Source organism: Magnolia sinica, chromosome 8, assembly GCF_029962835.1.
Source record: "Magnolia sinica isolate HGM2019 chromosome 8, MsV1, whole genome shotgun sequence".
Lineage (NCBI taxonomy): Eukaryota > Viridiplantae > Streptophyta > Magnoliopsida > Magnoliales > Magnoliaceae > Magnolia > Magnolia sinica.
Genome location: NC_080580.1, coordinates 61,434,249 through 61,506,337, shown reverse-complemented (window position 1 = coordinate 61,506,337; position 72,089 = coordinate 61,434,249).

Below are 72,089 nucleotides of genomic sequence, written 5' to 3'. Positions count from 1 at the left end.
GGATTTTCTTAGGCTGGTCGAAGCAAGTCTAGGACTAGTCGAAGCAGACCTAAGGGTCGAAAAACAGACCAATCACATGTAAAATAACATTCGACTTATGTATCCGAAATGACCTACTTCTAAGGTCATCCTATGGTCAAACAAACCTCAATCATGAAGTATGGACATTGAAACAAGAGACCATGAAGAATGTGCCTTGAAGTCTTGATGTAGATTAAACCTTGAAGTAGCTCAATCTTGAAAGTGGCTTAAGTTTCAGCTTGAGTCTTGACTTGTACTTTCTTTTCTACTTTCTTTTTCTTTTCAGCTTGTGTGTTGTGAGCAGTTCTTGCATTCAAGAGTCTTGTCTTGTGATCAGTTCTTTCATTCAAGATCTTGAGTCTTGTACTTGAGAGCTTTGCTTGATGTGAGCTTAGCTTGTTCATGTATGTTGATCCTTGAGAGAGCTTCACTTATGCAAGTTATATATAACAGAGTATAATAGTGATTTTGGCACTACAAATTTGACAACACATAGGGATAGAAACTATAGCACTTACAAAGGTTATAGGTATAGGTTAAGGTTTAGCATTGGGGGTGAACTGACCAGGTGTCAGTCCCAAGTGAGCAGTCAGGGCGCGGACGAAAGGGTGCATTGGGAGTTGAAGCCCACATTGCAGTGCGCAGAGAATGATGGCAACTTCCCCCTTAGTAGGTGCGCTGGCGGTGTCGAGGGGCTCTGCGCCCTTATCTGAATAGAGTTTGGGAAGTCAAACACCGAACGGATCCACCCCATCTGGGACTTCTTTAACACAAAACCTCCCGAGATAGCTTCCGAGGCCCCCTGTAATTGGTTCTTAGGGGGCTCAAGTGGCATTCTTCTTACCTACATGACGAGTCTGAGTTCTTACCTCTTTTCGGGGTGGAGGGTATAGAGGAACGACTTCAAAGGGGCCTTCAGATGCCCCTCTCCTGTCATCCGAGCTTCCTGGCTCAGAATCTTCACAATCGTCTCGGACCATCTCAAGATTGGACGACATCTTATCGAAAAAAGGAATGCTGGAAGAAAGATGAACTCACTGGATGGTCACCGGGAATCGCCTTTACTGGGAAATCCTTTATTGGTCAGAATCGCCTGCTGGAAACTTCAAGTTGGCTGGAATCACCCTCACCAGAAATCGTCTCCTCCGATAATCACTCAAATACAAAATGCAAAGATATAGAGCATTTAAAGAGAAGGTTTATATAGACTGCATAGAATCTCTATGTTAATGGCAAGGCATTGATGGCTATAGTTGAATCATCGCGAGCTGACTTCAGGGCATACGTGGCTACTGACTATTGGTTTGAGCTCTACCAGGCTGAATGATTCTGACATTGAGCGATGGGCCCGCAGAAGCGGCGGTTGAGCAGGGGACATGTCGCTTGGACACCTCCCCGGGCCTACATGTCAATCAACCATAGGCCAAGCGATCATTTGAAATCTTAACTGTCACCACACATCAGCCGGAGATTAACCCATGGATGGAAAGACTCGAGGTCACATTTCTTCGATAGAAGAGTCATAATAATAAACGCATGCGTGAAAGGTGCGATAACGGAAATCATTGATCTTTCGTACATGTTTACTCTCCAATCCCATATCCAAACTATTTTGGGAATGCTATTAAAGAGTAGGGGGTTTCTATTTTGGGAAGATCCAAGCCCCTTACAAGGACCAACATCTTTTTAATCCGGTCGGACACATAAGAGTATCTAAAATAATGAATGCTATTAAAGAGAAGGAAGATTCATGGTGCCGCTCCCACTCCGAAGCTAGTGATCAGCTCGGATTGATCTGAAACCGGAAGAAATAGTGCAGCACTCAGACCGAATACTCCAGGCCGATCCTCTACTAACCAACTAGACATGAACAACATAACCACTTGCACCAGTTGCAGGAAAACTCAACTAAATAGGACGGATCCGCAGCTTGATTCGGAGCTCGGAAGGAAGACCTCCAGAATGCTTAACGGATAAATGAAGCCAAGTCACACTCCGTCCAGACCGAAGCTTAGCTCGGACTCATGACGCCATACGCGTCTAACAAATCAATGGTAGGCCCTCAGAAAAAGAACATCACGTTAGGCACAAATGGATTTCTAGACAAAGACCCTAGGCCGGGCAAGGTAAGCTTCCATCGAAGAAAGACTGCCCAGCTGGGGCCTCGTCCTCGTCCTCATCTTCATCTGGAGAAGGACATCCGAGCTGGAGCCTCATCCTCATCCTTATCTTCATCTGAAGGAGGACATCCGAGCCAGGGACTCGTCCTCACCCTCATCTTCTTCTGAAGAAGGACATCCAAGCCGGGTGCTCACCCTCTTCATCATCCTCATCTTCATCCAAAGAAAGATGTCCCAAGCCAAGGCCAGGGCGTAATGTGGACGCCTCAAATGTTAAACTAAGCAACTGCCTTAAGTAGACGTGACTGATAACCTCACCCACGAATACGCTACATGATCCCTGGATTGTGTACAATATCTCCACGATCCGAAAATCCTATTGATTGAGCAAATCGTGCCAAGATTAATGGACCTAGACCGTCTGATTGTCAGGTATAAATACAGTAAGACTCCATTGCTACAAGTATGCAACATCTTGCACTCTCCTTCTACTCTTCAACTTAGACCCAGATTCCCTTGACCTGACTTAGGCATCGAGGGGTCCCCCGGCTTAACCAGGGTCTCCTTTGCTAACCCTTTGTGCAGGGCGAGGTTTCCTCGGAGGTACACCGTGAGGAGTGGAGGTCGATACATATTTTTTCATCAACAATACCCAAAAATGTGCTGGCTACAAGTATAGATGGCGTGGACTCGAGGAACGTACAACAAGTCGGACCCACAGTCAGGGATCCACCCATCTCGATGGGTCCAGGGATCCAGTGAAGCCGTGCACGAATTAGGTAGGACGCAAACCTCGTCCGTGAGGCAAGGGTAATAACTTAGTGGGTGATGCCCTGACCGTGGGGCCTAACTCGATGTGTGTGTGTTGTACATCTATGTCGTACATCCATTTTGGTAGCCCAGTTAAGTGGATGGTCTAAAAAATGATGTAGATCCAAATCACAAGTGTACAACACGATAGGAAAACAGTGGTAACAGGGTATGGATCCCATCAGGGCAAATGCCTTCAAAGTTTGGTGTCCTTTTATGCCAGGTATAAAAGTTGCATGTACACCACTTATTAGGTTACTCATTGGGTCATCAGATAAAAACTATACAATGTTCGGATGATCTAACCTTCTGATTCTTGGACGTGGATGGGAGACTACCCCAGCAGGACCCAGCTAGTGATGGAAGGTCCGGTAAGGGATTTCACACAGCAAACCTATGCATATGTTTTATCCATAGAAGGTCCCGTTAGGGATTCCATACGGGGAAACTTGATGTATATGTTTTATCTAGGCTGTCCATCCATTTTGATAGATCATTTTAGGGCATAAGCCCAAAAAGGAGGCATATGAAGGCTTAAATGGACCACACTAAAGGAAGCATGGGAGATTGAAAGCATATTGTTGAAAACATTTTGGGGCCCATAAAAGTTATCGAGCTGATATTTATATTTTTTACTGTTATGAGATGTCTTAAATTGTCTATAATTGGGTCTGTCAAGGGCGTTGACAGAACACTCGATCCCATCGAACAACTATCGATCACATGATAGCCCATTCGATCCCATTGAAAAAATCCTAATTTATTCCAATTGTTCATTGGACAATTTTTTAATCCAAATCGATATGATATAATGTGACTTTGATTCCATCATAGAGCCTTCGATGGCTATCAATCGCATCGACAGAAGTGCACGATTTTATAGAATTACGAGAATTGATTTCTATTCCAGGTGTGACACTATATATGGGTGTAATTGGAAGATTAGGTTAATCTTAAGCTATTCTAAGGAAGGCTAAAGATATTTGGGGCCTTAGGAAGGTGAAAATGAGGGTTTTCGACTATTGTAAGTTATTCTCTTGTACTTTTGCTTTCATAGTGATTTGTTATCGCTTTGTGCCATGGTTTTTTCCCACATGGTTTTTTCCATGTAAAATCATGTGTGCTTTGTGATTGTTTGATTTACTTTTGTTTAATATCTGGTGATCTAAATTTTGAGTATTCTTCCATGGATTCCCAACAAGTGGAATCAAAGTGTGCATTGGGATTCAAGTTTGGATTGGCATTATAATGATTAAGGGATCAATTGTGAAGTATGAAATAAAGAAATTAATCAGAAAATAACTTCAAAATATGAATGGTAACTATGAGAGAGATTTTAGTTTAGCAAGTGTTGCAACATGCATTCTTTGGTGTTGATAAGCATCCATTGTCCGAACTTCCTTTGACTAGTTCTCAATGGATGAGAGGTGTAAGAACTGGAAGTGATTCTGTCATAAAACCATGCCCAGGAGATAAGGCAAACAATAAGATTTACCAATCCCAAAATCAATCTAAGAGATTTGTGAAAGTTAGGGAGGATTCCATCATCCGACCATGCCCAAGGGACGATGGTGAACAACAGGATTTCCTAAATTCACAATCTCAATATATGACAAGAACATACTCAAAGCTATTACAAATCCATCGTAATTTGAGTCACCTCAAACTATTAAAAACTAAAAGTATTCCTTATAATCAAACTAGAATTAAAGAGAATCAAAACAATAGAAACATCTCATCATGCTACAAGCTTCACCTCTTAGCCCTAGCTAAGAGGTTTAGCCAACCATAGACATGATTGAACTAAAATCTCTTAATAAAAGCATGAAAACAACTAAAGAAAAGGAAGAAAAACACTTGGCAATGGCTTCTCAATGCTTTTGCTCCACTCCTCCAACCTTAGATGATGCCTAGGAGTGCCCTAGGGATCCCTATTTATAGTTTTAGGTCTTACACTTTCACATCGAGTGAAAATTTTCAAAAATTGTCTCAAATTTACACAGTCCGCAGAAAAATTGTGTAACGCTCGACTGGTCGTGGGACATGTTCACAACCCCAAGTGTAGGGCTGCGATGTAGTAATAATCTCGATAAGACCGAGGTCGATTCCACAGGAACTAATCTTGTGTGTTTTCTGAAAGCAATTAGAACTAGAACTAGAAGAAGATGAAAACCTAAGTTTGGAAGTATAGAGAGTAATTGTGAGAGATTTGATGAAAAACTTAAGAAATTTAAAGGTGGGAAACTAGGGTTTCTAAGGATCCACTTGTAATGATCAGGGAGATCTATGCTGGATTCAATGACGCAACTGGAAATAGAGTCCCATCTTATCCAATTAGAAGATATCTCAGTAAAATCAAATCTGAACTTCCTTTAACTTAATTCTCAATGGAAGAGAGGTGTGAGAACTAGAAGTGATTCCATCACAAAGCCATGCTCATGAGACAATGGCTCACAACAGGATTTACCAATCCCACAATCAATCCGAGCGAATTGTGAAAATTAGGGAGGATTCCATCATCCAACCATGCCCAAGGGATGATGGTGAGCAATTGAATTTCCTAGATTCATAATCCCAAAGCATGAAAAGAACATACTCAAAGCTATCGCAGATCCATTGTAATTTGAGTCACAACAAACCATTAAAAACTGAAAGTATTCCTTATAATCAAACTAGAATCAAAGAGAGTTCAATATAAACATGAATCAAAGCAATAGAAACATCCCATCATGCTACAAGCTTGACCTCTTAGACCTAACTAAGAGGTTTAGCCAACCATAGACATGATTGAACTAGAATCTCTTAAGAAAAGCATAAAAACAACTAAGGTAAGGGAAGAAAAACTCTTGGCGAGGGCTTCTTCATGCTTTTGCTCTACTCCACAAACCCTTAATTATGCCTAGGATCATCCTAGGGAGTCCCATTTATAGTCGTGAAACTCTAACTTTCACACCTCGTTGGAAAACTCAAAAAATCACCTCAAATTTACGCAGTTTTCCAAAATAGGCTTCACGCTACACAATTTCACAGAATGCCCATATATGCTTCTTCGGGACACTTTTAGGAATATGTTTATTTTCAGGACAATTTCAGGATTCCTTTTCTTCACTTCAAGTCTTTAATGCTCTTCATTCCTCACTTGGTTTTCTTGGATCTCTAGCATGTGATTTCTTCAATCTTGGCCTTCTAAGATCCATCCCTTGCCTTGGTGATTCTTGAGCATCAAATCCATGCTTTTAGTACCCTTTTCAATCTAAGCTCTTAAATTCACCTTGCAACACAAACATGAGTAAATTAGAACATTAAGCATTATCATGTTGATAAAACCAAGTAATAAATGAGGGATAATATGCAATATTTAACCCTCAACACAATCCCTAACCAGCATTTTGCTAGTCCCAAGCAAAGTATGCGAAAAATATTTCGAGAACCATAAGACAATTTCTATAAGCTCAAGTGGCTTTAAAACAATCCAAATAATAAAGTTTCAAAATACATTAATGTTGAGTATTATTTTCTCCTGAACTGTAGCACTCGGTACATTTCATAGTCAAGTTCAAAGTATTAATCCAAAAATTAGAACAATTCTAAACATTGAGTTCTGCGGGTGCATAGTGAAATCTAGACTAATCACAATCAAAGGTTCAATTCTTAATTTTCATGTTAACATTGATAATCAAAAGAGCATTCAGGACAACCAAAACATAAACCAAAACTTGCTTTACAGTTCATCTTTTCATTCTTCCAGCTTTTGATTTTTTGATCGATAGCTTTCACGCTATGTCAACCTTTTTAAAGATCTTTAATAGGTAGCCGTTTTCAACAATAAATATTTTTTTAGCTGGTATTTTTTTATTTATTATTGTTATTATTTTTATTTAATTTTTTCAATTCTTCTCACTGAACATGATGGACAAATTCCCCAAGTTGGTTCCTTTCATGCTTAATAATCACCAAGTTAACAATTTAATATCAAATTGACACCTTAATGTATAAGCTAAATGTGACATGTGTAATCATGACTCAATCAATGTTTAAAACTTGTAATCATGGATTAATAATTCGAACTACTATGAAATCTAACAGGTAATTGAATCCAAGAGTCATAAATCACCTACATTACGTATCTTATACTTCTTAAATCAAGAATATCCTTCAAAATCACTCAAATTCATAATAATTTCTAGAAAAAAATAAAAAATTTCACAATTTTGGCTTAAGACTAAGAAAACATTGATTAGGTAATCTAATCTCCCATCCCCAACCTAAAATCTACATTGCCCTCAATGTAAAAGATATAGACATGTAATGCACATGAAACAACGAAAATAAAGGAGAAGTGATGGAATGGTAGTACCTGACGAGGAATCAAGAGGCTTTTCCAAAAGGATCTCAGCGTGAAGGTGGCTCAGCATAAGAGTTAAACAAGCAAACGCAAATTATCCTAAAATAACTTAGAAAGAAAACTAACTTAACGGCATAAAGCCGACTATCCTAGACATAACATGAAAGCAATAAGAAAGCAGGGGAATAGCTACTTAGTCATGCCGCAAGGTTCCTCCTCCGGCCAATATCTTGACAAATTTCTCAGTAGGTTTCTCAACAAGATCATCTAAAAGCCTTTTTTGCAATAGGCTTGGATGATCTGGAGCATGACTATCCAGAGAAATTGATGGACCTCAGCAAAAAATTGTCGTTGAATCGCTTGAGATATCCAAAATATATATTATTCACCTATGACAAAAAGTTTCAGAGTTAGTACCCCATGATGAATCAGAGACTACAAGTAGATAAAATTCAAAAAAAAATCTTAGCAGATGATGTAGTCTCTACACATTCTGAAGTTCTAAACTTTGGTTCAATTGTCAACTCCTCCTCCTTTGATGGTAGACATTCATGATTTGAGGAAGGAGGGGTTTCATTATAAGGGTTCTCTCGAGCAGTGACAACTACCGAGGTATTGTCTTGTAAGGCATCCATCATTTCTTATATTATCAGGTCATTTGAATTTGCAAAGTGTGCCAAGCAATTATCCAAAGAGTTAGGAAATTCAATTGAGAATGACTCATTTTCTACATTGAAGCTTGTGATGATCCACCCAAGGATTCCATCGTCTCTGGAAGTGGATGGACGCATGCTCTCTTACTCTTACCCTACACAGATGGATTGAAAATCAATAGGGGAAGCATTGATGTGAACACTTTATTCATTGAATCTACTTAGTAGAGGCATTGAATCATCAAAAGTGTACAACTCAAATGGTGGCCTTAACTGGGTGGTTTTAAATTCCAGAGTCATATCGAGTAACTCGTCCCTCTCCCGAATCATATCATCATTCAATTCAGGGGAGTGATTCAAAAATGTCTCACAAGAGTAAGAAGGGTCAGTCGTAAGGAGCTCATCCTCCACATTTAAATCAGACATGTCAGATGAGTGGAGTAGATTTTTATGACTGATCACTTCGTGTACTTCTTGATCATTGACCTAGACCAAACTTAAGATTGATTCCAGGGGAATTTGGGCTTCACATTAATGATCATCATCCCAATACTCATTATTTTCCAATTCAGTGCAGTACACACTTAGGATGAGATCACTTTCCTCACATTATATTCCTAAATTGGGTTAAGGTTCAATTAAACTAACCTCTGCCTCATCATTGAAACCAAGTGTGTCATGTAAGTGAAGTATGTCATTATCATTATATTTGAAAGGCACCCACGTCTCTTGATCATTCCTTTGGACCGTCATCGAGATCCACTCTTCGAGAAATTGAACCATATGCTCTTTAACACAATCCAACTCTTCATTCTCAATTTCAGTATTTTCCATAATTGCATCACGTAAACCCCATTATTGTATATCTTTTATAAGTTCTTAAAATTTCTGGAGTGTGTTTTACTGATTGAGCTCTAGAGTTTGTATGGAATTCTGAATGTGAATTCTCTTGGATCATTTCTTGTTGGATCTCAGAGGTATATGACCCAAGAGAATTGTTACTATGTTGCATTGTTGATTTAGCTTCCCACTCTCAATGTTTTCACTGATCATAAGTAGGGAGTTGGGAATGAAGAATTGGATTAGGTTGAGGCTGGGGTGAACTAGCCTTCATTAGCTTATTGAGGCACGATTCAAGCTCTTCCATTGTTCTTCTAATGCCAGGAAAATTGTCTGTGTAACCCTAAAGTGACTCCTCTTGGATCGTTTCTGATTGGGTTTCAAAGATGGAGGACCCAAGAGAGTGTTCACTATGATGCCTTGCTGGTTCATCTTCCCAACATTGATGTTTCCACTAATTATAGTCATACAGGTTATAGGTGGTAAAATCTGATGGTTGTTGATACATATTATCACCCATAATATAATCTCTCATTGTTTTCTTCTTATCTGATGGGTGATAATAATTATCGCTCCCATAGTTATGATAACCCCAGCACTCAGTTACTGTTTTCTTAATCCATGGGGTGTAATTATTCTCCCGCATATGATCATGTAAGGATTTCTTAACCGATGGAGAATTATATTCCGTTCGGTTCTTGATGATGGTTTCAAAAAAAATTTGAGACATGGGTTGTTTTCTCAAATAATTATCTAATAGCCCTTCACAATTTCTCGCATTCTCTAAAACTAGCTCATTATATTGACGTCCCCACTCTTGCATATACATGATCAAACACTAATCCTAAACCTAATCCTAAAAGAAAATAAAAGAAAAATCATACACCAATATGGAAATTAAGTGGAAGAGAAGTTAGAAGGAAGTTGCCAGATTGGAGGAGATCTATGTTAGGATCCTATAAAAGAAAAGGGAAAGTGAATTAGTTTCTAAAAAAGAAATAAGAAAGTTTCGAAAAATAAAAATAGAAAGATGAGTTAGTGTCTAAAATTAAAAAGGAAAGTTTCTAAAAAAGCAACCTAGTTTCCAAAAACATTAGGAAAGTTTCTAAAAACGAAAAAGGAAAGTTTATAAACCTAGAATGCTAAGTTAGTTTCTAAAAACAAATTAGAAATAACCCTTATTTATCTTATCTTATCTTATCTTATCTTATCCTATCTTATCTTAACTTATCTTAACTTATCTTATCTTATCCTATCTAGTCCTATCATATCTTATCCTATCATATCCTATCTTATCTTATCCTATCCTATCTTATCTTATCTTATCTTATCTTATCTATTCTAATCTTATCTTGTCCTATCTTATCTTATCTTATCTTAGAATTAGAAAATAAATTAGTTTCTAAAAACAGAAAAGGAAAGTTTTTAAGAAAAATTGATTAGGAAAGTTCTAAACCTATAATTAGAAAGTTTCTAAAAACAGAAAACAAACCCTAAAAATAGAAAATAAAAAACCCTAATCTTAATCTAATTATAAAACTAGTTAATCTTAGAAAAATGCAACCATTAATCCACGAGAACGGCGCCAAAAACTTGTTCACAACCCCAAGTGTAGGGCAGCAATGTAGTAATAATCTCGATGAGGCCAAGGTCGAATCCACAGGGACTAATCTTATGTGTTTTCTAAAAGCAACTAGAACTAGAAGAAGATGAAAACCTAAGTTTGGAAGTATAAAGAGTAATGCCCCAGCGTATACTGAAACGCAGTTTCCCAAAATATGCTTCACTCTACACAATTTCACAGAATGCCCCAGCGTTTCAGTATATGCTTCTTCAAGACACTTTCAGGAATATGCTTGTTTTTAGGACAATTTCAGGATTCCTTTTCCTCACTACAAGTCTTCAATGCTCTTCATTCCTCACTCAATTTTCTTAGATATTTAGCATGTGAATTCTTTAATCTTGGCCTTCTAAGATTCATCCCTTACCTTTGTGCTTCTTGAGAATCAAATCCATGCTTTTAGCACCCTTTTCAATCCAAGCTCTTAAATTCACCATGTAACACAATCATGAGTAAAACAGAACATTAAGCATTATCATGTTCATAAAAATAAGTAATAAATGGGAGATAATATACAATATTTGACCCTCAACAGGATGTCCTCGACCGGTCGTGGGACATCCTCGACTGGTCGAGCAAGACATAAATTTAGTTGTTTTACTCAATGGAGTTCGAGTCGAGGCACCTCGACCGGTCAAGCTTCGACTAGTCGAACGGTGTCCAGGACTGGTCGTGTGTAGCCTGGACTAGTCAAGCAGAGGCTAGGACTGGTCAAGGATTACACAATTTCACTTCAAAACTCCGGTTTTCTTCATTCTTAACTTGATTTTCTTGGATCTTCAATGTGTGCATCCTTCATTATTTGTTTCATCAAACCCATTCTTGTCTTTAGTGATTCTTGAGCATTAAATCCATGCTTTTAATATCCTTTTTAATCTAAGCTCTTGAATTCCCCCTTGTAACACAAATAGGATTAAAATCGAACATTAAGCAATATCATGTTCATATAAACCAAGTAATAAATGTGGGTCTAATATGCAATATTTGACCCTCAACACATTTCCCTTTAGATGGAGATCTGATTCAACCTAAGGAGTCCGAAAGGGAGAAAGAAAATAGAAAGAAAGGCCTTCCATCACTTTTCACGTTATAACCACACTTCCGAGTTCCACGTAAAGACTTGTAAAGGACTTTGCTACTGACCGATGATGAACTTCCATACTCAGGAGTGTTATCAATGGCATCCATTCATGGGCCCATCTAGAGACATCCCGATCCAATTAGATTTGTGGATTGCACCAGCAATAACAACAGCGTTCAAGCTGTTTTGTTCTTTGTTTCGCAAGAAGAAACCAGACGGCATCCATTCTTCTCGCTGCGTAGAAACAATTATTATTGAGAAAACTATGCGGTTTCCTTTGCGTAAGGTTACACAAGGAAGAGTTTAGAAGACTCACTACACCCTTATAAAAGGGCACTCTTGGCCGGTGATTTGAGAAAACAAAAGAAGAAAGGAGGGGAAACGTGAGGGGGAGAGAGAGAGAGAGAGAGAGAGAGAGAGAGAGAGAGAGAGAGAGAGAGAGAGCAACGTTTAGCAGTTGCTAGACGTAACAGCAAGGAAAAGAAAGGAAAAGAAAAGGAAAAAGAAAGAAAGAAGGAAAAATAGAAGAAAGGAAAAGAGAAAGAAAGAGAAAGAGAAAGAAAGAAAGAAAGAAAGAGAAAGAAAAGAAAAGAAAAGAAAATAGAGAGAGAGAGAGAGAGAGAGAGTTGGGTTTTGAGTCGACTCGCTGGGTCTTGGACTGAGTCAGGGCCAGATTTGAGTCGAGCTTTAGGTGAGGGTTTTATCCTTTAATTTTATAGTAATTTAAGTTATTATGTTATTATCTTGCCTTTTACATACTATGTTTCATATTACTATGAATTCTCCCTGCAATTATATGTTTTACCATCAATTATTTGCCCTTTGGGATTATAGTATAATGTTGATTACATAAGATCTTTATAAATTTATGTGGGGCAATGGATACAAGCCTTGCCCTTGCCTTATCAAGTTTATTGAGTCGGCCCTACAACACGTCTCTTTATTTGAGTTGGCCCTGCCACTCGTTACTTCTTGAGTTCACCCTTGCCACTATTCTATTTGTTGAGTTAGCCATTGCTACTCTCCTTTTATTGAGTTGACCATTATCACTCTCCTCTTTATTATATTGGCCATTTCCACTTCTATCTCTATTGAGTTGACCATTGTCAGTCTCCTCTTTATTGTATTGGTCTTGTGTTATCTAATCTTTAAGACTTGGGCATGTGCCTTGTTATTCCAAAACCCCCATGATTTAAATCACATTCTTTATCACTGCAAGTGATGTGTTGAAGGTATCACAACTAGTGACTCAAATATTTATCATGGACGTAATGCGTTATGGGTAGCAACCCTCTTAGTCGACACGTAATTCCATGGGTTGGTTGGTGTGGTGCACAATTGATGTAAGTAAATTGTTATACGTGTTACATCACTTTTTTCGAGTTGGAAGTCACAAATAGTCACTCCATGAACACCTTTGTTACATAAATCTCCTAACCACGTGTTGTGTTGCCTTGAGATGTTCGTGTAAATCCATGTTAGCGTTGGTCATGCCGGTGAATATCCGTAGTTATCGGATGTGAGTCAAGTTGGGTTTTCTATGAATAATATTCCATATTGTGATGATCACTATGAAAGATGAGCCACACACACTTTTCTAGGCATGCATTTCATGTAGGTTGTTTGTGCATACTGATATTTCATGTATTAGTGGAGTACCAGACATATAAGAACCCTTACATTACTTTTGTGAATATCTTGAATTATTGTTAATCTTAGAGGATAACCATCACTATGAGTAGGGCATTGACCCTCTCCAACCGTACAGATTATGCAGATGACATACAGATTGAAGACCTAGAGAACAATCTCCCTATAGAAGATTATATTAAAAGAATATGAACATAATTTTATGATTTAGCTTTGTGCTTCTGCTGTGAACTTTGACATTGTAATACGCTCCCATTAAGAGGACAATTAATGTTTTCTTAAATTATTTTAATAATAATGACGATTGATTTTATTCTCCTGAATGTTTACCTTTATGAATGTATCCGGATGTGATCTAAATATAAAAATAATAATAATGTCCATTTTTAAAGCATCTAAGTTTATACATTATTAACACCCGGTTTTCTCGGGCACGAGTATAAACTGTAACATCCTGAATTTTTTCCAACTTAGAGTTAGACGTCCTTGGGCAACGAGTCGATCATGACTCCTTATTAACTTCTCAGAACTCAATCCTAAAGCCTCAAATCCTCTTTCGACCCATTTCCTTTAAAAATCTCACCTTTCACCACCTTATTCTTAAAATTTTCTAAGTACTTTTAAATTAGACATTATTACTAAAGTTTAAATGACAAAGAATAATACTTAAATTAAAATTTACTATAAATAGTAAATATATAAATAAAATAGGTTTTTTACCATTAAATTTATGGAATCTCATAATATAAATAGGTTATTTGGATAGAACAGCTTCTCCTACACCAAAATCATATATTGTACATCAAATAACTCATTCCAGTTTGCAAGATACACTCATTTTAAGAATTAAGTGGAGAAATTAGCACCAAACACCACAGCGAGCGGGCGGCGCCACCGCCCAGTCAGCGGCGCACCACCAGTGCACTGAAATTCAATGGACACTCGCTGCAATTTCCTACATTTTTTATCGACTTCAAAAAGTTATATCTCCCTCAATATAACTCCAATTTGATTCAAAAGCTACATTGAAGCTTGATAAGTCTAGTTTTATATAAAAATAAGAGAAAAATATAATAAAAATGTTAATATAGTTAAATCTGGTTTATGTGACAACTATCCAAAAATTATTAGTTTGGACAGCTGCTACTTCTAGAATTTTTAGAATTTTTCTACAGTACAAAATCTAATGAAATTTGGTGAAGATAAAGTAGAGTAGATGATGAACTGCTAAAAAAATAAGTAAAATAATATACTAACTAAAAGTACCAAAAAGGGACATAGAACTACCTTAGGACCTTATTCTATCATAATTAGGGTGGAATTCAGTTAAGTACTAAACTAAATAATCAATGGATTTGGCTTGAAAAATGATCTACATAAATGGCAAGACCTAAAACCATTAATACCATTGACTCAACGTCCCTTACAAACCTCGGAGGGATCCCAAAACCCAATTGCTCTCAAGAGCACATTGACGCTCTGTATCGGACCTGGACCGTGCGTTGAAAGTCTGATTACCACGAAACTATAGGGTTATGACCGTGTTGTTGGGCTTGACAACCATCACCAAAATTGAACCCAGATAGTGTCCAGAAATGCACAACCTGAGCCCTGAGTGAAGTGTGTGAGAAACTCAAATATCTCTAAAAAGTGAACCAGAACTTAAGTGAATTGGGTCGTTCGCTTAAAGGCCAAATTTAAGGTTTCAGACCGTCAGATTCTGACCAAACTTCACCTATGGATCAAGGAAATTTCACTGCTCTTAACCATATACTTGTGGCCCTGAACGAGGAACGACGACCATCGATCTGATTCAGGTACTTCACGGTTGATCTGTTTGTCAGATCGCACCAAAAATACAATCCTGACATAGATCCATTGTCAGAAAATTTACCCTACAATGTATGTGAGTTGTGGACCTCCCTATGGGCCCTATTTGTCAAAAACAGTCACCCTTTGGAAAAAACCAGGTATACCATGGCCTCGAGGCCATTTACATCAGTTTTAAGCCTATATAAGGCCCTTAAACCACCCCTTCTCTCCCTCATACGAATTTCCTAAAAACCCTAGGAGAGAGAGAGAGAGAGAGAAAGAAAAGGAGAGAAAAGTGGGAGGAAGGAAGAAGAATTCTTGACAATAGTTGCTGGGATCTTTTCCCACAACTCCTCGCGTTGATTCACCTCTCTTCTACGCTACCCAACCTGTTTCGATTCTGATTTGTGTAAGAAATCCTAACCCTAATATTGATTTTGGAATCCAAATAGAGTAATCAACGTAATAGCTAACCTGTTTTGTGGTAGCTGTTGTTCTATAAACGGAAGCGTAGGATTCGAACCGAGTTCGAAACGAGTTTTTCGACGAAAGGTGCGGACTATAAACGTTTAGGTTATGGTTTTTAAGTCTTTCAATGTCAACTAATAATTTATGTCTGACTTGTTTGCCACTATATGATCTTAGTTAAGATGTATTTGATAAATAATACATGTGAGTGAACTATGTGAATATATAACGCATTCCATGTGTTTGTTGAAATGTTTGAATGAAATTGCAATCATGATTTGTGCTTGCCATGACTATTAACTTAATATATATGATTGTTGTATGTATGACAACTCTTTTGTGAAAGGATTTGCCATAATACATGCTATAACTAATTTAGTTCACATATGTGATAATATGTAGTCTACGTGTTTGATAAAATGTCGGAATGAGAAATTGTCCGATGAATTGTATTTATTAAGGGCGTTGAGATAGAATTCTCAATTACCTTATCTATATGTATAATTTCCTTCATGTAATCTTAATTTCAACTATGCAATTTATGGATGAATTGAAATGTTCGGTAGCATGTTCAATATGTTGATAAAATGCTTATATGAGTGTTGTACTTAGATTGTTTGTTACATGCCTATATCATTATCACATGTCTCCACATGCTGCATTTAAGTATGATTGGGACTACTACGTAGTCCAGACAATCAGTAATAATTCCTTTTTAAGTGGCCGAATTAGTCTCACCACATTTGATGCATTCGGTGAATCCGAGTCATACGATGATTATTGACAGTGGTTAGGCCACGTGGAGTGCTTATGCATTCCATGTCGATTAATTCAGCGCATGCTCTTACGAGTCAAACTTGTCTAATAAACCGATTGGCCTATTGTGTGTTTACCATGTATGGATGCTACTGCTTGAATTTAAGGTACCACTTACTAATGTAAAGACTGTTCAACCATGGTACTACGATCCGCTAAGACTCATGAGCCGCGTACGGTGGTCTGAGACACCGTGGTCGAGCTGTCGGCCTACGCTGGGGTGACGAGCCTCCCCGTAGTGACCAATGAGCAACTCGAACTCGTGAGCCAAATACGGTGGTATGGGATACTATATTCGAGCTGTCGGCCTACACCGGCACGGCCTGGCTTTGGTCCTAGCGTGGGTTGGGGTGTACTGTCTAACCCGTACCCCCTTCAAAAATAGCGCTCTAGTTGGTATGTTGTTGGTGGAGTGACCTCGAGTATAATCAATTAAACTTGCCTATCCACTGCTTTTATTAGGGGTGATACCCTACAACTTGCCTATCATATGTGATTAACTAGGATTGGCGACCCTAGATAGATCCCCATTGGGTTAATGATATAAAGGGGGTACCTTAGTTTCACGAATCTACTGTATGAATAAGCCTAATCAAGAACTTGGCTAACACGACCATGCACCGCATTGCATGTGCCTTTGACGTGGAAGAGCACAGTAGAAGTAGCATGTGCGACCATGAGATGGTGTCGCTGAAGGAGTGCAGGCGAGGGCATGTATCATTATAGCATATCATTCCTGTATTAACAAGAGTACTTAGGACATGAGTGTTGTACTGCTTTATCATTACTGCTTGACTGAATTGATAACATGTTAACCTTTATTTTATAGTTCCACTGAATTAGCTACTCATTCCCACCTGGGATGGTGTTTTAAAACACCAACCAAACTCCGTTGTAGATGCAGGTAATGGCAGAGTCTATGCAGCTGAAATAGACTTCATGGATGAGGAGGAGGAATTCTCCTATGTTCAGCTATCGGGCTGGTCTTCGTAGACCTTATTTTGATTCGACGGGATTATAAGGTTGCATGGATTAGTTGGATACTTACACTTTGATATTTTGTAAATTTTGGAACCATACATGCATATATTTAGCCTGGTAACATACTCATACTTTGGAGATTATGAAACACTTATATACTTTATATATCTATCTTAGTCTTCTGCTTGCCTAATTGCATTAACTCTGGAGGATGATATGCTGATTTATTATAATCTCACTCATGTGTAGGTGCACTAATATAGACAACATTTAATCATCATTATCTATGTTGCATAAGTGATGCATCGAAACTTGGGAATTGATCTTTGCTCGACCCCCGATTTTCGGGGCATTAAAAGATGGTATCAGAGCATGATTTGGATTAAAATGGACTTGGGTTATGGTAACATGATGCACTCTGACGCACTTTAACTTAGGAAGGGAGCGATAGACTTTAGAAACGATTGTAGGATCCTAAATTTTTACCAACAGGCGAGATTAACTACAGTAGCTTAGTCCATACACGTCCTTGATCATGTAAATTGATCTCAGTCACCTTAGGCTGTCAGTTGACGAGTTTAGACCATTAGTCGACGAATTTTAAATTTAAAACAGACTGAAAAGGCGTGAATACGTTCGCGTACAGTTAGTAGAATGGACCGTGCGGGCCTAGGGGCCCAAACCACAAAATCCTGAGGGACCCAGGGGGTCCCCCACACATTTTCGGCACCCCGAGAGGTGGTGGCCACTGCCACAGGTGGAGCCACCACTGGCAGTCCAGGGAGGTGGCGGCGGCATCGCCGGGTTGGCGGTGCACTGCCGGTCGGCCGGCCATGTGTGCCATGACTCATGTGTGGGACCACCCCACAACCCCTCTAAAGCCCCTTTTGGGCCGTTTTAACCCATTTCACACCCTTCCAACTCTATTTTCACTCCCAAACCCTCTGAAACTTCCTTTCCTTCTCAAATCCCTTCTTCCATACATTCAAAACCTTCAAATCTTCAATCTTATTCATCCTTACCTCACTATTCCTCATTTTCATCTCTCCATCTTCGCTATTCTCACCTATTTGAGCATAAAAGCACTCTTTGGTGTCTCATATCCTTCCAAACTCACAAACCCATCTCACCCTTCAAGCTTTGTCAACTCAATGGCTCTTTTTGAGCTAGTCACTGCTATTTTCTCCCTCTCCACACTCCTTTCCCTTATGGGAAAGAAGAGAGCGGCCTAGGATGAGACCGAGCCTAACCATCCAACTCGTCTACGGAAGAAGACAGGTGCTGAAGCAAGCACAAGCGCTGCATGAGAGCAAAGGACGAAGTGGGATCTCGATCCCCAGATTCCACTCGAGAGAGTTCTACCGGCGGGCATCAGACACGGTAATTTTCGTGGCCATAGAGTTGTGTTTAAAGCGCATGTGGACAAGAGGCTATTTGGGCTATATATGGTAATGGACCTCTTGTTGGACTCCAGGTGGAGTCCCATATTTGAAGGCAAGTCTCATGCGTGCGAGAACACGGTCCGAGCCTTCTATGCCCACATTCGTGATCCACTACTGGGGCCTTTATAGTTCACTATTTCCGTAGGAAAGTGAAAAGCCATAGTCGATGTAAGTGTGATGGCCCGAATTATGGGGATTGAACGTGGCGAGGTACATGCTAGTGGATCTCATCTCAAGAGTATGCGAGAAAGGGATCGCTGAATGCAGTTCCTTTATGGCTGACTGGTTCACTGGAATAAGGCAATTGCCTCCCATCGACCAAATTAACAGACGATTTTCACCTGCTCCACCACATATTCACATATAATGTGTATCCTGGGTGGGGCAACCGTACCGAATGCACCCGTTTGATGGTCAATTGCTTGTATAGAGTGGGATAGGGAGACAAGTTGTGCCTGCCTACCTTCATCCTGCTGTAGATAGTACAGACCGCACACATTGTTAGGGGAGATATTTCACTCCCATTTGGCTGACTTGTATGAAAGATTACTTGAGAGTTCGGCTACAGACTTAACATGGACAATCTTGCGCCGATCCACTTCATTAATGACACTATGCTCAACAACATAGGAATTAGCCCTCGATAACGTGAATCCCGACTCGATGAATATGGGGGCGAGACAGAAAGTGAAGAGGAAGAAAGTAATAAAGAAGAGGAAGAAAATGAAATAGAAGAAGGAACTGAGGAAGGAGGAAGTGGAGAAGAAGAGGAGGAAGCCTAAGACTTTGATGGGGGACCTCTTACTGCTACACCTGAGCACCACCATAATCGGGCTGCCCTGGAAGCCCGCCTGGCTCAGATTGTAGAGAACCAGGCAGCCCTAAGACAAGAAGTCAAGGAGACACAGGCTGAATTGAAGCAAAAGCTTGAGGAGAGTCAGGCTTATATGAAGTAGAAAGTTAAGAAGATGTCTTGCACTTTGAAGGCCCTCATGTGTTGTATGCAAGGCAAGGGTTCTCCTTCACCATTACTAGAGTCGGACGACTAGTCATATGTTGTAGTCATCTTTGAGTTTTCCTTACTTCTTGTTTCCTTTTGTGATAGCCTTGGTAGGCCTAGTTGGTTGTTGGTGTATTTAATGGTTAAAGCTTTTGTTAGATTAGCTCACATGCATCTTCCGTTATGATCCATGTAAGTCTACAAATCATGTATTGTGACAATTTTGGTTAAATGAAATGCATGAAGCTTCTTTGTTATGGAATGTGTGGAATTTTTGACAAATTAAGTAACCTTGTTCTGAACCTTATACATGTTGCACCCTATGTTGTATATAGGGAATGCCTCCTATGAACACTCGAGCACTACACGTCACACTTGGTGGATCAATTGATAGGGTACCTCCCCCAAGCGATAGCCATACGAATCCTAGCTTGGGCCCAGACTTTGAGACATTGCTAGATTCACAGCCAGCCACTAGCCTAACAAATGAGCCAACACCTAGTGCACCACTGGTTCCGAAACAAAATCGTGTCTCCTCGTCGATGCCACACATGCATCAGGCTCCTCCTCCTGATAGGTTGGAGCAGATGATGCTCCTAATGCAGCAGCAGTAGCAGATTTAGACCATTATTGCGGGGGGCCCTTGCTCAGAACATGAACGCGGTCCCGCCTGCACCGCCAGTGCACCCGGCTGGAAATATGACTACCAGTAGTCTTTTTAAGCATTTTTAGCATTTTCGACCTCCCACTTTTGCAGGTACTCACAGACCCAAGGAGGCTAAATATTGGTTGGATCGTATATCCAAGATGTTGAAACCATTATAGTGTACTGAGGCAGAGCAGGTAGAGCTGGTTACATATATGTTCGAGAAGGAGGCTAGTTTATGGTAGGACAACATTATACAAATAGTTCCCATGGGACACTTGTGAATGTGGGACGCATTTGAGACCCACTTTCATGGAAAGTACTTACCCCTCACTTACCGTAAATAAAAGGAGGGTGAGTTTCTTTGCCTCCGACAAGGAGGAATGACCGTGTCAGAATATGAGAACAAATTCGTAGAGCTAGCCAGATACACCCCTTTGATCCTAGCAGATGAGCCAATGAAAATACAGCATTTTTTAGATGGGTTACGACCCGATATCTGCACTAAGATGTGTTGCACTAGCATTCTCAATTACGCTGAGCTAGTCAACATGCCTCCAGAAGCCAAACAAGATGGAGACAAAGTTTCTCGGACACGTATACAGCCCGAGGCCTCAGCCCGAATTACAACACCGGCCAGTCCTAGGTAAGAGAAAACATGTAGACTCGCCTCTCAGGCTCATGACTCCACCGGCCCAACAGAGATGAATGGGCCGTTGGTGTACATATTGCAACAAAGGGGAACACATTGACCCCTTCTATTTTACTAAGATGAAAGATAACAGGTTCACGCCACCTTAGAAGACCAACCGTCAACCACCACGTGTTATAGCGACTCCACCTCAACAACATATGGCAGTGCAACCAAATCTCCCTCAACAAGCACGTATACATGCACTAGCGGCTAGAGCATCCAGGAAAGCAGCTGCAGCGCCCTTAGCCTCTAAAGTCACTACCCACATTAAAGGTACCAATGCCATAATACACATCATCGATGAAAGGAAGACCAATGTATTGAGAGGTCGTTTCCCATTTCATGTCAAGGATAGGTCCTAAATTGCACCTTGTTCCGACATACGGATCGGGACATAAATTCTTAAGCCTTGAGAGTAAAAATAACTTTTAAGGGGGGTAGAAAAGTATGAACTTAGTCATGTTAAGTAGGTACACTCATCTACCCACTCATAGGCACAGCGAAAGCTTAGTGGGCTAATAGCTCACTAACCCAGGATCGAAGGAAATTGATCCAGGCTATATGTAAGGTTAGGTCACTAAATAGGATCTGAATCTTCCTTAGAATGTCAATAATGAAGTCATTGAAGGAAAGAAATTAGGTTTTAAGTGATAAACTAATTCATATTAAAGAATAGGCCTAACAGTGGGTACGAGCTGAATTACAATAGCCAAGGTCAGTGAATCCACATATGTGTTTGTTGAATATGAACTTAATAGAAGCCTTAGCCAATTTCAGGGTGAAAGAGTTTTAAAGGGGGTAGATTAACATGAGCCAAACTAGCATAAATAGTATACACCTTATCACGTATATAAATTTAAAATCAATAAAACTTAGGCAAATGAAATAATAAAATCTTTACTTATTACCCTTAGCCAATTTCAGGGACGAAATTATTTTTAAGGGGGGTAGATTGTAATGCCCCAGATTTTTGCTAACTTGGAGTTAGACGTCCTTGGGTAATAGGTCAATCATGATCCCTTATTGACTTCTCAAAACTCAATCCTAAAGACTTAAATCCCCTTTCGACCCATTTCCTTTAAAAATCTGACCTTTCACTACCTTATTCTTAAATTTTTCTAATTACTTTCATATTAGACATTAATCCTAAAGTTTAAATGATGAAGAATAATACTTAAACTAAAAGTTACTATAAATAGTAAATATATAAATAAAATGGGTTTTTGATCACTAAATTTATGTAATATCATAAAATAAATAGGTTATTTGGATAGATCAGCTTCTCCTACCCCAAAATCATATATTGCATATCGAGTAACTCATTCCAGTTTACAAGATACACTTATTTCAAGAATTTAGTGGAAGAATTACCACCAAACATCACAGCGAGCGGGCGGTGCACCGCCAGTGCACCGAAATTCGGTGGACACTCACTGCAATTTCCTGCACTTTTCGACCGACTTCAAAAAGTCATATATCCCTCAATATAACTCCAATTTGGGTGATTCAAAAGCCACATTGAAGATTGATAAGTCTAATTTTCATATAAAAATAAGAAAAAAAATATAATAAAAATTTTAATATAGTTAATTCTAGGTTGATGTGACAATTGTCCAAAAATTATTAGTTTGGACAGCTACCACTTTCAGAATTTTTAGAATTTTTTTACAGCACAAAATCTAATGAAATTTGGTGGAGATAAATTAGACTAGATGATGAACTACTAAAAAAATAATTAAAATAATATACTAAATTAAAGTGTCAAAAAGGGACATAGAACTACCATAGGACCTTATTCTGTCATAATTAGGGCAAAATTCAGTTAAGTACTAAACTAAATAATCAATGGATTTGACTTGAACCACTATCTACATAAATGGAAAAACCCAAAATCATTAATACCGTTGACTTAATGTCCCTTACAAACCTCAGAGGGATCCCAAAACCCATTTGCTCTTAGGAGCACATTGAAGCTCCGTATCGGACCTGGACCATGCGCTGAAAGTCCGATTACCGCGAAACTATAGGGTTATGACTCAATTATTGGGCTTGACAACCATCGTGGAATTGAGCCCAGATAGTGTCTAACAATGCACAACTTGAGCCCTGAGCGAAGTGTGTGAGAAATGCAAATATCTTTAAAAAGTGAACCAGAACTTAAGTGAATTGGGTCGTTCGCTTGCAGACCAAATTTAAGGTTTCGGACCGTCGAATTCTAACCAAACTCCACCCATGGATCAGGAAAATTTCCCTGCACTTATCGTATACTTATGGCCCTGATCGAGGAACGACGACCATCGATCTGATTCAGGTCCTTCACGGTCGATCTGTTTGTCAGATCGCACGAAAAACATAGTCCTGACATAGATCCATTGTCAGAAAATTTACCTTATGAAGTATGTGAATTGTGGACCTCCCTATAGGCCCTATTTATCAAAAACAATCGCCCTTTGGATACAAACCAGGTATACCATGGCCCTGAGGCCATTTGCATCAGTTTTAAGCCTATATAAGGCCCTTATACCACCCCTTCTCTCCCTCATACAAATTTCCTAAAAACATTAGGAAAGCGAGAGAGAGAGAGAGAGAGAGAGAAAAGGAGACAAAAGTGGGAAGGAAGAAGGATTCTTGACGATAGTTGTTGGGATCTTTTCCCACAACTCCTCGTGCCGATTCACCTCTCTTCTACGCTACTTAACCTGTTTCGATTCCGATTTGGGTAAGAAATTCTAACCCTAATATTGATTTAGGAATCTAAATAGAGTAATCGACGTAATAGCTAACCTATTTCGTGATTTAGGTAGCCGTTGTTCTAAAGACGGAAGCGTAGGATTCGAACCGAGTACGAAACGAGTTTTTCGACAAAAGGTGCGGACTATAAATGTTTAGGTTATGGTTTTCAAGGCTTTCAATGTCAACTAATGATTTATGTCTAACTTTTTTGCCACCATATGATCTTAGTTACGATGTACTCGATAAATAATACATGTGTGTGAACTATGTGAATATATATAACATATTCCATTGTTTGTTGAAATGTTTGAATGAAGTTGTTATCATGATTTGTACTTTCCATGACTATTAACCTAATATATATGATTGTTGTATGTATGACAACTTCTTTGTGAAAGGATTTGCCATAATATATGTCAGAACTAATTTAGTTCATATACGTGGTAATATGTAGTCTAAGTGTTTGATAAAATGTTGGAATGAGAAATTGTTTACTGAATTGTATTTATTAAGGGCGCTAGGATAGGATTCTTAACTACCTTATATAGATGTAAAATTTCCTTCATGCAGTCTTAGTTTTAACTACGTGATATTATGTATAAAATGCATATGTATAATACCGTGTTCATATATATGGTAATGTGTAGTCTAAGTGTTTGATAAAATGTCGGAATGAGAAATTATCCGATGAATTGTATTTAATAAGGGTGTTGAGATAGAATTCTTAATTACCTTATCTATATGTATAATTTCCTTCATGTAATCTCATTTCAACTATGCAATTTATGGATGAATTGAAATGTTCGGTAGCATGTTCAATATGTTGATAAAATGCTCAAATGAGTGTTGTACTTGGATTGTTTGTTAAAAGCCTATATGATTATCACATGTCTCCACATGCTACATTTGAGTATGATTGGGACTACTACGTAGTCCAGGCAATCGGTAACAATTCCTATTTAAGTGGCTGAATTAGTCTCACCATATTTGATACGTTCGGTGAATCTAAGTCATATGATGATTGTCAACAGTGGTTAAGCCACATGGAGTGCTTATGCACTCCATGTCAATTAATTCAGCGTACTCTCGTACCAGTCAAACTTGTCTAATAAACCGATTGGCCTATTGTGTGTTTACCATGTATGGACGCTACTGCTTGAATCTAAGGTACCACTTACCAATGTAAAGTGCGTTCAACTATGGTACCATGATCCGCTAAGACTCATGAGCCGAGCATGGTAGTATGGGACACCGTGGTCGAGTTGTCGGCCTCCGCTAATGTGACGAGCCGCCCCATTGTGACCAGTGAGCAATCCAAACTCGTGAGCCAAATACGATGGTATGGAAGACTGTATTCGAGCTGTCGGCCTACACCAGCGCAGCCTGGCTGCGGTCCTAGCATGGGTTGGGGTGTACCGTCTAACCCAGACCCCCTTCTAAAATAGCGCTCCAGTTGGTAGGTCATTGGTGGAGTGACCTCGAGTATAATCAATTGAACTTGCTTGTCCACTATTTTTAAGAGGGATGATACCCTACAACTTGCCTATTGTATATGATTAGCTAGATTGACAACCCTAGATGGATCCCCATTGGGTTAATGATATAATAGGAGGTACCTTAGCTTCACAAATCTGCTGTATGAATAAGCCTAATCAAGAACTTGGCTACCATGACCATGCACCACATTGCATGTGCCTTTGGCGTGGAAGAGCAGAGTGGGAGTAGCATGTGTGACCGTGAGATGGTGTCACTGAGGGAGTGCAGGCGAGGGTATGCATCATTATAGCATATCATTCCTGCATTAACAAGAGTACTTAGGACATAAGTGTTGTACTGCTTTATCATTACTGCTTGACTGAATTGATAACATGTTAACCTTTGCTTTATTGTTCCACTAAATTATCTACTAATTCCCACATGGGATGGTGTTTTAAAACATTAACCAAACTACGTTGTAGATGCAGCTAATGGTGGAGTCTATGCAGCTAAAATAGACTTCATGGACGAGGAGGAGGAATTCTCCTATGTTCAGCTATCAGGCGGGTCTTCATAGAACTTGTTCTAATTCGATGAGATTATAGGGTTGCATGGATTAGTTGGACATTTACACTTTGATATTTTGTAAATTTTGGAACCATACATGTATATATTCGGCCTGGTAACATACTCATACTCCAGAGATTGTGAAACACTTATATACTTTATATATCTATCTTAGTCTTCCACTCGCCTAATTACATTAACTCTGGAGTATAATATGCTGATTTAGTATAATCCCACTCATGTTTAGGTGCACTAATATGGACAAGATTTAATCATCATTATCTATGTTGCATAAGTGATGCGTCGGAACTTGGGAGTTGAGTTTTGCTCGACCCCCGATTTTTGGGGGGTTACGTAAACTCTGGTCGTGAAAATTCGGGATGTTACAGTTGGTATCAAAGCATGAGAATGTGATTAATTGGGCTTGAGGGAGTGGACCACCATAATCTTTACACGATTAGATACATACACCCAAATAAATTCTCAAAGGAAATAGGTAGTGGAGGAATTAAAAAACCATATTCAGGCTCCCTATTGGAAATACTATGTTAGACATGGAATTTAGAAACTATGAACCTAGGTACCCCCATAACAAACTCTTAAAATTTTGAATAAACTTGTTCTAAACTAGAAGTCATCCCTAAATGCAATTAACATCGAGAAGAATAAGCTTCCCTTGTAAGAATAGAGACTTTCTAATTTTTCCTGGACTTTTTAACTAATTTAGTAAAACTCTGACATATTATAAAATCTCCACTTATTCCAAAAAATAGACACATCTAAAAATTTTAAAAAATTTTCAATAGATCACTTAGGTCTCCATCAACCTCACTCTAAAATCTCATCTCCATTATCGTCTAGTCTGGTTAGGATACCTAGCTTTCACCCAGGCGACCTGGGTTCAAATCCCAGCAACTGGACCATAATCAGGTGAGGTGTAAGTGGCTTAATCTAATCACCAAATCTCGGTGTTGACATTTTGTTAAAGGGGGGTAGGCTTTAGCGTCCTAATTCGTGTAGCCAATTATACGCACACCTAGATGTCTATTTATATCTAACTTATGAGTAGTACATTGAAAAACCTAAGCCTAATGAGCCAGTGAGGATGATAGAAGCAAATCAAAATAAAGGTAGCACATTGGAAAATAAGAGTACACAGTGAAAGAGTAATGGGCCACATAGAATCATCCGTTATAAGAATATAAGAGTATGTGAGATTTCCCATGAGTCTAAAATGATCAGGATTATGAATGGATGGAACCATGTTTAAGCAAAATTTATGTTGTTTGACTAAAATTCTAAAGTCCTCGCAAATCTCAATGACCCAATGCCCTGATCAAGCAAAGGATCAAGAATTTACGGGATTATAAATTGATACCAGAAAATCCTCCGCACTATATAAGCGAAGGATCTGTGTATTGGGCGCAAACCCAATACAGCCATATATTCATATCACCTAGAACACAAAAAATCCTTAAAGGCGTGTAATATGGCTTATGTAATAGAAGTACTAAATTTTGGGGGTGAAATTATGTTTAAGGGGGAAAGATTTTAATGCCCCAAACATTTCAATACCCAAGTATTGAAAGTTCTCAAGCATTACCAAGAAATTAACTTATATGTACATGTGTAGGATACAAATCTAACTATCCTAACCTTGCATCTATTCCCTAACATGAACCTAACCGTTGTGAATGATCTCCACTCATAAATCCAGGAATCAGACCGTTAATTTTAAGACAAGATCATCCATCAGGTGATTTTGCACATAAAGCATCTCTTAAATGAATTGAAAAATAAACCCTTCATCCATGATGATTTAGATATAAGTTCTTACATAAGAATTACTTAGAAATATGCCTACTACCATGTAGACCTATTATATCTCACAAAACTCTTAGATCAACAATAATTATAAAAATGTCATTAACCTAGACTCCTGAATTTTAAATCACGCAGTTCCCACTATCCGATTTACATGAAATTTTATACCATGCCTATAAATCCTAAATTAACCATACACATCAAATTTCATCCCGTAGATCATTATAAAAGTAACCCAATTTACAGATTACCCCTTAACCGTTGATTTTGGTATCCATTGAGCGAAGAAGGGTCATGGGTAATCGTGGCTCCCTTTCATCTACATCTATATGATCTTACGAACATATTGGATGACAAACAAACGTCACGGTGGACCCCAAGAGTAGCATGAGGGTGCACAACACATGTGCATCGGCATTACACCAAGCCAGGAGTCGGGTCAAACAAGGTTTGACCCGATCTCCAAAGTAAAAAATAGGTTTCCTGCTAATGGGAATTTTAATAGACAATGTTCGTTTACAACAACAAATGGCCCACTTTGATCGCTTGACTGGACGACCAGACCGATCATTTTGTCGACCAAACAAAACCAACCAACTTGTACACATTTCAACCCATGGATCGTACACGTGTGTGCACACGATCCCTAGTAAGGAAGTCCGTCCTTGCTATGTGCATTGTAAATGAACATTGTCCATTGGGACGTGATGTGCTCACGATCGGATTCACTGCGCCATGAATAAATGCTGAAAATTCTAAGACTTTAGTAACATCAAGGAAAAACCATGGGATTTCGATCCAAGAAGGATCTAAGCCATCTATTCCCCTCTAGATGGAGATCTGATTGCACCCAAGGACTCCGAAAGGGAGAAAGAAAATGGAAAGAAAGGCCTTCCGCCACTTTTCACGTTAGAACCATACTTCCGAGTTCCACATAAATACTTATAAAGGACTCTGCTACTGACTGACGACAAACTTCCACACTCATGAGTGTTATTAATGGCATCATGGGCCTATCCAGAGACAACCCGATCTGATTAGATCTGCAGATTGCGCCAGTAATTACAACATCGTTCAAGCTATTATGTTCTTTGTTTCGCAAGAAGAAACCGGACGACATCCATTCTTCTCGCTCCGCAGAAACAAGTATTATTGAGAAAACCACGTGGTTTCCTCTGCATAAGGTTACGCAGGGAAGAGTCTGGAAGACTTACTACACCCTTATAAAAGGGCACTCTTGGCCAGTGATTTGAGAAAATAAAAGAAGAAAAAGGAGGGGAAATTTGAGGGATAGAGAGAGAGAGAGAACAACGTCCAGCAGTTGCTGGACGTAACAACAAGGAAAAGAAAGGAAAATAAAAGAAAAATAAAGAAAGAAAGAAAGAAAGAAAGAAAGAAGGAAAAAAGAAAAGAAAGGAAAGGAAAGGAAAGTAAATGAAAAGGGAAGAAAGGAAAAGAGAAAGAAAGAAAGAAAGAGAAAGAAAAGAAAAGAAAAGAAAAGGAAAGAGAGAGACAGAGAGAAAGAGAGAGTTAGGGTTCGAGTCGACTCGCTGGGTCCTGGACTAAGTCAGGGCCAGATTTGAGTTGAGCTTCAGGTGAGGGTTTTATCCTTTATGCTTACAGTAATTCAAGTTGATACGTTATTATCTTGCCTTTTACATACTATGTTTTATGTTATTGTGAATTCTCCCTGCAATTATATGTTTTACCATCAATTATTTGCCCTTTGGGATTATAGTATAATGTTGATTACATGATATCATTATGAATTTATGTGGGGCAATGGATACAAGCCTTGCCCTTGCCTTATCAAATTTATTGAGTTGGCCCTACAACAAGTCTCTTTATTTGAGTTGACCCTGCCACTTCTCTCTTCTTGAGTTGGCCCTTACCACTCTTCTATTTGTTGAATTAGCCATTGCTACTCTCATTTTATTGAGTTGACCATTGTCACTCTTGTCAGACCCTTAACCTCGTATCCATTTTATTCCGACAGGTCCCGCGGTCCTTCCGGTCGAATTCCGGTGACCCGCGACCTCTAGATAGCATTTGCGATCATCCCTAAGTTCCGTCCTGTAAACCCAAACCGATTTGACCCAAAACTTATGCCTATGCAACCGCATCATCGCTGTGTCTCGTGTGTCAATCTAAGTTGTAGATCAAAATTTCTAGGTCGCGCATCATTTGGACCATTAATCGTGGTTGTGGGACCCGCCTATTGCATGTACACATTTTCTTAGGTGGACCCACACTACTTGCATCATTTCCTATGAGAGCTACCTATAGCCTAGCCTACCTATGATAGCCTAGCCTAACAATTATGGATTTTCTTCCCAAAAAGTGATCATGAGCTTTCTTCCCAAATAGCAATGATTTCCTTACAATGCTATGATAAGTTCTCTACAACACTCCATCTTCTTCTCATTTCCTTCATTTCTCTCCTCTAGCAAACCAAGAGAAAGCACTTGGACATCCATGAGAACCCATTCCTCTATCCCCTTCCAAGCTAGATCTCTCCCAATCTAACCCTCAAAAACCCATCTCAACCGTTAAAGCTTCACCATTGGAGCTATAGAACCCAAGTGTAGAAGGAGGATAAGGTTTGAGGTGGGTGCTCTTCTAGGGTTAGTTCTTTCATTTTTCTTGGATGGATCCTTCTTTCCTTTGCTTAAGAGTGTGTAGGACCCACCAATCAATGGTGGAGATCCTACATGACTCCATGAGTGTGGTAATAGCCCACTTTATGCATGCATGTTACTGTGATGAGGTCATTCTCCATGGACCCCATTATGAGATTTTTACCTTTGATCTATAGTGTGTCAGGTCATCTAGACCCTAGATCCATGGTGGGGATGGTATCCCCACCTCAGTTTTTTTTTTAAAAAAAAATTTGTAGGGCCCATATATGCATGAGACCCATGTGTATAGATCATGTGGTTCTGATTGCTTGAGGAGGACTCATAGTGGCGGAGTCCTCCCTATGGCCGAATCTTCTTTTTTTTTTTCTCTCTCTCCCCTTTCTTTGGTTTCTGATGTGTGTGGCCCACTTGATGTGTCCATATATCCAGACCGTCCAACTGTAGGGACATCGAGGCCCATCACAGTTTGCATGGTTTGGATGGCCATTAAGTCCTGATTTTATGGTTGTTTTGGATGGGTCTTGGGTCTGGAATATGTGTGACCCATCTACGTAGACCCCACCTTGATGAATATGAGATAAATCCCTCCATCTTTTACACATTGGGTTGTAATGGACAACAACATGTTGCTGTCAAGATTTCTGGCCCATTGTTGTATTATTTTTGTATAATACTTAAGTCTTGTTTATAATTCTTTTCCCCATGATTTTTGAGGTGTTCCTTTGAGGTGTGGACCCCACCTTGATATATGATGAAATCCACACCATCCACCCTTGATTGGAGCCCCATGGAGCAGGCCCAAAAGGGCTACACGGTCTAAGTTTCTGGACTGTCCAATAGTCCTCCATGAAGGAAAAACACATATATTAGCTTGGTTTTGGGGATGGTGGGCCACTCATGTGGACCCCACTTGTTGTTCGTTCATGAGTACATGTAATCCACCCATTTTCCCCTTAATTGGGCAGGCCTGGGCAGACTCCATTGGGTGTACAAGATGGGAATAGTAACATTCCAGCATGAGAATTTTATCTAAAAACCTTGCTGTCCAAATTTAAAATTTCTGTTTGTATGCATGTATGGCCTCTCTCCATACCTCCCTTGTAGTCCACCTTGTTAGGACCCACCTCAGGTGCATGTGGACCATCCAGATCATCCTTTTTTGGGGCTACCAGAGCTGGACCAGCAACCCACCTGCTGGATGTTCTAGCTAGGCTGACGTCCAGCAGGGGCTGGCCATCCCTAGCTCTGCAGACCCACCTTGATGTTTATTTTATATCCTCACCGTCCCCTTTTTGTGTGGCCCACTTTTACGTGGTCCACCTCCTGGTGGGATGTCCACAAGTGGGGCCCACCCTGAGTATTTCTAGGGCCAGCCGTCCAGCCCATTGGGACCGCCCAGACTGTCTAGGCCATTTGGGAATACTGTTGGACTTGCAGTCCAGCAATAAGCCCACTTAATTTATGTGTCATATACATACCTTTCACCTAGTGGGGCCCACAGTGATTACTGTTGGCCATCATGAAATCACTGGTCACTCAGTTTTACCATCTGCTGGACCTTAGCAGGCCCAGGAAGTTGGGTGGGTTGAATGTCCAACAAGGCCTTAAGAAAATTCTACATATAGCTGAATATTGTGAAGATGTGAGGCCCATCAGATTGAGAGAATTGTGTACACACACCATGCTTTTATTTTCTGAGATTTTTGGGCTTAATTAGTGCCTTGTGAGGCCCGCTTTTTTGAGTTGATTGTTGAGGACCATGACAGTCCAGATTTTTGGACGTCCAATAGGCCCAAATAGTATTGGACATCCAGTCTTGCGCCCAGTTTTGTGAATGGGCTGTTTTCACATTGTGCTAGACTTTGTGTGCTGAAATATTATATGTAATTGGATGCTTGTTACACATCTATCATGCTTAGTCTTGGGTTGAATTGTAGGGCCCATTTTACTAAATCTTGGATATGTTATAGTTATGTATTGGGCATATGGGCTGCCCATTATGTTTATCATAATGAATGAATTTGGTGGCCATTGTACTTGGGCCATGATTTGCTGCTTTTGGGTCTATGTTAATGTATGTAGGCTTAGGCCATTTTCTTGAGGCCCATCATGTGATATAAGATGTATGTATTGTTGCCCATTTCATTTACGTGGTTGTATTCGGGCCATGAGCCTTGTCTCAGCTAGACTCCTTGATGGGCTACCTTCTTAGGGACAATGGTGGTTGAATGTCCACATTGTGTACCCCTTTAGGCCCCTTTATTGCTCCCATTCTCATCTATTGGTGGTTGAATGTCTACTATAGACCTTGATAAGGCCCATTCTCACCCATTAGGCTGTTAGTATTACTTACTTAGGCTTTGTGGGCTACCCCAAATCATTGGGCCCCCATTATTAGTTATACTTCTTCCATACCATATGGAATTGCCTAACTACCTAGACCCAACCCTGGTAAGAGGAGAGTATAACTTCACTGCATATTATGTTATCTTTATGATTCATCCCAATGTGCACCATGTGCTTAAACCCAACTTTATCATAAGGAGAGTACATTATCGACTCATGTGATATTTAGATACTTTCATGACTCATTCCCATGTGCATCATATGTGTGCTTGAGGAGTGATTGGTCATGGTATATGTCATTAGGCAAGTTGTTATTGGACTCCTTGAGTGATGGAGTTACTCCATATGAGTGCGTTGAATGCACATGGACTGATACAGGGTTGATTGGTGTGATTCATGCATCCCACATTTGCATGACACGGTTATTATTCACCTCAGATTCATCAGGGTCGTAGCCTCCACAGTAAAATCATAGATGGCCAGATTTAGACACCGAAAATGTTTGGTTCTAGCATTGTGGGCACATAAGATGTCCTTGGGTAAAAGTCCCAGAACCTTCATGGTACAAGGAGATACTCCAATGTCGAGACCGAGTGAAAAATATGAGTGTCGGTGTCGTTACCATTAGGCCACGTCTCCCACATATCGTGGTCAGTTGGAAGGGGGTGTGGCGTTATTTACCCGAGTGAGGGGCAATAAGCTAGGCTGTGTTTGACCAACTCACAAATGGTTCCACTACCGGCAAGCCTCTTTGGTGTTAGCTGACCACAGATGGGTAGTGAGGTCTCTTATACTCACTGGTTTGCACGGATAGGGAGCCGGCAGTCAGTGTGGAGTGTATTTGACCTCGGTGATTTCCCAGAGGTGAACTGTACTGATATGTGGACTTGATATGAATACTGGCATGATTGCATTGCATATTGCATGTGGTGTTTGGCTATATAGGCCCCGCATTGCATAGCCTTAGGGTAGCTGATAGCATTCATGCGTGGTATTGCATAGCCTTGGTATGGCTGATGGCATTCTTGCATTGTATTGCATAGCCTTGTTATGACTGGTGGTATTCATGGTCTTACTAGCATATTCAGCATACTCTGATATTACATAGTTGGTACCTATCCTGCACACACTTCCACCACCCTCCAAGCTTTTTATAAGCTTACGCACGATTGATGTGTGCAGGTGATGCTAGGTAGTAGATGAGCAAGAGCAGGGGCGTGCCGTGGAGCTTTCTTTTGGAGTTTTATTATAGTTATTGTAGCTTTCCCTTCATGTGCCTTGTATTGTAAAAAGTTTTTATTCTTAGTAGATTTTGTGATGGTGCTCATATGGTTATTATTTTGTGGGTTATGATCTTGGTTATATTGATTATGAAAGAGACTTATGTTATAGAAATCCTCCTTGTAAGATCCCAGGATCGGAAGCTGGTGTATGGGTGCTAGGAGCCGAGAATGGGATGTTACAAAGGCTATCGGCGCTGGATTTGGTGATCGAGAATTTTTTTAGCCTGATTTCTGAGTTTGGAGCATGACATAAGTTGGTATCAGAGCATAACTCGAGAATAACTCCGGAGAACATCACATATCTGCTTCGAGCTTAGGACAAGTAGCATCCTGAATGCATACTCCTTTAATTTGGTTCTCTAATGTCTGAGCCTTTGAGGGTTCTATTCTCAAGGCTAATAGACGCCTTTGTTCTTTTTGTACACCATGCCGCCTAGACGAGGCACGAGAGGCACCCATGGTCGAGGCATGAGAGGTACCCAAGTGACCCAAGCGCATCCTGCTCCACCACTTGAGGATCCTATTCCTGAGGTTCTCATTCCACCTCCAATTGCACCCGTTCCCCGGTTGAGCCTATTGTACCTATGTTAGAGGTCCCCACAGTTCCTGTGACTTTGCCTGAGGCTAGTGCAACCCCTACATTCCCTACCTTACTCGTTGGAGCAAAGCAGTTGCAGTAGATGCTGCAGGCCGTCACAACCGCCCTCTAGGGGCAGATCAGACATTCAGTAGAGACTCCAGAGCAGACAAAGAAGGAGTGTGCAAGCGCTCTTCTACAAGACTTCTGTCAGCATGATCCTCCGCATTTCTAGGGTGAGTCAGACCCTGCCGTAGTTGAGTTATAGCGCTCCGAGGTAGAGAAGATTTTTGACACCATGCGATGCATGACTCAGCTGTGAGTCCCGTTGGTAGTATTCCTTCTTCAAGGAGAGGCTCAACATTGGTGGGCATCTGTTTCTTGATCGGCTGGGAGAGATTTTGTATGGACTTGGGAGGAATTTGTGCACCGTTTCGACTACAAGTTCTTCCCCGAGCATGTTCATCAGTAATGAGCATTGGAGTTTGAGATGCTTGTTTAGGGAGAGATGACCATGTCGCAGTATGAGGCACATTTTATTACTTTGTCCAGATTCGCTAGTTATGTGGTGGATGATGAGAGGCGGAAGGCCTGCCATTTTATAAATGGTTTGTGTCCCGCTCTCAGGAGTCGTCTGGTCTAACACCTGCTTACGACATTCAATCAGGTTGTTTAGAGGGCTCTAGCTTATGAGGATGATTACACTGCCTTCCAGAGGACCCGTGACTAGGGAGGAGACTGGAAGAGGAAGGTGCACATTGGTTGCTCCCGCCAGCATCAACACCATCGGCGTATGGCTCATCCAAGATTTTGAGCACCAGTAGCGTAGCCAGCATCATCTTTAGGTGAAAAGGCCAAGCTATATGTCCTAGAGGGGGGGTGAATAGGACAATGCCAAATAAAAACTTATAACAGCGGAATAATAAAGACAATGATAGCCAAATTAAATAACAATGCAGGAAAGTAAAACAACCTCAAAATTCAGATCTTGAGAGGTTGATACAAACGTTATTCTAAGGACAACCTTACACCAAAAACAGAGTTTATGGTAGGACAACCTTATTTCTAGAAAGGTCTTTGTATCAAGTCTCAAATCGAAGAGGAATACAGAATTAAATATAAACTGAAATGAAATAACTTGTAATTAAAAATGTATTGTTTTAGGGACAGCCATACACCATAAAAATGGCAGGGCAACCTTGCTGGAACAACTTTCAAATGAAATTGAAAAACAAGCTTATAAAGGAATAGCAGAAAGTAAATTCTAAGCTATTACAACATTCTCACAAAGCTTGAAATAATTACAACATTCACCACCATACATACATCCCACAAAAATTAATTAAAAGATTAAAAGAATAAATCAATCAACCACAACTCAAAGGTTTATAGTTTTTAGCTTGTGTGTTCACCCACTGTTATACAACAGCCACTAATAATGCTACTCCTCTCCTAATATCCTCACACAGGAATATTAGCGTTCACTAAAAATAGGTTTTCCAGGTTCACCCAAAACCCTTACAATTGTGTCTTTGTCGTGGGCTTACACAATTAAAAACCCCACTTCGAGTTTTCCTGGCTTTCCTCAAATAACCAAAATAACAAGATTTTTCTGCAAATCTTGAAAGAAACCAAAATAATAGAAAGGAATTTACAATATGTAAAATACCCGAAAATCTCCTTCGTTGTAGCAGCCCGGTAGAACCAAATCAAAGTAGATGATTGAATGTCCAAGTTCAATGTCCAGTACTTGATTACAATGGTTCTAGTTCTAATAGATTTTAAATTAAACCAAATAGGGCTTGCCTTAATTGATTTTGATTCCAAAGAAAGGGAATAATAATTCCTCTTTATCAAATCAGATTGGAATATAAGAAACAAAATCAATTAAAATAAAGCTAAGGAAAGAGAATATTAAATAAGCACACCTAGCTTAGATGGAGCATAAAATTATCTCTCAGAAGTTCGACGAAGATTGGCTTGAATACTTTAATTAAATCGATGATTTCTTCTGAGATTCGTGCACTATTTATACGTGAGAAGATCGGGTCTTCGACTAGTCTAGAGTGCTCTTCGACTAGTCGAAGCAACAACAGATATTTGAATAATTCGGTGGGATATGCTCAGACCATTCTACGACTGGTCGTAGCCCTCCTACGACTGGTCGTAGGTCCTGTAAATCATCGCTGGAATTCGAGTCGAAGATTTTCGACTGGTCGTAGATGCAGTCGACACTGTTCCTACGACTGGTCGAAGAGATTCCTGGAGTAGTCGAAGGCTAACAGATTTTATCCAGAATTTGTAACAAACTCACGACTGGTCGAGGAATTTCTTAGACTGGTCGAAGCAAGTCTAGGACTAGTCGAAGAAGCCCTAGGACTAGTCGAAGAACAGACCAATCACATGTAAAATAACATTCGGCTTATGTATCCGAAATGACCTACTTCTAAGGTCATCCTATGGTCAAACAAACCTCAATTATGAAGTATGGACATTGAAGCAAGAGACCATGAAGAATGAGCCTTGAAGTCTTGATGTAGACTAAACCTTGAAGTAGCTCAATCTTGAAAGTGGCTTGAGTTTCAGCTTGAGTCTTGAGTTCAGCTTGACTTTCAACTTGAGTCTTGAGTTCAGCTTGAGTCTTGCCTTGTACTTTCTTTTTCTTTTCAGCTTGAGTCTTGTGAGCAGTTCTTTCATTCAAGATCTTGAGCTTTGCTTATTGTGAGCTTAGGTTGTTTATGAGAGAGCTTCACTTATGCAAGTTATATATAACAGAGTATAATAGTGATTCTGGCACTACAAATTTGACAACAAACAGGGATAGAAACTATAGCACTTACAATCTCCCCCTTTGTCAAATTAGTGACAAAACACATAACCATGATAAAAAGTAAAACAACTGGTTAATACCTGCAAATAGATAATAAGCTCAAACATATATTCTCCTTGACACCCCACTCCCCCTGAGTAACATAACCAATGCTACTCCTCTCACAATCACATTAACAACAAACCATTCTCCCCCTTTTTGTCACAATATGACAAAATAGAACTAAATAAAGGAATGAGAGTAAACATGAGGAGGAAATAGAGTATAGCAAAAGAGTTATAGAGAAACTTAAGATAGCATCACATATATTCAGCATAAATATTACATTAAGAACAAATATCCAGCATAAAATCCAACTCAAACTCAATCAAACAAGAGCAAAGAAACAAAGTTATTACAACCCAAAAGTCTCATAGAAACTAGTTAGAACTAGAACTTGAAGATGGAGCAGGAATAGAAGGATCAAGTTGGTGCATGCCTTTGTTCAAGCGCCTAAGATATTTGCGCATATACTTGAATTGCAAATCATGAGCAACAGACATGTTTTCCAACTTAACATTTATATCCTCAACTCTACCTTCTAATGCACTCAGACGTGCATCAACATCAGATGGTACAAAATCTGGATCATTAGTTGAGTCAGAATCCAGTTCCTCAAAAATGTCATCCATATTAATATCAACACCAGCTTCTTCAGGACCACCACCACCACCACCACCTTGTTCAGGAAGCAGATCCAACTTCATCTTATTAATATTTGTATTGTTGAAGATCAGATGATGGATTGGTGCTTCATCAACAGGCATATCGACTAACATATGAGTAGCCAATACAGTCATAAAGTATGCAAATGGAATGTCACTATGACCAGGATGGAGTCAAAACTGAAGAATAAAATGACAGATTAAGGAAGGTAAACAAATCTTAGTACCATTTGAGATAGCATGGATAACACGAACCATAAAAGAAGTCAAGTCAGATTTATTACCCGAACGAGGATACAGATTAGACACAAAGATTCTGTGAAGAATTCTGTATTTGGGTAACAAATACCTTGCGGGGAGCGCATTCCCTTTTTGAGTCCATTGAACATCCATATTGCACAAGTCTTTAGTTAGCATATGTTTTTCAGCCATTGAGGGTTTATCAGTCAAGTTATGAATTGGAATACCCTCATCATTCACAGGAATTTCCATAAGGGCTGAAATTAAATGACGATCAACGTCAAATGGCCCTTCTCTAGTAGAAATTTGGAAAGTTAAATTATCCTGTGAAAATGCACTAATACATGAAAACATGGATTGGGCAATGGACCGGTATGCAGGCCCACCCCAATGCAATAAGTTAGTCCAACCTACAGCTTCAAGCATAGGAAGGATGTCAAATGGAGCAATGTGATTGACATCAACAGGATGTTCAACGATAACCTTACGAGATCTAATGTCCCTAACAAATGATGGATCATCATTGGGAACAAGAAGATGACGTTTAGATATAGGGGTAGATCTAGAGGAAGAAGAAGGACCACGTGAAGTAGTTTTCCTTCCTCTAGAAGCCATTTGCAACAAGGAATTAAAGGAATAAAGAAGTTGCAAAGGATTGAGAAGAGGGTTTGCTCAAAACAGATTTTTCACAACCCAAACCCCAAATCTCAATGATTTTCAAGATAGAAAGCTTCAAGAGAGAAAAGGAAGCAATCTTGACACAAATATGCAAGAAAAACGGATTTGGAACACTAACCTTGAAGAACTTGAAGGATGGGTTCGACGAGTCGAAGTTCGGCTCCAAGGAGAAGAAAGAAGAAATGAGGAAGATAGAGAAAAATCCCCAATTTGAAGTGAAACCCGTGCTCCACGACTGGTCGTGGGTATCTACGACCGGTCGTAGTATGACTGGTCGTGTATACTCACGACTGGTCGTACAAACCCCAAAAATTCAATTTTCTTGCAATTTTTACAAAAATTGAAATACAATCTAGCAAATATATACAATATTATACAAAAAGGCATAAATTATCAATTTAAAATGCACATGCCAAGATCAAATTTCATCTTTTTGAACCTGCTTTTATCAAGAGGTTTTGTGAAAATATCAGCACGTTGATCTTCAGTAGGAATATATTCTAGAGATATAACATTTTCTTCTACTAATTCCCTTATATAATGAAATCTAATGTCAATATGCTTAGTACGAGAATGCTGAATAGGATTTTTTGAAATATTTATCGCACTGGAATTATCACAATGTAATAACATAGAATCCTGTTTAATTCCATAATCACTTAGCATTCGTTGCATCCAAACAAGCTGTGTACAAGCTGCAATATACTCAGCTTCAGCTGTTGAAAGTGATATAGAATTTTGTTTCTTACTAAACCAGGAAACTAGACAATTTCCAATAAAAAACAACCACCACTGGTTGATTTTCTATCATCTAGATTGCCAGCCCAGTCAGCATCCGAGTACCCAGCTAATTGGACATTGGTTTCATGAGGATACCAGAGACCGAGATTTACAGTACTTGCGACATATCTAATAATTCGCTTGACAGCAATCAAGTGAGATTCTTTTGGATCAGATTGATATCTTATGCAAATACCAACACTTAGAGAAATATCAGGTCTACTAGCAGTTAAATATAACAAACTACCAATCATACTCTGATAAAGTTTTGAGTCAACATTTTTACCATTAGAGTCTTTTGATAGTTTTAGGGTAGTACTCATAGGAGTATCAAAATTTTTGCCATTTTCAAATCCAAATCTCTTGATTAGGTTTAAGGCATACTTAGATTGAGAAATGAATATTCCTTCAGGTTGTTGCTTTACTTGCAATCCAAGGAAATAAGTCAATTCCCCAACCATGCTCATTTCGAACTGTGATTTCATCAAATCTGCAAACTCAGTAGTTAAGTCAGTACAAGTTGATCCATAAATGATATCATCAACATAAATCAGTACCATTAAGATATGATCATTATGTTTCTTAACAAACAGAGTTTTATCAACAGATCCCATTTGAAAATTATGAGTTAAAAGAAATTTTGTTAGTTTCTCATACCATGCCCTAGGTGCTTGTTTTAATCCATAAAGTGCCTTTTTAAGCCGATATACATGATCAATATTTTTGGAATCTTCAAATCCCATTGGATGTTCAACATAGACTTCTTCATGTAAATCGCAATTTAGAAAAGCACTTTTCACATCCATCGATAGATCTTTATCTTTCTAAAACATGCAATGGATATAAATAGTCTGATAGATTCAAGACGTACTACTGGTGCAAAGGTTTCATCGAAATCAATCCCTTCAATTTGAGTATAACCTTGTACCACCAGTCTAGCCTTGTTTCTAATTATATTTCCACATTCGTCAGACTTATTTTTGAAAATCCATTTTGTTCCAATGATGTGTTTATCTTTAGGTCTTGGTACGAGATACCAAACATCATTTCTTATGAATTGGTTGAGTTCATCTTGCATCGCAACAATCCAGTTCTCAGCAAGAGCTTCTTTTACGTTAGATGGTTCAATTTTGGATGTAAATCATAAATAATTACATATATCCTCAAGTTGTCTACGGGTGCGAACACCGGTGAGAGGGTTTCCAAGAATTTGTGTGGTTGGATGATCTTTAACAGTCCTCAACTCAGAATCAGTCTGATTCAATGAAGTATCGGGTTTATCAATGATTAGTACTTCATCATTATCTGAATTAGAAATTGGTGTGTTTAAGTGATCATCAATGACAACATTAATGGATTCTTGAATCACACCAGTCCTTTTGTTCAGAACTCTATAAGCTCGATTGTTTAAAGAGTATCCTAGAAAAATACCTTCATCACTCTTCGTATCGAACTTTCCCAAATTTTCACGATCACGTAAAATATAGCACTTGCTGCCAAAAACTCGAAAGTATTTAACAGTAGGCTTTTTATTGAACCACAATTCGTAAGCCGTTTTATTATTATCTTTTCTAGTGTAGACTCGGTTAATAATATAGCAAGCTGTGTTGACTGCTTCAGCTCAAAGATTTTTAGAGAGCTTCATGCTATTCAACATGACATTAGCCATTTCTTGAAGCACCCTATTCTTTCTTTCTACAACTCCATTTTGTTGTGGAGTTTTGGGAGCAGAGAATTCATGTAATATTCCTTGGTCGGTACAGAACTTCTCAAAATTGCTATTCTCAAATTCAGATCCATGATCACTACGAATTTTACTGATTTGAGAGGATTTTTCAGTTTGAATCCTTTTGAGAACTTTTCTTACTTCTTCAAGGGTTTCAGATTTATCCCTTAAGAAGACTACCCAAGTGAATCTGGTAAAGTCATCAACTATTACCAAGATGTACTTTTTACCACCACGACTTTCCGTTCTGGTAGGTCCTATCAGGTCCATGTGGAGAAGTTCGAGTGGTCTAGATGTGGTATTTGAATTCACTTTTTTGTGTGAGTTCTTTGTTTGTTTGCCTATCTGGCACTCACCACATATTTTATCTAATTTCTGAAGTTTGGGTAAACCTCTTACAAGTTCTCGTTTGCTCAATCGATATAAATTTCGATAATGTACATGTCCAAGACGTTTGTGCCATAAGTCGGTCTCGTCTGTATGGACCATGTAACATGTTTGATTAGATGAGCTGGATTCACTAATAATATAGCAATTTTCAGACGTTCTACGTCCAGTTAATATTATAGAACCCTTATTGTTTAGTATTTCACAGCTTTGATTAGAAAATCGAACATTATGATTATTATCACATATTTGTGATATACTAAGCAAGTTATGCCTTAGGCCTTCAACGTATAAAACATTTTTAAACACCGGAAGATTAAAAAGTTGAACCGTACCTTGGCCCATAATCTTGCAGTTGCTACCATCACCAAATGTGACTGAACCATCAGTCATATCTTTCAGATCGGTGAATAAGGCTTTGTCACCTGTCATATGCCTGGAGCATCCACTGTCTAGGTACCACTTTGAATGACTTGTTGCTTTGAAAGCAGTGTGAGCAACCAAGCAGGTGACTTTAGGAACCCAGTTCATAACTGTTTTGGGTTTAGGAACATAGTTGGTCTTCTTTTGTGTATACTTGTAGGAATGACCTATAGAGTTAGATTTTAATAGCTCCTTGAGTAAATCAACTATCTTTTCAGCTAGTGGATTTTGACTCTGATTAAAGTTGACATGGCTGTTTCTAGGTTTTTGAAAAGTTTTTGAATTTTTAGAAAAATCTTGATAAGTACTTTTCCCTTTTGAGTTTGAGGACTCTCCTTTAACAAACATAGGAGGAGTATACTTTTGTTTGGGAGGTAGATTTTTATCATAGCCTAACCCGGATCGATCGCCACATTTTCTTGATCCGGATAAAAGTTTTTCTAATTTTGGATCACCTTGGGCATATTTCCATGTGTCCTTTAAACTTAGAAGAGAAGATACTTCAGTTTTAAGTTTCTCAATTTCAGATTTTAAATCAACAATTAGGGAGTTTTTGAATTCCAAATCGCATTTCGATTTTTCAAAACAATCTGAAATTTGTGATTTTTCTAAAACAAGTGAATCAAAACAATTTTTGAGTTTAGAAAACTTTTCTTTTTGAAGTTTAAGTTTGTAACAATTTTACAACTTTCCTTATATAGGGCATTGTAAGCGTCTTGAAGATCATCTTCATTTTCACATTCACTATTGATTTTCTTCACTTGTAGAGTCATTATCCGAAAATGTGAATTTGGCTAGAGTCATAAGAGCTTTGACCTCATTGCCCGACTCGGTTTCAGAATCTTCCAGAAGAACCTTCAGAATCGGATGATTCATCCCATGTAGCCAACATACCCTTCTTCTTGGGTTTGTCCCTTTTAGGACATCTATTTGCTAAGTGCCCATATTCTAGACGGTTGTAACATTGACTATCTTTCAAAGATTTTGAGATTTGGGTCTAAACTTCTTTTTGTCATTTGATTTTTGAAAATCAACTCTTTTCTTGCTTTTGAAAATTTTGTAAAATTTTTTAGCTAAAAGAGCCATATAATCAGAATTTTCTTGTGAATTACATTTAGATGATTTTAGAGCGATAGATTTACCTTTAGGAGCTTTAAAGTTTAACTCGTAGGTTTGTAGAGAACCAACTAGTTCTTCAACCCTCATATTATCCGTATCACGAAGTTCCTGGATTGCGGTTACTTTAGAATTGAACCGTTCAGGAAGTGAGCGTAGTATTTTTGCACATACTTTACTTTCTGGGATTTTATCGCCAAGACCCCACATTGAGTTTACAATGTCATTCAATCTAGTGTAGAAGTCCATAAACATTTCATTTTCCTCCATATGAATTTCTTCAAATCTGGTTATGAGGAGTTGGACTTTAGATTTTTTGACAATTGTAGTACCCTCGTGTGTCATTTCTAATACATCCCAAGCTTGCTTTGCAGTATCACAAGAAATGATTCTTTTGAACTCATCCGGTGATAGTGCGCAAGTAATTGCATTTAGTGCTTTAGCATTTGCACTACTCTCACTTTTCTGAAGGGTGGTCCATTGGTAATATGGTGTGGTTTTCATAGATTTTGAACCATCAACCCCATAACTTCCATGATAGGAGGATTCCATTCACCACCGTGGCTTGCCACACATTTCATCCATTGATTTGAGGAAGATCCTCATTCGGCTTTCCAATAAGCATAGTTGGAGCCATCAAAGGGTGGAGGCCTAGTGTGAAAGGCTATCAAAATTTGACATCTTAAATAGCTTAAATCGTTAGCTCAGAATTAAATCCAAAAAAATGAGCTATTAGGCTCGATACCACTTGAAAAGGCCAAGCTATATGTCCTAGAGGGGGTGAATAGGACAATGCCAAATAAAAACTTATAACAGCCGAATAATAAAGACAATCATAGCCAAATTAAATAACAATGCACGAAAGTAAAACAACCTCAAAATTCAGATCTTGAGAGGTTGATACAAACGTTATTCTAAGGACAACCTTACACCAAAATAGAGTTTATGGTAGGACAACCTTACTTCTAGAAAGGTCTTTGTATCAAGTCTCAAATCGAAGAGGAATACAGAATTAAATATAAACTGAAATGAAATAACTTGTAATTAAAAATGTATTGTTTTAGGGACAGCCATACACCATAAAAATGGCAGGGCAACCTTGCTGGAACAACTTTCAAATGAAATTGAAAAACAAGCTTATAAAGGAATAGCAGAAAGTAAATTCTAAGCTATTACAACATTCTCACAAAGCTTGAAATAATTACAACATTCACCACCATACATACATCCCACAAAAATTAATTAAAAGATTAAAAGAATAAATCAATCAACCACAACTCAAAGGTTTATAGTGGTTACTGTGTGTTCACCAAGCTGTTATACAACTGACCACACAAAAGCTACTCTACTCCTAATATCCTCACACAGGGATATTAGCGTTCACTAAAAATAGGTTTTCCAGGTTCACCCAAAACCCTTACAATTGTGTCTTTGTCTTGGGCTTACACAATTAAAAAAACCCCACTTCTGAGTTTTCCTGGCTTTCCTCAGATAACCAAAATAACAAGATTTTTCTGGCAAATCTTAAAAGAAACAAAATAATAGAAAGGAATTTACAATATGTAAAATACCTGAAAATCTCCTTCGTTGTAGCAGCCCGGTAGAACCAAATCAAAGTAGATGATTGAATGTCCAAGTTCAATGTTCAGTACTCGATTACAATGGTTCTAGTTCTAATAGATTTTAAATTAAACCAAATAGGGCTTGCCTTAATTGATTTGATTCCAAAGAAAGGGAATAATAATTCCTCTTTATCAAATCAGATTGGAATATAAGAAACAAAATCAATTAAAATAAAGCTAAGGAAAGAGAATATTAAATAAGCACACTTAGCTTAGATGGAGCACAGAATTATCTCTCAGAAGTTCGACGAAGATTGGCTTGAATACTTTAATTAAATCAATGATTTCTTCTGAGATCCGTGCTCTATTTATAGGTGAGAAGATCGGGTCTTCGACTGGTCTAGAGTGCTTTTCGACTAGTCGAAGCAACAACAGATATTTGAAAAATCCGGCGGGATATGCTCTGACCGTTCTACGACTGGTCGTAGCCCTCCTACGACTGGTCGTAGGTTTCCTTCGACTGGTCGTAGGTCCTGCAAAGACTTGCTGGACTTCGAGTCGTAGATTGTACGACTGGTCGAAGATCAGTCGACACTGTTCCTACGACTGGTCGAACAGATTCCAAGACTAGTCGAAGGCTAACAGATTTTATCCGAAATTTGTAACAAACTTACGACTGGTCGAGGATTTTCTTAGACTGGTCGAAGCAAGTCTAGGACTAGTCGAAGAAGCCCTAGGACTAGTCGAAGAACAGACCAATCACATGTAAAATAACATTCGGCTTATGTATCCGAAATGACCTACTTCTAAGGTCATCCTATGGTCAAACAAACCTCAATCGTGAAGTATGGACATTGAAACAAGAGACCATGAAGAATGAGCCTTGAAGTCTTGATGTAGACTAAACCTTGAAGTAGCTTAATCTTGAAAGTGGCTTGAGTTTTAGCTTGAGTCTTGAGTTCAGCTTGACTTTCAACTTGAGTCTTGAGTTCAGCTTGAGTCTTGCCTTGTGCTTTCTTTTTCTTTTCAGCTTGAGTCTTGTGAGCAGTTCTTTCATTCAAGATCTTGAGCTTTGCTTGTTGTGAGCTTAGGTTGTTTATGAGAGAGCTTCACTTATGCAAGTTATATATAACAGAGTATAATAGTGATTTTGGCACTACAAATTTGACAACAAACAGGGATAGAAACTATAACACTTACATTAGGTACAGTAACAACTGTTTGCATTGGTTGTGGTAGGACGAGACATCGTAGGCATGAGTGTCCTCAGAAGCAGCAGAAGCAGCCGAGGGCACAGCAACAACAATGACCAAAACACCAGCCTCCGAAGCCTCCCCTATAGGAGCAGAGGTAGCAGATTAGGCCGTTGCAGTGGCAACAGAGACTATAGAGGGGACAGGCACCTCCCCCGCCAGTCTAGGGCAGATTTTGTGCCACTCAGCAGGACCCTCAGTCATCAAGAGGGGTAGTCGAGGGTATTCTTCCTGTTTTCGCTTGCATTGCACAAGTATTGTTTGATTTTAAAGCATCTCATTCTTTTGTGGCCGAGGAGTTCTGTCGATCGACTAGTCTACCATTGGAGTCCACTCATGAGGCTTTATCAGTATCTACTCCCTTAGGGAAGACTGTAATATTGGGCTGATTTTGCTCGTCTTACCCCGTTCTGATTGGGGATATCTTTCTGCCTGCAGATTTGTTTGTGTTGCCGATGTCCGATTTTGATGCTATCCTGGGCATGGATTGGCTCACTGAGTATTACATTGTATTGGACTGCTCTACGAGGATAGTCATGTTCTATATACCCGGCTTGCCGCTGTTCTAGTTCGTTGCCAAGCCTAGAGGAGAGTCGTTATCTGGTTTGATGGCATGTGAAGTAGAGGAGTCAGTGGCTGTGTGTATCGATCCGTGGCTGATTGTCTGTGATTTCCCTAATGTGTTCCAGGAGATTTCAGAGTTACTGTCGCATTGGCAGATTGAGTTCCAAATTGATCTTGTGCCCAGTACCGTACCTATCTTGAAGGCCCTGTATCGTATGACACCGATGGAGTTATGGGAACTGCAGGCTCAATTGGACGAGTTGCGCGAGTTAGGTTTTATTCATCCTAGCATTTCACCATGGGGAGCCCCAGTATTATTCGTGAAGAAGAAGGATGGCTCCTTAAGGCTCTATGTGGATTACCGCAAGCTCAACAGGGTCACGATCATGAACAGATACCCGCTCCTCAGGATCGACGATGTATTTAATCAGCTGCAGGGTGTATAGTTATTTTCCAAGATTGACTTACTGTCCGGCTATCATCATATTCGAGTCTGAGAGGAGGACATCCCGTAGACAGACTTCCGGACACGCTACGATCATTTCGAGTTTGTGGTCATGTCTTTCTGGCTAACTAATATGCCCGCCGTCTTTATACAGTTGATGAACAAAGTCTTTTGGCCTTACCTCAATCAATTTGTTGTACTCTTCATCGATGACATTCTGATCTATTCGAGGACTCATAAGGACCATGAGCAAAATTTGTAAATTGTTTTATAGACCTTCTGTGCCCACCAGCTTTATGCAAAGCTAGAGAAGTGCGAGCTCTTACATGAGGAGGCGAAGTTTCTCGGTCACGTGGTAATGAGGGAGGGTGTCGCTGTAGACCCCTCGAAGGTGGATGTAGTGTGTCAGTGGGGCCAACCTACGGATGTATTCAAGATCCAAAGTTTCTTAGTCTGGTGGGATATTAGCGACGATTTATTGAGGGATTCTCCCGCATTGCAGTACCATTGACTAGGTTGACTAGGAAGGGCATCGAGTTTTTTTAGAGTGACGCTTATGAGGAGGCATTTGTGGAGCTAAAGGACCGCCTCACGTCCACTCCTATCCTCACTCTTTCCTCTGGGAGTAATGGATTTGTTGTTTTTACTGATGCCTCGAGAGTTCGATTGGCTACTGTCCTGATGCAGCACGGGAAACCAGTGGCTTATGCGTCGCGCCATCTCAAGGTCCATGAGCTGAACTACCTCACGCATGATCTGAAGTTGGCAGCAGTTGTCTTCGCACTAAAGGTGTGGAGGCGCTATCTTTATGGGGTTAGGTTCGAGCTCTTCTCCGACCACAAAAGCCTGAAGTATCTATTTTCTCAGTCGGAGCTGAATATGAGACTGAGGCGCTGGATGGATCTCTTGAAGGACTATGATTTTGAGCTGGGTAAGGCGAATGTGGTGATGGATGCACTCAGCCATCAGCCATTAGGTTTAGTGGCACAAATGATGGTCTGGGAGTGGAAGATGCTCGAGGATGTAGTAGAGTATGACTTTGAGTTTGGTCTGCAATCTTCCATCGTTCAGCTATCTAGCCTGTCGATTCAACCCTCTCTTGTTATAAGGGTAATCGATGCTCAACAAACAGATGAGTCTTTACAGGGTTACTGAGTAAAGGCCGCATCTGTGAAGCAGTCAGACTAGCAGATTAGTTCCGATAGTGGACTTCGTTTTAGAGGCCGATTGTGTATTCTGGACGTGCCAGAGTTGCATAGAGATCTGATAACCGAGGCACATCAATCACAACTTACTATCCACCTGGGCTCCACGAAGATGTATCACAACATGAGGAGGTAGTATATTTGGTTAGGGATGAAACGCCAGATTGCTAGCTTTGTAGTCGAGTGTGACACATGCCAGTGTGTCAAGGCCGATCACTAGAAACCCCCTGGTCCCTTGTAGTCGTTGAGCATTCCAGTGTGCAAGTGGGAGCACGTATCCATTGATTTCATCATGGGCTTGCCGAGGACTCAGTGCGTTCACGATGCCTGCTGGGTTGTCGTTGATTGTCTGATGAAGTTGGCGCATTTTATTCTGATTTGTGCGACTTGGACATTGGATTGACTTGCGAAGGTTTTCATTGAGGAGATTCATGTCTCAGTTTTGGAGGAGCTTCTAGTCAGCTATGGGGTCCATCTTATAGGTTAGTACTGCATATTATCCGCAGACCAATGGGTAGACCAAGAAGGTTAACCAAATTCTTGAGGATATGCTCAGAGCTTGCGTGATCGACTTCAGGAGTAGGTAGGAGGAGCCTTTACACGTGGCTGCGTTCATGTACAACAACAGCTATCAGGCAACCATTGGCATGGCTCCTTTTGAGGCACTATATGGTAAACTGTGCAAATCTTCTAGTTGTTGGACCTATGTTGGAGAGTGTCGTCTCCTAGATCTTGAACTTGTGCAGCAGTCATAAGAGGTCATCAACATCATCAGGCAGAGGATGCGTACAACTCAGAGTCGGTAGAAGAGTTTCGTTGATCGTCAGCGTCATCCCCTAGAGTTTGCAGTTGGGGACAGGGTGTGTCTCAAGGTCTTACCCATAAAGTGCATGGTTCGATTTGGAGCGAAGGGCAAGCTTGCCCTGAGATTTATAGGACCTTTCAAGATCACCGGGCGCGTGGGCGCTATCGCCTATAGGCTTGCCTTACCTTTTGAGTTGTCTAGCATCCATGACATTTTTCATGTTTTGATGTTGCGGAAGTGTGGATCAGACATTGTTCCTACAATTGATTGGCAGCCTCTTGAGGTCCATGAGGATGCTTCTTATATTGAGTACCTGATTCGCATCCTTGATCAGAAGGAGCAGGTTCTCCGGACCAAGGTCATTCCTTTAGTGAAGGTTCAGTGGGGTCACCATTCTGAGGCAGAGGCATCTTGGGAGTGTGAAGCAGATATTAGTAAGCACTATTCCCATTTGTTTAATTGAGTGTTTAATTGTATTGTGTTATGTATTGCCTTGTATTGATTGCTATATATGTAACGATGTTTTGTCTTTTATCTTTCTTGTCCTAGTTATAATAAATTTTGATAACAATTTTTTTAAGGAGGGGAGAGCTGTTAAACCCTTAACCTAGTATATGTTCTATTCCAATAGGTCTTGAGGTCCTTCCAGTCGAATTCCAGTGACCCACAACCTGTAGATAACAGTTGCTTTCATCCCTAAGTTCCGCCTTGTAAACCCGAACCGATTCGACCTAAAACCGATGCCTATGCGACCACATCATCGCCGCGGTTCCAACACCGCGTCTTGTGTGTCAATCCGAGTCGTATATCAAAAGTTGTAGGCCACGCATCATTTGAACTGTTTATCATGATTGTGGGACTCACCTATTGCATGTACACATTTTCTTAGGTGGACCCACCCTAGCTGCATCATTACTCACGAGAGCTACCTATGTTAGCCTAGCCTACCAATTATGGATTTTCTTCCCAAAAAGTCATCATGAAAGCAATGATTTCCTTACATTGTTATGATGAGTTCTATACAGCACTCCATCTTCTTCTCGTTTCCTTCATTTCTCTCCTCTAGGAAACCAAGAGAAAGCCCTTGAATGTCCATGAGAACCAATTCCTCCAGCCCTTTCCAAGCGAGATCTCTTCTAATCTAACCCTCAAAAACCCATCCCAACCATTAAAATTTCATCATTGGAACTATAAAACCTAAGTGTAGAAGAAGGAGGATAAGCTTTGAGGTGGGTTCTCTTTTAGGTTTAGTTCTTTCATTTTTCTTGCATGGATCCCTCTTTCCTTTGCTTGGGAGTGGGTAGGACCTATCAATCAATGGTGAAGATCCTACATGACTCCATAAGTGCGGCCAATGTCCCACTTTATGCATGTATTTTGCCATGATCGAGCCATTCTCCATGGACCTCATCATGAGATTTTTTTCCTTTGATCTATAGTGTGTTGGGTCATCTAGAACCTAGATCCATGGTGGGGATGGTATCCCCACCTCAGATTTTTTTTATAGGGCCCATGCATGCATGGGACCCATGTGTATAGATCATGTGGTTGTAATTGCTTGAGGAGGACTCATAGTGGCGGAGTCCTACCTATAGCCAAATCTTCTCTCTCTCTCTCTCTCTCTCTCTCCCCTTTCTTTGGTTTTTGATGTGTGTGGCCCACCAGATGTGTCCATATATCCAGACTGTCTAACTATATGGAAGTCCAGGCCTAAGCTGCTAGATGTCCAAGCCCATCATAGTTTGCATGGTTTGGATGGCCATTAAGGCTTGATTTCATGGTTGTTTTGGATGGGTCTTGGGTCTGGAATATGTGTGATCCATCTAGGTGGACCCCACCTTGATGAATCTGAGATAAATCCCTCCATCTTTTACACAATGGGCTAGAATGGAAGCAACATGTTGGTATCAAGATTTCTGGCTCATTGCTGTGTGGTTTTGTATAATGCTTAAGCCTTGTTTATAATTCTTTTCTCCCTAATTTTTGGGGTGTTCCTCTAAGGTGTGGACCCCACCTTGATGTATGATGAAATCCACACCATCCACCCTTGATTGGATCCCCATGGAGCAGGCCCAAGAGGGCTGGACAGTCTAAGTGTCTGGACCATCCAGCGGTCCTATGTGAAGGAAAAATGCATGTAATAGCTTGGTTTTGGGGATGGTGAGCCACTCATGTGGACCCCACTTGTTGTTCATTCATGGGTACATGAAATCCACCCATTTTCCCCTTAATTGGGCAGGCCTGGTCCCAGTCCATTGGGTGTATGAGATGGGGATAACAACATTCCAGCAGCAGAATTTTATCTAAAAACTTTGTTGTCTAAATTTAAAATTGTTGTTTGTATGCATGTATGGCCTCTCTCCTTACCTCCCTTGTAGTCCACCTTGTTGGGACCCACCTCAGGTGCATGTGTGCCATCTGGACCGTCCATTTTTGGGGCTACCAAAGCTAGGCTAGCATCCCACCTACTGGACGTTCCAGCTAAGCTAACATCTAGCAGGGGTTGACTGTCCCTAGCTCCACAGGCCCACCTTGATGTTTATTTTATATCCTCTGTAACACTCTGAAAATTGAGGGTCGAGTAGAAGCTCAACTCCCAAGTTTCAACGCATCACATATGCAACATAGATAATGATGTTTAAATGTTTTCCATATTAGTGCATCAAACATGAGTGGGATTATACTAAAACATCATATCATACTCCAAAGATGAGTGAATTAAGCAAGCGAAAGACTGTGATATATATATAAAGTATATAAGTGGTTATAAACTCCCAGAGTATGATCATGTCACCAGGCTGAATATATACATGTTTGTTCCAAAATATACAAAATGACAAAGTGTAATGTCTAGCTAATTCATATCCCTATAATCTCATCGATCAGTACATGGTCTACATAGACCCGCTTGATAGCTGCATATAGGAGAACTCATCATCGTAAAAGTCAGGCTCCACTTTGTAAGCATCACCATCGTCTATAGCTAAAAAAGATTCTAGTTGGTGTTTTAAAACACCGTCCTAAAGTGGGAATGAGTGATCAACTCAGTGGTACTATAAGGCAATGTTTAACATGCTATCAATTTAATCAAGCAGTACAACACTCATGTCCTAAGTACTCTTGTTAATGCAGGAACGATATGCTATAATGATGCATGCCCTCGCCTGCACTCCTTCAGCGACATCATCTCACGATCACGCATGCACCACTCCGGACACGTGTGCTTCCTCGCTAAAGCACATGCAATGCAGTGCATGGTTGTGTTAGCCAATATTTAATTGGGCTTATTCATACAATAGATTCAGGAAGCTAAGGTACCTTCCTTTATATCATTTACCAAACAGTCATCCACCTATTGTTGTCAATCCTAGTTAATAACATACGATAAATAAGTTATAGGGCAACTTCATCTCTGATTGAAAAACAGTGGCTAGGCAAGTTCAGGTCGCTACGGAGAGGCTCGTCAACTCAGCGTATGCTTAGTTTATACTCGGGGTGTAACGACCTTGGAAATTTTTGTGCTAATCTTTCCTTAAGTAGTTGTTTTTGGGGTAATTAGCGCTTTACTTGATTGCTTGTGAAATTCGCATCAATCACTTTAAATTGTATCTCCATGGCCTAAACGTGCAGATTAGTGAGCGCTACGTTACTCAAACTGGGATCCATCGCTAAATCCAGTTGTTCGGGAGAATTTTTGGAAGTTGGATCGGACCTTGACCGCGCATCGAAAGTCCGATGGCGATGATCTTAGTTTGCGGCCACCGAGTTGGGCTTGATCTTCACCTCAAAATCAAGTCGATCTGATGTTCCGGGTCGATTTGATTGAGTTCGGAGTGAAGAGTGTGAGAACGGTTGGAATTTAATAAGCTTTTTATGAAATTTGAGTTGTCGCCTGCGCGACGATTTTAAGCTATCGGACCGTTGGATTCTGACCCAATTTCACCCTCAGATCAGGGAGGTTGGCCCATGCATATCCTAGTGCTTGTGGACTGATCGAGTTTCCGTGACCGTTGAATTGAGTGTGGTCCGCCACGGCCGATCCACTGATCCATCAGAGCGAAAACTCAGCTGACCTAGATCCATGGTCGGTGAGCTTAAGTCCGACCTTTCGTGGTTATAGGCCCACCGAAGTGCTTCGTTGGATCGAGAAAGGCGTACTTTGGTTATTACCTAAGTATACCTTGACCCGGGTTATTTCCATCATTTTAAGGCCTATATATAGTCCTTAAACCCTAGCTCTCATTTCCATACGAATTTTCTCTAACCCTAGCTTGGAGAGAGAGTGGAAAAGAGAGAGTTAGTGAGAGATTGGTTGGTGAATCATCTTGATTCGTCCTTGTTCTTCTTCACCTTTGAACCTTTGCTTTGAATCGTTCCTCTGACGATTCTGAGTTCCTTTGGGGTAAGTTAACCTAACCCTAACCTGTGTTAGAGCTTAGATTAGACTTGGTGTTGTTGTATCTCATTTCTATCCTTATTTTAGGGTATTCTTGCGCCGTTGACGAAGACAACTCGTCTAAATCAGTTCGGCTATTCTTTCCTCGCTTAAGGTGCGGACTTTAAGTGTATAGGTTATGGTTTTCAAGGCTTTCAATCCCCGTTAGTGATTTATTCTTGTTATGGATGAGATTTCACATGTCAAATGTTATGTTTACATTGCTTTCCGATATGCATGTGCTATATTGAGATTTGTGTATTCTAAGTGTATTTATAAAGTACCGTATACGTATAAAATACGCACTTATGTTTGCCATGATTATTGGTCATGTATGTATGCTAGATGCATGTATGACAACTCCTTGATAAAAGGAATTGTCTAAGTGCATGTATTTCAACATGCGTCATGTATGTTGTTCCATGTTTGCTAAGTGTTTGTAGAAATGCATGAATGACCTAAGTGTAACTGATTACACTAAATGCGGGCGTTGAGAAGTGATTCTCAATACTTCTATGGATGCGCATGATTTCCTTATGCATTTACATTCCAAGTTATTTAAATTCAAGCATCTCCTATGCTTACATTTATGTTAAGTTGATATTATTCGATGTGTATGTAACATGATTTGAGTTATTGTTCCATTACTGTTTTACATTCGTCATGAGTATCTGTAGTAGTGTAATGTGTTTGGGACTATGCCTTAGTCCAAGAAATCGATAATTGACCCTATATTCGTGGTTGAGATTGCTTTCGCCACGTAGGACGTATTAGATGAACCTGAGCCGTATTAGAGTTGGCGGCAGTGGTTTGGCCACGCGGAGTGTTTGCGCACTCTATGTCGTTCAATTCAACGTGCGCTCGTACTAGTCGAATTCGTCAAGTAACCCGATTGTTCCGGTGGATGTACACCATGTATGGACGTTATTGTTTGAATCTAGGGTACCAAACTTACCAACGCAATCCTGTTAACCATTGTACCTTGATCCGCCAAGAATCATGAGTCGGGCATGGTGGTATAGGACACTGTGGACGAGCTGTCGGCCTACGCTGGGGTGACGAGCCTCCCGTAGTGACCAGTGAGCACACTAAACTCGTGAGCCGATTATGGTGGTATGGGACACTATATTCTCGCTGTCGGCCTACATTGATTGGTGACGAGCCCTTTGTAGTGACCTCAAGCATACCTTGATACCGCAAGGAGGTGACGAGCCGATCTGTGGTAGTAAAGGCATGAAAGGCGTGCATTGATTGGTGACGAGCCCTTTGCTACGACCTCAACTATATGATCGTATGAGATGTCTTGGATTGACGACCCTAGTTTGGATCACTGTTTGGATGATGATATGAGGAAGGTATCTTAGCTTCCCAATCCGATGTATGAATTGGACTAATAACAACTTGGTAATCATATCCATGCACCGCATTTGCATGTGCTTTGTAGATGTGGCGCACTTTGAGGCGATGTCATGCGTAACGTAAGATGAAGACGCCGAGGGTGTACGCGTGAGGGCACGCATCATATTGCATTCATACCGCATTAACAAGAGTACTTAGGATTTATTTAATTGTCTCGCTTTATCATTCTTGTTTGATTGAACGATAGCATGTTAACCAAAGTGCCTTATTGTTCCACCGAGTTGATCACTCACTCCCACGTTTCGGGCGGTGTTTCACACCCACCAGCTCTGTCTTAGGCCCCGATGTTGCAGATGTGGATGCGACGTCGGAGGCAGAGCGGAGCTGGATGACGACGAGGCCGCCTTCTCCTATATGCAGTTAGACGGGTTCTAGCGAGCCTCGGTCATGCGCGGGATCTATGGGATTACTATTTTGGGAACCGAAATGATGTAACTTGTACTTATAATTTTGATAAATAACACTTTTACACGATCTGGTTGTATATGTAATTCATGGACTTACACTTGTACACATATTTTACTATAAGTCTTCCGCTTGCTTTATTCACATATCCCTGAATCATATCTGTGTTTTGGCTTAATCTATCCCATGTTTATGTGCTAATACGGTCAACATACATCATTCATTAATTATGTTGCATAAGTGATGTTTTGGAACTCGGGAGCTGAGTTATGCTCGACCCCCGAATTTCAGGGCGTTACAAGTTGGTATCAAAGCATGATCTGGATTAAACCGGACCTGGGTTATGGTCACACACCGCACGTTGTCACCACTATAGTGTAATTGGGTGCGGGTCTATCATCGCTTTGTGTTTGTGCTCCGTAGTTTCTATCGGCGAAAGTTTCTTGAAAACCTTTACCGAGATCGAGTCTGTACCCTTACCTGATCACACACAGCGACCCGAAACCTGTTCTAGACCCTCTATTAATGAGTGTAGATGGTCTACCTTCCCATTATTCAGTTTTAAACCTTCCAGAAATCGCTGTTTGTATCAGATTTCTGTCAGAATGACCCGATAAGCTTCAAATTACACAAGGGGCCAATCGGGGCATTTTCTGTGGGACCCAGGGGGGACCCATCATTTGGACCAAGGAGGACCAGGAGGACCTCGCCAAATCGGCGAGGCATCGCCGATATGTCCAGAGACCGGCGATGCCATCGCCGGTTCGGCGAGGGATCGCCGGTCGGCGGGCCGGGCCGACGCGGGCCGATCGTCCATGAGGCTTGTGTGGCCCACCCCTCCACGGTTTTCATTTTAAAACCCTTCCTTTCATCTATTTCCTTCACAAAACCCTCTTCCAAGCTCTCCTTTTCTTCAACAACCTCTCCAAACTCTCTCAAATCTCTCCCAAATCTTCATCTTCCTTCCATTTTCGTGCAAACCCATCACCCCATTCTCAAATCTTCCATCCCATTGCTGATTTCTCCATCTTTCCCTCTCATTTGAGCCCTTTCATTCCCTTTTTGGCTCATAGTGGTGTGGAAGCTTCACCATCTTCCTATTTCTCTCTTTCTCTCATTTCTCATGGCCCTCTTTGAGATTGTGACGGCCATCTTTTCCATTTCTTCCCTTCTTTCCTTGATGGGGAAGAAGAGAGCGCCCGTGGATGAAGCCGGGCCGAGCCGCCCAACCCGTGCACGGAGGCCGAGAGGTGCCGCCGCTAGCACGTCCGCCACGCGCGAGTTCCAGACGAAGCGGGACCTCGATCCTCGAGCTCCCGTTAGTAGGACCTTGTTGGCGGAATTGTCGCATGGAGTCTATGAGGGGCGTAGAGTCCTTTTTGAGGCTCATGTTGATCCGCGGCTCTTTGGTGAGTTCTTTTTGTTGGAGCGCCTAGAAGGGGCTGGTTGGGGTCCCTTGTTCGAAGGCGAGTATCGCGCGAATGCTAGCACTGTTCGGGCCTTCTATGCCAACATTCTGGAGCCTTCGCTGGATCCTCTGCAGTTCAAGATTCCCTGTGGTAGCGGTCGAGTTGGAATTGTCAATGTTGCTTTGATATCCCGACTCTTGAAGGTGCCACTTGGGGAAGTGCATGCCAGCGAGAAGAATGTGGACAGGTGCGCGAGAGGGATCGTCGCACCCGATCCTTGTGTGGTCGTCTGGTCGAATGGCAGCCGAATAGGAGTCTTTTGGCTTCTCACATGACGGACGACTTCCGTTTGCTTCACCACATCTTTACGTTCAATGTGTATCCCAGGTGGAGCAACCGCAGCGAGTGTACGCGCCTGATGGTCGATTTTCTATATCAGGTGGGGCAGGATGCGAAGTTGTGTGTGCCGACGTACGTCCTGCGTCAGATTATTCTCATCGCTCGTTCGAGTAGACGGACCGAGTCTCTTCCCTTTGGCCGCCTCATTTGCAAGATTGCACATGAGTTTGGCTATAGGCTTGGAGGGAGAAACCGGTCCCTGTTCGTCATCTCAACTTGAGGACCCTTAAGCGGATGGAGGTTGGTTCTGGTCGGCTCGCCTCGGAGGGTGAGGCCGGGTCTGAGAGTGATGATGAGAGTTATGCTGAAGGTGGTGCGGAGTCTGAGGAAGAAGCAGAGCAAGACGAGGAAGAGAGTGGGGCACAGGATTCGAGTGATCGCTCTCCTCCTGTGGTGCCAGAGCAGGGCGCAGAGCAGGTTGCCAGAGATGCCCGTCTTACACGGCTTGAAGAAGGGCAAGCTGCTTTACGCCAGGAGATGGTGGATCTTCGAGGCTTGGTTAAGCACAAGTTCAAGAAGATGTCCTGGACTTTGAAGTCTATCCTGTGTTGCTTGCAGGATAAGGGTGCTCCGCCTCCGTCTCCTGATGTCGACGAGTAGCATCGTCGTGGCCGTCTTTGCTTTGTTTGGTGTTTCTTTCTGTGTGTGTAGGCGTTGTTGGTTTGTAGTTGGAGTTGTTGTAGTGTGGTAGCTGTTAGTGGTTGTAGTAGTTGTGGTTGTTTGTAGTGTTAGATGTTGTTGTTTTCATGCTTTCCTAGTCGTGATTCATGTATTGCGGCACTACTTGTATTGCGACGATTTTGATTAATGGAATGCATGTGGTTTGTTTTGGTGTTGTGCTGTTGTGTTGTTGTTGTGTGGATGGATTATGTGACTTAGAATCTGACAGGTTGCATCCTTTGATTTAATGTAGGGATGCCTCCTAAGGGTTCGAAGGCTTCGGCCCGTCTTTCTCGTTGAGTCGCTTGCCGGGGTTCCTCCCTTGAGCGATAGCGAGTCATCCGCAGCGGGTCCATCTCGGGCCGGTGTTGGGTCGACACCTATGGCTCCTCCAGCCACACCCTCGGTTCCCGAGCCGAGCCATGCACCTTCTTCTGCTCACCCGTTGATAGGTTTGAGCAGATGATGTTGTTGATGCAGCAGCAGCAGCAGGAGGAGCAGCAGCAGCAGCAGCAGCAGGAGTTCCTCTCCTCCATGGCCGGCATCTTTGCTCAGTCAGTAGGGGCGACTCCACCTGTTTCACCTATGCCTCCATCTGGGAGTGCCAGTGCCAGTGTGTGCCAGCGGCACATTCGAGCGATTCCAGCGCTTGAGACCTCCTACTTTGCGGGTTCTCATACACCCGAGGAGGCCGAGTATTGGATTGACCGCATCTCTAAGATGCCGAGGCCGTTGCACTCTGAGGTCGAGCAAGTTGAGCTTGCCACCTTCATGTTTGAGAAGGAGGCCGGTTTGTGGTGGGACAGTTTGCACTGTCGAGGAGGACTTCGTGTGGTCGTGGCGGGCGTTTGAGGCGCGCTTCCACGAGAAGTATTTCCGGTTACGCACCGACATGAGAAGGAGAGTGAGTTCCTTCGCCTCCGCCAGGAGGGTTGTCGGTTACGGAGTATGAGAACCGGTTTACCGAGTTGGGGCGGTATGTTCCTTTGATCTTGGGTGATCAACCGATGAGGATGCGGCGTTTCTCTGAGGGATTGAGACCTGAGATCCGATCGAAGATTTGTTGTGCTCATTTCTTCATATGCGGAGCTAGTGAGCATGTCCTTGCGAGCAGAGCAAGACGGAGATAGAGCGTCCCGCATGCGAGCACCGATGCCTCCTAGGCCGAGACCGGATTTCCAGTGGTGCACCTTTCCTTGGCAAGAGGCCGCGTGTTGATTCTCCTCCTTGGCGTTCAGCGCCGCCCGCTGATGAGAGCTGATCTGAGATGTTCTTATTGTGGGAAGGTTGGGCACTTGGACCGTTTCTGCTTTTCCTGTATGCGAGCAGGTGGTTTTACTCCACCGCAGAGGGTTAGCCGTCCGATGCCTCCGGTTATTTCTCCTCCTCCTCTTCGATCAGCGCCAGCTCATCCATCCTTCAGACCTGCAGTTCCTTCGTGCCACCTCGCGCCCATGGTTCCTCACCGAATCGTCGCAGCAGGCTCGTGTTCATGCGCTTTCAGCAGAAGCGCCTATGTCTGACTTGGTGCCGAGGTCCTTTGAGGTGACAGCGCATATGGAAGGTATTCCCGTTTCTGTGCTAGTGGATACAGGGTCCACTACTTCTCTTATTTCTTATGCGGCAGTTAGGCGTTTGGGTTTGAGATCTGTTCCTATACCTGGAGTGACGCTTACTACCGCTACGGGGATGTCCTCTGCCTTGGGCAAGCGTTGTATGGATTGTTTGGTCGATCTGGGAAGTGGATCGATCCGTGTTGATTTGTTAGTCGCACCGCTTTATCACTACGATGTTATTATGGGTATGGATTGGCTCACGAGGATGCGAGCTGAGATTGATTGTGAAGCGAGATCAGTGACGATCCATGGACCTGAGGGCGAGATTGTTACTTTCCCAGTTCAGGTCAGTTACCCTATTCGTATTGATTTTTATTCTTCTCTGTTGGAGAGTTCGGCCGAGTCGGCGTTGGTTAGTACGCCGGTGGTTCAGGAGTTTGAAGATGTGTTTGAGTCGATTCCTGGATTACCTCCTCAGCGTGAGATTGATTTTGCTATCGATCTTATGCCTGGTGCGGCGCCCATTTCTTTACCCACCTATCGGATGCCTCCGAGTGAAATGGAGGAGTTGAGGAAGCAGATAGATGGTTTGCTAGAATTGGGTTTTATTCGTCCCAGTGTGTCTCCTTGGGGAGCGCCTGTTTTGTTTGTGAAGAAGAAGGATGGTTCCTTGCGATTGGGTATTGATTATCGCAGTTGAACTTCTGGTAATCGTGAAGAATAAGTACCCCTTGCCCGTGATTGATGATCTGTTTGATCGGTTGAAGGGGGCACGGTACTTTTCGAAGGTTGATCTGCGGTCAGGGATCATCAATTGCGCGTCAAGGATGGGGACGTGCGGAAGACCGCGACTAGCTCCGGTCATTATGAGTTCCTTGTGATGTCGTCGGTCTACTAACGCACCGGCCGTGTTCATGGATCGATGAACAGGGTGTTTCGGCTTTCCTGTTTCGATTCGTCATTGTATTTATTGATGACATCTTGATTTATTCGCCGAGGGCAGAGCATCGCCGACCTCTGGTGTTGCAGCCCATGCCCATAGCCGAATGGAAGTGGGATTTCATCTCTATGGATTTTATTTCTGGGTTGCGAGGACGAGAAAGGGATTTGACTCTATTTGGGTGATCGTCGATCGATTAACGAAGTCGGCGCATTTCTTACCGATCAGAGTCACTTACTCTGCAGACGAGTTGGCTAGGTTGTATATCAAGGAGATAGTGCGTCTGCATGGAGTTCCCCTGGAGATTGTGTCCGATAGAGACATGTGTTTTACATCTATCTTCTGGACTCGTATCCAGGAAGCGATGGGTGTGAAACTGAAGTTCAGCACCGCGTTTCATCCGCAAACAGATGGGCCGACGGAGCGCGTGAATCAAGTCTGGAAGATATGTTGCGAGCTTGTGTTTTGGATTTCAAAGACAGTTGGGATGATTGTCTTCGGGCCGAGTTCGCGTATAATAATAGTTTCCAGCGAGTATCGGTATGGCTCCCTTCGAGGCGTTGTATGGTCGCCGTGCGAGCACCACATTGTTGGGCGTAAATTGGTGAGCGTAGTTTGCTTGGCCCGAAGTTGGTGGGTGACTTTTGAGAAGGTTGACATCATTCGACGTCGACTTCTAGCAGCAAAGCAGAAGAGTTATGCCGATACGAGGCGTCGACCGCTTGAGTTCGTAGTGGGAGATCATGTTTTTCTCAAGGTCTCTCCTATGAAGGGAGTTTGCGGTTCGGTAAGAAGGAAGCCGACGCCGAGATTTATTGGTCCATTTCAAGTTCTCGGATCGAGTGGGAGCGGTAGCTTACCGCCTTGCTTTGCCCACACCTCTTGCGGGCGTGCATAACGTATTTCATATCTCTATGCTGAAGAAGTACGTTCATGATCCATCGCATATTATCAGTTGGGAGCAAGTGCAGTTAAGTGAGGATGCCACTTATGTACTGCAACCAACACGTATTCTGGATAGAAAGGAGCATGTACTGCGTAGCAAGGTTATCCCTCTCGTGAAGGTGTTATGGTCGCATCATGGCGTAGAAGAGGCTACTTGGGAATCTGAAGCTGAGGTCAAGAAGACCTACCCTCTGATCCTCGAGGCTTATATGAAGGTATGAATTTCGAGGACGAAATTTTCTTTAAGGGGGTAGATTGTAACGACCTTGGAAATTTTTGTGCTAATCTTTCCTTAAGTAGTTGTTTTTGGGGTACTTAGCGCTTTACTTGATTGCTTGTGAAATTCGCATCAATCACTTTAAATTGTATCTGCATGGCTCTAAACGTGCGATTAGTGAGCGCTACGTTACTCTGAAATCTGGGATCCATCGCTAAATCCAGGTGTTCTGGGGAATTTTTAGAAGATCTGGATCGGACCTAGACCGCGCATCGAAAGTCCGATGGCGATGATCTTAGTCAGCGGTCACGAGTTGGGCTTGATCTTCACCTCAAAAATCAAGTCGATCCGATGTTCGGTCGATTTGATTGAGTTCGAGTGAAGAGTGTGAGAACGGTTGGAATTTAATAAGCTTTTTATGAAATTTGAGTTGTCGCATGCGCGACGATTTTAAGCTATCTCACCGTTGGATTTCGACCCAATTTCACCCTCTCGATCGAGGATGGTTGGCCCATGCATATCCTAGTGCTTGTGGACTGATCGAGTTTCCGTGACCGCTTGAATTGAGTGTGGTCCGCCACGGCCGATCTGAAGAGCCGGCCGGTACGAAAACTCAGCCTGACCTAGATCCATGGTCGGTGAGCTTAAGTCCGACCTTTCGTGGTTATAGGCCCACCAAGTGCTTCGTTGGATCGAGAAAGGCGTACTTTGGTTATTACCTAAGTATACCTTGACCCCTCGGGTTATTTCCATCATTTTAAGGCCTATATATAGTCCTTAAACCCTAGCTCTCATTTCCATACGAATTTTCTCTAACCCTAGCTTGGAGAGAGAGTGGAAAAGAGAGAGTTAGTGAGAGAGATTGGTTGGTGAATCATCTTGATTCTTCCTTGTTCTTCTTCACCTTTGAACCTTTGCTTTGAATCGTTCCTCTGACGATTCTGAGTTCTTTTGGGGTAAGTTAACCTAACCCTAACCTGTGTTAGAGCTTAGATTAGACTTGGTGTTGTTGTATCTCATTTCTATCCTTATTTTAGGGTATTCTTGCGCCGTTGACGAAGACAACCGTCTAAATCAGTTCGGCTATTCTTTCCTCGCTTAAGGTGCGGACTTTAAGTGTATAGGTTATGGTTTTCAAGGCTTTCAATCCCAGTTAGTGATTTATTCTTGTTATGGATGAGATTTCACATGTCAAATGTTATGTTTACATTGCTTTCCTGATATGCATGTGCTATATTGAGATTTGTGTATTCTAAGTGTATTTATAAAGTACCGTATACGTATAAAATACGCACTTATGTTTGCCATGATTATTGGTCATGTATGTATGCTAGATGCATGTATGACAACTCCTTGATAAAAGGAATTGTCTAAGTGCATGTATTTCAACATGCGTCATGTATGTTGTTCCATGTTTGCTAAGTGTTTGTAGAAATGCATGAATGACCTAAGTGTAACTGATTACACTAAATGCAGGCGTTGAGAAGTGATTCTCAATACTCCTATGGATGCGCATGATTTCCTTATGCATTTACATTCCAAGTTATTTAAATTCAAGCATCTCCTATGATTACATTTATGTTAAGTTGATATTATTCAGATGTGTATGTAACATGATTTGAGTTATTGTTCCATTAATGTTTTACATTCCATATGAATATCTGTAGTAGTGTAGGATATTTGGGACTATGCCTTAGTCCAGGAAATCGGTAATTGACCCTATATTCGTGGTTGAGATTGCTTTCGCCACGTAGGACGTATTAGACGAACCCGAGCCGTATTAGAGTTGGCGGCAGTGGTTTGGCCACGCGAGTGTTTGCGCACTCTATGTCGCTCAATTCAACGTGCGCTCGTGCTAGTCGAGTTCGTCAACTAACCCGATTGTCCAGTGTATGTTAACCATGTATGGACGCTATCTGCTTGAATCTAGGGTACCGAACTTACCAGTGAAATCCTAATAACCATGGTACCGATCCGCTAAGACTCATGAGCCGGACATGGTGGTATGGGACACCGTGGTCGAGCCGTCGGCCTACGCTGGGGTGACGAGCCTCCCGTAGTGACCAGTGAGCAACTAAACTCGTGAGCCGATTATGGTGGTATGGGACACTATATTCGTGCGTCGGCCTACATTGATTGGTGACGAGCCCTTTGTAGTGACCTCGAGCATACCTGGATACCGCAAGGAGGTGACGAGCCGATCGTGGTAGTAAGGGAATGAAAGGCGTGCATTGATTGGTGACGAGCCCTTAGCTACGACCTCAACTATATGATCGTATGAGATGTCTAGGATTGACGACACTAGTATGGATCACAGTTTGGATGGTGATATGAGGAAGGAATCAAAGCTTCACAATCATGATGTAACAAATGGACAAAAAACAACTAGGTAATCATATCAATGCACCCAATATGCATGTTCTTTGTATATCTGGCGCACTATGATGCGATGTCATGTGTAACGTAAGAAGAAGACGCCGAGGGTGTACGCGTGAGGGCACGCATCATATTGCATTCATACCGCATTAACAAGAGTACTTAGGATTTATTTAATTGTCCCGCTTTATCATTACTGTTTGATTGAACCGATAGCATGTTAACCAGTGCCTTATTGTTCCACCGAGTTGATCACTCACTCCCACGTTTCTGGGGCGGTGTTTCACACCCACCAGACTCTGTCTTAGGCCCTGATGTTGCAGATGTGGATGCGACGTCTGAGGCAGAGCGGGAGCTGGATGACGACGAGGCTGCCTTCTCCTATATGCAGTTTTCAGACGGGTTCTAGCGAGCCTTGGTCTGTTGCGCGGGATCTATGGGATTACTATTTTGGGAACTGAAATGATGTAACTTGTACTTATAAATTTTGATAAATAACACTTTTACACGATCTGGTTGTATATGTAATTCAGTGACTTACACTTGTACACATATTTTACTATAAGTCTTCCGCTTGCTTTATTCACATATCCCCGAATCATATCTGCGTTTTGGCTTAATCTATCCCATGTTTATGTGCTAATACAGTCAACATACATCATTCATTAATTATGTTGCATAAGTTAGTTTATACTCGGGGTTAGTACAGAAAGGCTCTTCACCTTAGCATAGGCCGTCTTCACCTTAGCATAGGCCGATAACTAGAATACAGTGTCTCATACTACCGTATTCAGCTCACGAGTTTGGGTTGCTCGCTGGTCACTACGGGGAGGCTTGTCACTCCAGTGTAGGCCGACAACTTAACCACGGTGTCCCATACCACCATGCCCGGTTCATGAGTCTTAGCGGATCGTGGTACCAAGGTTGAAACAGGTTTTGCATTGGTAAGTGGTACCTTAGATTCAAGCAGTAACGTCCATATATGGTAAACACACAATAAGCCAATCGGGTTACTTGACAAGTTGGACTGGTACGAGCGCACATTAAATTAATCAACATGGAGCACATATGCACTCCTCGTGGCCTAACCACTATCGATAATCAGCGTACGACTCGGATTCATCGAACGTATCCATTTAGGCAAAACTAGTTTGGCCACTGATCGTAAATTGTTACCAATTGCCTGGACTACGTATTAGTCCCAATCATACTCAAATACAATAGGCATTCATATGTGATAGTCAAAACAGCATGTGACAGGCAATTCAAATATAAGTCTCATTTGAGCATTTTAACAAACACATAGTGCACATGTTATCATACATAGGCATTTCATCCATAAATCACGTAGTAGTGAAATAAGTTACGTGAAGAAAACTATAACTATAGATATTGTAATTGAGAATCCTATCTCAACGCCCTTATTAAATACATTTCAACAAGCAACTTCTCATTCAAACGTTTTATCAAACACTTAGACTACGCATATCAACACACATGTAATAAATTAGTTATAACATATATTATAGCAAATCCTTTCACAAAGGAGTTGTCACTATTAGAACAATCCTTTATTCTTAATCAGTAATTATAGCAAGCACAAATCATACTTCTATATTCATTCAAACATTTCAATAAACACATGGAATGCATTATATTCAACATAATTCATATATATGTGTAATACACAGAAAACATCGCATCTAAGTACATGTGACAACAATGAAGTCAGTCATAAATTATTAATTGATATTGAAAGCCTTGAAAACCATAACCTAAATATTTATAGTCCGCACCTTTCATTGGTTTACTCGTTACGACCTTGGTTCGTCCACTACGTCCTTGTCTGCGGCACAACGACTACCTAAACATTGAAATAGGTTAGCTATTTCACTGATTCCTCTATTTAGATTCCAAGAATGAGATTAGGGTTAGGATTTCTTACCCAAATCATATCTGGAATCTCCTATGTAGCGATGGTGGGGAGGTGATTTAGTATGTGGAATCGTGAGAGTGAATCCCAACAATGATCTCCCTCTCTCTCTCTCTTCTCCTCACTCTTTCCTCCTCTTTTCTCTCTTCTCTCTCCTAGGGTTAGAGAATTTGTATAAAATGAGAGAGAGGTGGGTTTAGGGCATTATATAGGCCCAGAAGTGATGTCAATGGCCCCAGGGCCACGATATACTTAGGATATAGCCAAAAGGCATCTGTTTCGGGCTAAGAGAGCTCATCTGGAGGTCCATTACCTACATATGGTCTAAAGAAAGTTCCCTAAAAATGGGTCTACGCCAGGTTAATGTTTTGGTCCGATCGGATGAGTGGATCGATCGTGGAGGAGCCGTTTTAGTTTAATGGTCACCGTCACTCGATCAGGGCCACAAGTATACCAACGGGTGCAGGGAAATTTTCCTGATCCAAGGGTGTAGTTAAGTCAGAATCTAAAAGTCTAAAACCTTTAATTTGGCTTGAAAGTGAACGACCTAATTCACTTAAGTTTGAGTTTATTTTCTAAAGATATTTACGTTTCTCACACATTTCGTTCTAAGCTCAAGTTTTGCTATTCTGGATACTATTTGGACTTGATTCCCATGATGGTTGTCAAGCCCAGTAAAATGGTCATAACCGTATAGTTTTGCGGTCATCGGACTTTTGACGCACGGTCTAGGTCTGATACGGAGTTTCAATGTTCTCCCAACAGTAACTGGGTTTTGAGATTGATCTTAAGTTTCTAGGTAATATTTGGTTGGCGATTCTAATGGTTTTGGGTCTTGCAGTTCATATAGAAAGTAGTTCAAGATAATTCTCTGATTAATTTAGCTTAGTCATCTAATTTCCAAAGAATTCGACCCTTAGTGATTTCTCCCTGAGGTGATACTTAGGTCTTTATACGGATTTTTCCGAGATGTTACAATCTACCCCCCTTCAAGAAAAATTTCATCATTGAAATTAGTACCTTTTCGTACTCCTCGAGAATTTGAGGGTAGTTCTTACGGACCTCGGCTTCTATTTCCTAAGTAGCCTCTTCCTTTGTGTGGTGCCTCCACAGTACTTTCACAGGCGGGATAACCTTACTGCACTACATCGGTTCCTTCCTGTCTAGGATACGCGTTGGTCACAGTACATGAGTAGCATTTTCACTCAACTGTACCTGCTCCCATTTGATGATGTGGGACAGATCAGGAACGTACTTCTTCAACATCGATACATGAAATACGCTATGCACGCCGGTGAGTGGTGTGTGCAAAGCAAGGCGGTACACTACTACACCCACTTTGTCTAGAATCTGGAAGGGACCAATAAATCGTGGCATTTCCCTTTCTTGCCAAATCAAAGGACTCCCTTCATTAGGAAAATCTTCAAGAATATAAGGTCCCCAACTTCAAACTCTAGCGGTCGCCACCTCATATCGGCGTAATTCTTCTGTCTGCTCTGTGTTATAAGAAGCTGATACATGATAATGTCGATCTTCTCTGAGGTCACTTGTCCTAAATCTGGGCCAATCAGACTCTTCTCACCAACTTTTGCCCAACAATGTGGTGCTCGACATGGGCATCCATACAGTGCTTCATAGGGAGTCATGCCAATGCTCACTTGAAAGTTGTTGTTATAAGCGAACTTAGCATAGGGAAGACAGTCATCCCAACTGTCCTTAAAGTTAAGCACACATGCTCGCAACATGTCTTCTAACACCTGATTTACCTGTTCCGTCTGCCCATTAGTCTGTGGGTGGAACGCGGTACTAAACTTCAATTTCACCCCCATTGCTTCCTGGATACGAGTCCAGAAGATAGACGTGAATCGTGTGTATCGATCAGACACAATCTCTATAGGCACTCCATGCAGACGTACTATCTCCTTGATGTACAGCTTGGCTAAATCATCTGCGAAGTTCGAAACTTTAATCGGGAGTAAATGAGCTAATTTCGTCAATCGGTCCATAATCACCCAAATGGGGTCATGTCCCTTCCTCATCTTTGGTAACCCTGAAATGAAATCTATAGAGATGAAATCCCATTTCCATTCAGCTATAGGCGGGGCTGAAGTAAACTATGAGGTCGATGATGTTCGGCCTTGACCTGCTAGCACGTGAGACAACGGGACACAAATTCTACTATGTGGGCCTTCATGTTATCCCACCAGTACAAACGCTTCATATCCCAATACATCTTTGTATTACCATAATGCATCACCATCTTCGAATTGTGAGCAGCTTCGAGAACTTTCCTTCTCAAGTCATGAAGATTTGAGACGCATAGGCGGCCACGATAACATAAACCCCCATCCAAACCAACTCTTCATTCAGAGTATTCACTGTCGCTAGCATGTTTTCTTAACTCCAGCAACCATTCATCTTCCCTCCGAGCTGAAATGATTCGATCATCGATATGTGGTCACACACGAATATGTGTGATGCTCTCGAACGGCTCCTCTACCGTAAGTTTCTGCTCAAAGACTCGCACAAATTCTACCATGTTCTACTCCCCTATCATTAGCGAAGCTACAAATGCTATCGTCTTCTTGCGGTTCAACGCGTCTGCCACAAGGTTGGCCTTGTCGGGATGGTAAGAGACCTCAAACTTGAAGTCTTTCAAGGTTTCCATCCATCGTCGCTGCCTCATATTCAAGTCTCTCTGTGTGAATATATATATCTGAGGCTCTTGTGGTCGGAAAAGAACTCAAACTCCTCTTTATAGAGGAATGTCTCCAGAGCTTTAATGTAAAGACGATGGCTGCTAACTCCAGGTCATGCGTAGGGTGGTTCTCCTCGTGTTTCCTCAACTGTCACGATGCACAGGCGATAACTTTGTCCTTCTGCATAAGAACGCAACCCAAACCAACATGAGAGGCATCGGTGTATATGGTATATTTGACCCCCTGCTCTGGCAATACTAACATGGGTGTGGACGTCAACTTGTCCTTCAGGTCCTGAAAGGCTGCTTCTGCCTACTCATTCCAGACAAACATGAGATCCTTCCGAGTGAGCTGAGACAAGGGTCTGGCTAATCTTGAAAAAGTCCCTAATGAATCGATAATAGTAACCTACCAGGCCAAGGAAACTCCTCACTTCTGTAACCGAACCGGGTTGCTCCTAGTCCTAAATTACGGTCACCTTAGAAAGGTCCACAGTTATTCCTTCCTTGGACACCACATGTCCCAGGAACTTGACTTCTTCTTTCCATAAGTCACACTTCTTATACTGAGCATACAACTGGTTCTGCCTGAGCGTTTCAAAGACTGTTATGCATGATATAATCAAGATAGTGGACCCGATGTCTACCAACAGAAACACAGGTGTACCTTGGATGTGTGTCGTGACTTCGAAAGCCAATGGTGCTGCAGTTGCTGTCTCGGACGCCTCAGCTGCAAGTGAGTACACACGAGCTTGTTGAAGACGATTTGGCTGTGGTACCATAGGTCACTGAGGCGGCCTACTACGAGGTACATTAGGCCTATAGAAAGGCTATGCTGGTGGTACTAAACGTAGAGGTGGAGCCGAGATAGCTTGAGGAAGCTGGTGATTGATTTTCTGAGGTAGCGAGAAGTCATTATCCCTCATCTTGGTGAAGCAGTAAGTATCTGTATGGCCTGACCTCTTGCAGTAGGTGCACCACAAATCTAGTTACCTCAGCTGGGTTAGTGGAGCCGTAAGTCGAGGAGGTGAATCTGGACGTCGCCTCTTGCCGAGGAACAGTCTGCTAAGAAAATCTAGTCGAGGCCTCGAACCCATGGGTACGCATGTACGGGATAGTCTATCCCTATCCTACTCAGCTCGCAGAGACATGTTCACTAGCTCAGCATAGTTGGAAATGCTAGCGCAACACATCTTTGTATGCATCTCAGGTCGCAGTCCCTTAGAAAATCGACGCATTTGTATCGGCTCATCTGCTAATATCAAGGGAGCATATTTGGCTAGCTCTGTAAACCTATTCTCATACTCGGCCATAGTCATTCCTCCCTGACGGAGGCAAAGGAATTCACCCATCATCTCGAACATGTACATAATCAACTCAACCTGATCTGCCTCAGTGCAGTGTAATAGCTTCAGCATCTTAGAGATGCGGTCAAGCCAGTACTCTGCCTCCTCGGGTCTGTGAGTACCCACAAAGGTGGGAGGTTGAAAGTGTTGAAATCATTTAAATAAGCCACTGGCATTCGTGTTCCCAATAGGGTGCACAGGTGGTGTAGGCGGGACCACACTCATGTTCTGAGTAAGAGCCCTAGCGCTGGTGGTCCAAATTTGCTGTTGTTACTGCATAAGGAGCATCATCTACTCCAACCTATCAGGAGGAGGAGCCGCCTGAGGCATGTGTGGCATCGACGAGGACGCACAGTTCTATTCTAGAATCGGTGCTGCAAAAGGTCTTGGCCCATTAGTGGGGCCAGTGGCTGGTTGTGAATCCGGCATAGTGTCACTGTCAGGGCCTAAGCTGGGGTCCATGTGGCTATCGCTTAAGGGAGGTGCCCCATCAAATGATCTGCCAAGTGCAAGACAAGTTGTATTCTGAGTGATTTTTGAAGGTATTCCCTATACACAACATAGGGTGCAACATGTGTGAGATTCAGCATAAGAACTCACACTCATCCAAACATCATTTACGTTCTAAATCAAAAGAAGCTTCGTGCATTTCATCTAACTAGAATCGTCGCAATATATGAGATGTAGTCTTACATGGATCATGACAGAAGATGCATGTGAGCTAATCTAAACAAAGTTTTTAGACACTAAAACATACCAACCACTCTACCATATTACTAAGCCTATCAAGGCTATAACATAGAAAATAAGAAAACAAAGAAAACTCAAAGATGACTACAACAAATGAAACCTACCATGTGCGATGCTCGGTGATAGGGCCCTTTCGAGTGGAATTTGGGGATTGAGATCCTGCCTCATCCCCTGCTCTCATGCGGTGCTTGTACTTGCTTCGACGCCTGATTTCTTCCTTGGACGGGTTGGGTTGCTAGGCTCAACTTCATCTATGGAAGCCCTCTTCTTTCCCATGAGGGAACGAAGTGTGGAGAGAGAGAAGATCGCAGCCACTTGCTCAAAAAGAGCCATGGAAAAAAAGCTTGGGAATAGGGTGGATTGTGAGGCTTGTGTGTTATGAGACAAAAAGGTGTAGGCTTTGTGCTCAAATAGGTAGGAAATAGGAAAATTGGGGATTTATATGAGATGGGTTTGAGGAATATGATGGAGGGTGGGTATGTAATGAAGAAGAAGAAGAAGAAATGAGAATGGTAGGGAGATTTGAGAAGAAAAGTGAGATTTTTGAGAGGTTTGGAGGGTGTAGAAGCTAGGTGGGGGTTGAAATGAAGCAAAAATGGAATAAGAGAGGGTCCCACATGATTTTGTGGCCCCCACATGAGTGCACCAGGTTGGCTCACCGTGGCCCGTTGCAGCCCGCTGGACTTGGACCGCGAGGCCTCGCGGTAAGCGCGTTGCCATCGCTGTTCACTGGACCCTTGGGCGATGGCATCCCCCTCACAGGGTACGGAAAATGCATGGGGGCCACTTTGGTTCTCCTCAATTTGTGCCGTTTGGGCCCTCGAGTTCGTTTGAGACGTTTTGAGAGTCCATCTCACGCATATTCACGTGTTCTAGTCATTTAAGTGTGAAATACGCTAAATTATCATATAAACTCATTGGTTGATGGTCTAGAGAGGAATTGGGATCATCCCACATGATCACAGATGCATACAGATCATATTTTAGCGATTAGTTTTGCCTGCCGACGAAACTTGGAATCTTACGATTGTTTCTACATTTCATCGCCCCCTCCTAAGTCAAAGTATGTTAATGTGCATCGTGTTACCATAACTCAGGTCTATTTTAATCCAAATCATGCTTTAATACCAACTTGTAACGCTCCAAAAATCGAGGGTCGAGTAGAAGCTTAACTCCCGAGTTTCAGCACATCACTTATGTAACATAGATAATGATGTTTAAATGTTGTCCATATTAGTGTATCAAACATGAGTGGGAATACAAAAACATCATATCATACTCCAAAGATGATTGAATTAAGCAAGTGGAAGACTGTGATAGATATATAAAGTATACAAGTGGTTATAAACTCCTTGAGTATGATCATGTCACCAGGCTGAATATATACATATTTGTTTCAAAATATACAAAATGGCAAAGTGTAATGTCTAGCTAATTC